We start from the raw sequence: 64,863 nt of genomic DNA on the forward strand, positions 1-64,863 counted from the left end.
GACAAAAAGATAGGCTGTGTGTCTTTGTCACATCTCTTGTTGACTTGGGAGGAACTTTTTAGACTGGTTAGACCTAGTCAAAATTACAGTTATGGATCCAGTGGTGGCTGTGATGACAACTGATCCAAGTGGTTTTGGGATCAGGGTTTTAACCTCTCTGTAGCGGAGTGGCTGCCTCAAAAGCATCACCCACCTCCAACGTTTCTAGTGCCCTGTTCTACCTCTGTGCAAAACTGCAGAAGAAACCATCAGCAAAAAGGTCTGGTTTGTACAAGATATGTCTTCCCCTGGAATTGTTTTGATGAGAAGGATGTTGCACAGCAGCTACGACTGCAGGAGCCTGCCATGTCAGAAGCAACAGAGCTTGTGGGATAAACTCTCTGCTATACAAACCTTGAATGATGATTCAAACTGACCAGTCCTACTGCCAGCAAAACTCTAGAAACTGAGAGTGTGGGCAAATAAGCATACAGAAATGTCCATTTCCCAAGGTGAATTTTAGGCAGAGTTTTGAAGGGAGAAGAGGTAGAATAGGAAAATAAATAAATAAATAAATAAATAGGAAATTAAATCCAAAGACATTCCTAGATGGGAACTATTTTCCATCCCCATAAACCACTCAGCAGTGGTCCCTGGTAGGCAGACACCCACACAGTCGTGCACACAGCATGAGACTCTGCTCTTCCTTTTTCATCACATGCATAAATTGCCTATTGTCAGTTCTAGTTATGGACTGATCCGAGACCTAAAGTTTTATATAGGTGGAAAGGATCAACAGCTATTAAAAACTTCTGAAAGAAAGCGACTGAGAGATTTGGGAGATAAAAGGGAAAAAAAACCCAACTGGTTTCAAACCTGTCCATAAACCCAAACAAACCAGGCAGGGATTATCCCACTCAATATTGCAGAAATTTAATAAATGACTAGTCTTTCGTAACAAACACTTTTTTAAAAGCAGCCACATAATTCTTTTCTCTGCTGACTCATTCTCAGCAGCTGCCCCTCTCTAAACACTTCTTTCCAATGTCTTGGTTGAGGACAGAGAGAAGATTAGAAGTGGTTCTCTCCTTTGATCCAATCCATGCAAAAGCGTGACATGGCACATCGTGTTAGACACTTCCTTATCTCGTAGTCATTAAGTAAAATTACATCCTGCAGTGCAGCATGGGAAGTTTTCAGTTCACTTTCCCTATCTTTAATCCACTCACAATAGATGAGAAATATTATTTGCTACAAAATGATGGTCACCTACAGATTTTAGTGATCTGAATATCTAGCATTTTTCCCTGACCATACAGATCAGAAAGCTTTTAACTTTTAACATCTTAAGTTCTGCCTTAAGTAACTGCCTGTACAGGGAGGAATCAGCTTCTCATGGGATCCTCTAGGTGAGGAATCCCTGAAGATCAACATGAACAGGAAACCTCCCCCCCCCCTTTTTTCTAATTAAATTCATTAAGACGAACATCATCCTAAGCAATGTCACAGCCATACAGAAAATCTGCAAAGGAAGTGCACACAGAGCTCCCAAATTCTAGGCTACCATCCACGCTCTCCTTCTTCTCTCTGGTATAACTTATTTTTCTCTTTACTTTTCACCTGTCACAAGTGTTTGCTTTATCTTTTGTCAAAACTTAGCTCTATTGTCAGATGAAAATTGTTTTCAACAAACTGGATAGACTTTATTCTGTACATACACGTAGTTGGAGCTCATGCATATACAGTGATCTATTCCTTCCTTCCCTGACCGTTCCCATACCTGCAGTTACATACTGTGTTTCTACAAATGTTTTATGACATATAGAGGGGAAAAAAACATTGGGACAGATTAATGGGGTCATGGACATCAAAGAGTGTTTGTGGGAGGAGGTAGAAACAAGCAGCACAGTAGGAGAAGATGAAGAAAGCAGCAGGTAACATTAAGTGACTGCAGAGCAGCAGAGAAGGAAGTCTTTTCACAAAGGCAGCCAAGATACCAGAAGGATAGAGGGGGGAAAAAAAGAGGGGAGCTAAGCCACAGAGAGAACCTGAATGGAAAACAGATCATCTCTTTAAATTATCTTTTAAATTAAAATAGTTTACTGGCCAGCAGAAAGCAGAGAGGAGAAGAAAAGAAAGTGGAAAGGAGGAAGTTTCTGCTCATTCAAGGGCAGCATCACAGTAGGAGATAATTTGCCTTCCTATCAAGAATCAGTCTGTGCAACAACTGTGAGCATTGTGAAGCCAAACAGCTTCTTGATGGAGATATTCAGACCACTCAAACCACTGTTGTGTCCCCAGGAGAGGCTATTTGCTACGGCTGGGCATTGGAATCCAAAACTACAGAATGAATTGTCAGGGTGGTGAAAATGGGCTACAAGGTAGCAGAATAAAACAGTGGAGACCAGAGCAAGCAAAGGAGTTGTCTGTAAATCACATTTCTCCTCTCTAACATCTTAGAATATGGATCTGAATAAAAGAAAGAAGAGTTGCCTGGAGTACTCACACTCTATTTACTCCTAACTACCAAACTAGCTATTTGTGGATGTTGGCTTCCAAGTGTAAGTACAGTAACCTCCAAGAACTGAGTATTAAGCCCCAGGAATTTTCTTACATATAGTGCAAATGGAGACAGCCTTCCCTTCTGCATTGCATCCCTTCCCTGCCAAAATAAATGCCACCAGTGGCATTCTGCCCATGAGGTCTAGGGATTCCCACAAAGACGTGGATAGGAGAGAAAGGAAAGAAAGGCATGAACAAAATTAGGAATGGAGTCTAAAATTCAAAAACCCAATGATGGCTGCTTCTTAGCATTTTATGACAACAAAAGGACATCTAAAAAGAACTAAAAAAAGCAAGACATCTTATAAAGTTCAGGTATAAAACCACTGCATCCTTTCTGCATGGAATTATCTTCCTTACATCTTGTACTAATATTATAACTAAATCTTAATCCTTATTAGATTCACAGTATGGTGGAGACTTTTTTTTGTAGCTAAGGCAATAAGAAAAGGTGTGCTGTGTTCTTGTCTAACATTGAAGGCAATCAGAATAATAACAAAGCCAATCTGGTAAATTCTTTCCTCTAACTCCCTCTTGGATTAACCTTTCAATTCAAAGGGTACACCCTGGCGCAGTAAATCCCCAGGAAAACACAGCAAAGCAAACCAGACATGGGCTCCAAAAATCAACTCCCTCATCGTCAAAGCAGCTGTCAATTACCTTAACTAACGAATGCAGATGCAAATGATATTTAGGAAAAAAAAAAAAAAAAGAAAAAGGCAAAGGTACTTAAAGGTAAGATCACAGGGTTTCACTCTGTACAGTCTGGATCCATTTTTAATATACTGTGTGGGGAATTAGGACTGTTACTCTCATTAAGACTATCTGGAATTGTGTATCTAAATCCCCATGCACCAAACTTGAAATATATCTGTCCCTCTGAGAATAGTTAGAATTGCAACTGGATGACTAGCAATATATGTTTTTTCTATTATCCCAGCTGAAGAAAGACTTTAAAACTAATGAACAAAGACACGCAAGTGTAAAGTTTTGGGAGATACAGGAGAACAAAACTCAAAGAAACAGAAAGCTGAATGACCCCGTTAATAAAATTCAGCGAATATAGATTCTAGTTGTAAAAGTTCAGCTGCTTATAGGAGAAAACTTTAAGGAACAAAATCAAAATTACATTCCGAGAAAAGTCATTATTGCCCTATGCAAGAAAGAAAAAGACAACAGTTCAATTTTTAAATAATGACTTAGTGAAAACCATATGATATTGGAGGAGTTAAAAATATTCTGTAAAAGCAGGGGTAGGTTTTCAAAAGCTCTTTTTTTAAGAAAAAAAAAAAAAAAAAGAATCCTTGATCTCTGAGTAAAATAAGTATATTGTTTTACTGTAAAGAATCTTTTTACATTTCCCTCCCTCTCCCTTCAGGGGGTTTTGCTAACAGGAAGTGACCCTGCATTACAGCAGGTTAAACTTGCCTTTCCTTGAAACATGGACAATTCAGGCAAGCTTAACCTTTTCCATTGTTGCTTCTTTTTTTTTTTTCTTTTCACTTTACAGCAGGATAATGCAGCTTTTCATACTTTCATATAACAGCCTTCCTAGCGTTTCGGATGGATTTTTGACAATTTATGACAAAGTGCTTCTTTGAAATTGGCCAAAGCTCGTTGTAACGGATGCACAACGCCACAAATCCTCCACGACCACCAAGCAAGCCTGACAAGAGGTGGTCAGGGAAGGAGACACACAGCGTTGATTCACTGTGTGTCATTAATGAGATCAGACATCACCACTGGGGGTAGGCTTCACATTATAGACCACCTGATGGTGGTTTAGCTGTTGGTTTTTGGTTTTGTTTTTTTTATTTAATTTAATAAAAGACCCATGTCCTGAGCTTCCCCAGACCTCCATGATGGGACCTGACACTGCCAATGCCCCAAGCAGAGAGGAGCATGAATTGATATTCCTTAAAAGTAAGAAACTTCTACCTTCTTCAAGATTTAAACCCAGGCATATGTGGGCATAGGTTGTACAGAGCCCATACATTCCTCAAGCTGGCAAGCAGTGATCCGTGATCCAAACCAAATCTCCAGCCTCCTGATGACAAAGACTGATGACTCAATTCCTATCATGAATCAAGAATTACCACTGCTAAGCCATACAATCTTAGATATAAGTAAACAGACCACATCATCTCAACAGCCTGGTAACACAGAAAAATGAAAACATCCAGAGCAATGACAACATTATTAGTTATTTCAGTGTTTGTCAAGGGATGGAAGATAGGATGGATAATTTATTGTTCAGATCACTGCCGAAGAAAAGACATCACTTTTAATCAGTCAACAAGCTGCAGCTGGCAAGGAGGGCTACAAAATGTAGGTGTTTTTACTAAAATTTCTGCTGACCAGCAGAGAGACCAATGTCCCTAACTACCTTTAGATGTCTGTCAAATGACTTGTTTGCAACAGGCAGTGCCAGCCACCGTGCAGCATTAGCGTCCACGGATACTATCCGAACTGCAAAAAATCCTGACAGTAATATAGCTCTGCCCATGCTCCCTAATCAAAATGTAATGCTTGATGAGGTCTTGGATTTACCTTTTCATAAAAACCTGGGGCTGGATCTTGAAAAATGGGGCTGTGCCATGTCCTCAGCTCCATTCCCAGAATTGTCAAGACCCAAAATCAAAGCAACTTTACAAGCTCGAACTGAAAGAATCAGCCAGACTATTACTCCCGATGAACATGTCATTGTATCCATACTAATGCTTCTTCAAACAGCCCTGCCTGGTGAGGATAAGGCTTAATTATCTGAGCTATATCAGTAACATCTCAAGCTAAAAGTCTAGATTAAAAAATTATCTCTGACAAAAAAGGTTGGTTTTTGTCTAGCTATCTCTTTTGATTATTTTTTTTGACAGCTGTGGACACATATCTCGGAAAGAAGGTGCCTTCTTTTTGCAAAAGCTAATATTTGACTGTAGAAAGTCGTAATCATTTAAAAGAGAAAGCTTATCAAGGGTACCTAAGAGCTATCAGGCTTCAAACCTATAATCAGTCCAAAGTAGGAAGAGCCTCTTGATGTCAAGAAATAGCTTGTTTACAGAAAGCTTTTGACAAAATTAGTGTAGTCCAACACTTGGCTTCAGAGCAAACAATCCTATAATGCAGCTAATCAACAGCACCTAACAATAAGTCTCTCTGTGGTGACTGCTAATTTATTTTCTCAAGACATTTTGCAAATAATTAATCAATCTTCTCTCTTGGTGTTAAATAAGGGAACGTCACTTATTTCAGAGAGCTAATGGGTAGCAACGTGCTGCTCAGGACAGGATGTGACACACGGAGAGGCTCGGTGGAACAAGAGTGTAATTTGCAATGACTGCAGCAGCAAAAAGGAACCGTTCCTGCCTGGCACCTGCAGGAGATCATCTTACACTCTGAATCATGAGAGTGTATTATTGCTGCAGATTATTTTAGTGGTCAGGAAATAATCCACCCACATGATTTGATTCGACTGCTCGCACCAGTGAGGTCCCAATACCCAGCTGGTTGAGAATAACGTTTGTATATTTTACTAACATTTTTCCCATTTGCTTCCTATATGCTGGGACATGATAAAAGGAAAAATATTCCTTTTTCATTAAACCTTTTATAATTTGGAGGTTGGTTAAGCACCTAGTAATTATTTCCTCATTGATGATAACCAGTCTTAGATTTTAGACCCGTGCCTCATATCATCATTGTTTTTCTTGTGCCTTTTTGGCCATGCTGTACCAAAACTGTCTCTTTACCAAATCCAACGCTACCAGGTAACTGGTCCTTAGACTGAGAGGATCTCTGTTCATATTGTTAAGAACCATGGAAATGGTTATTGAAAATACTTTGGAATTTGCTGCTGTACTTAGGAGATATTCTATGTAACATCCACGTAACAAAAATCTGAGTTAGACACCCATGTTTGCATTTCAAGGACGTCATGCTGGAAGCTATTAGGTACTATTGTAGTGACTCAAGGAGTAATCTGATGCAGTGTGATTTTAAAAAAAAAATAAAATCAGGCTGATTCAGAGCATTTAAATGGTGATTTGCAGGGTAAGAAATGTATCGACCACTTGTTATTCTCATCATGTCAAAGACACCTAGTTGTGTTCAGCTCTTTCTGATAATTTACCGCAGCCAGACTGAGCCAAGTACTCATTTCACAGGCTGCAGAGGAGTTGCTCCTAGTTTAAACCAAGTGTGAATAAGGGGAAAAAGAGGCCCTTTACTCCAGTGGCATAATGCACTCACTGAATCCACATATACCATCTCTTTCTCTTAATCATCATTTTAATGGCTCTACTATTCAGTCCTCCGCTGCTTGCCCTGAGAGCTAAGAAGTGACTTGCCCCCTCCAGAGTCTTTCACTTCAAATCATCTCACGTTTTTACCAACTCTGACCGCTCAAGATAGAAATGTCCACCCTGAACAAGATGGAAAACAGTGGAAACACCAACCCCTTAACTTTCACATGCTAAAACAAGGAAAGCCTAACTTAAATTTGGGTCTTCAGCAGACAATATGATCACCTTTGGGAAAATAAGTCTAATTTATGAGTTTCACTTACAGAAACGCTGTCCATAACATCAGTAACAGGGCAGACATCCTTCTGTTTTCTAGGGAAAAAATGGCATTTCCATCCAACAGGTTTGTTGCTATGCCCTATAGTACAAAACTGAGCCTTTAATCAGTGAAAAGCATGCTTCCTGAAGGTGGGGAGCTCCTTCAACTCCAGTCACGTTATTTTATGACCATGCCCTTTAACAAGTGAAAAAAACCCCCAAACAAATACCTTCACAAAACCAAAAAAACAACTATCCCCACCCCAAACCATCCATAAGTGCTTGTTGCCTAAAACCACAGAGAAATTGTTAAAGAAAAATTAACTCCATAGGAAAATATGAGTGCTCTCATCACAGCCAGGGTCAATGTGACATCCTAGTGCTACCAAATCACCGGGGCCATCATTGAAAACCAGCCTAGGGGCAGCTTTGACTTACACAACCTTGAGCATCATCTCTCCCTGTTGCCTGTGACCTCCAACGGTAGCTGTGCATCCATATGACAGGGCAGAAGGCCACATCACTCTTCTGAGTCCCGTAGTTTTTCTAAATAAGTGGAGAATATTGCTCCACACTAATTCCTTACTTCTCCTCTTACACCCGATGAGCATCATCACCCCTTCCTTCGTCACACCAGATGATGGGGTAACTGGCAGCAGGCATATGAAACAAGGGGCAAAACTCAAGACATTGTTACTCCATAAATGTCAAAGGGCCCACAAGAGAAGAGGATTCCTCTTCCTTTTAAAAGGAATTAAAACCTCCAAGATAATGAGAGGCAGCTCCTATTACCCATCACACAGGTTGAGGTCTATCTCAAAGGCTGGCAGCATCTTCCAGAGTCACTCATAACTGGGGACTAACAGTTCCTCACTGAGGTTTCAACATCTGTAAGGACCGAGTCCTCAATTTCTCAGCATGTGATACAGTACACGAAGGTCATGTGACACAGACCCAATGACACAAAACGTCTAGACTAAGGCAAATTGACCACCTCCTCCATTTTAAATTTATACCAGATGAAGTAAAACATCAAAGGATCTCCTTTTAATGGGATTTTTGACATGTGGTCCTTTGTTCTTAACAAGTCGGCACCAGCTGCTATGTCCCTAATGCCAAGTCAGTAACATCCCCGGCCAGATTCTCAGCTGATGTAAATCAGCATTGCACCTCTGAAGGCAGATATTTCTATTGGTTGACTATCAGCTGAAGATTTGGCTCCTCTTGCTTAGCAGGTGCAAGTTAAAGTAAAATCTTCTGTGCCATATTTCACATTTCTCCTGTCTTCACCATCACTACTGCTGTATGCATTCTCAGGCTGCAGAGTTAATTAGCATCAGCTGTAGCTCCTCAAGTTTCTATACAATAAATTCCATATTGTAAGGAACAGCTTTCGTCTAATTATATCTTGTTCATGTGTACATATATATATATATACACACACATATATATATTTTTCCCCCCCTACACACACTAATCTTGTAGTCCGGGTTGTTGCGTGGTGACTTTCCCATAAACAGAAGATGAAGTGAGAACACCAGATAGGCCACATTCATTCATTGCAATATTTCAAAGTAATTGAAAGTAAATACTATTAATAGTCTTCAGTTTTAAATTGCCTACATTAGCCCATCCTGATTACCACGAGCATATATTAGTTTAAAGGTGACCTACAAACATTTTCTTGATGTACAAATGTCTCAAACACCCAGGGCTTTCTGATGTGCATTTAAAATTAAAACATTCTTTTGCTTTGCAGGTAGCAGCATATTGAAATCCCACAGCACCAACTGTTCTGATTCTACTCCAATACAAGTGTGTATATATATATATATATAGAGAGAGAGAGAGAGAGAGAGAGAGAGAGAGAGATATGCACAAAAAAAATAAAAATAGTTCTTGAAACAATTAAAAGTCTAGTTATTTACCCCTTAGCAAACACGCTGCTGGCTTCAGCACTTGTTCATAAAACTCTTGCTTAAGAAGGAAGCAAGAGCCTGTAATCATTTGAGTCCATTGAACCTCCCAAAAGCCCAGATCCCATCTCAGTTTTCCCCATCCACACTCCTGGGTTGCTTTAATTAAGCAAATAATGCTTTCAAGTCACTTTTGATTCTCTCTGGGAAGGAATATAAGCAACTACAATACCAGTTCTCTGTTCTGTCTTGTTCAGTGGTTTCAATGTGTCTTTCCCCTTCTCGAGTGCTTCATTCCAGCATTCTGCAGGAGGTGGGACACCCTGGACACCCCCTGTGCTGGGGCTGGCTCCCAGTGCCTGCACTAACTGCTGCTCCCGTTGACACCTGCAGTCAGAACCATCACCATTGTGTCACATTCACCTTCCACTGCTGACTCATGCATACCTCATAATCCTGATTTCCCTACCTTTGGGTAGTTTACATATGTCTGTGGTTCACGAGATGTCCTTTTTGCTTCTCCTACAGCACTCCTTGTGCATCCTCCTCATCTTCTGCACCTCAATGCAGAGTTGCGGGAACCAGCACAGCACCTACCATCCAAACTGGATTTGCCTTTCTCTCCACCTCAGCTAGTCTTCCTTCTGCACTAATTTCAGTTTATAACGTAGCTGACGTCTTTGAAGATGCTCAGGCATCAAGACATTGATGATTATTTAAGTTTAAATGGATAAATTTAAATGTTGGCATTCATAATCTTTCATAGTAAAGTGATGATATTGTTTAATCAAGAGGTCAAAATGAATTTAAAGTTGTCCCATTTTCTTCTCTTTGTCTCTCTTTAATAATTCAGCATAGAGCTCAGTAGGTAATATATTGTAAAAGATGGATAGAAAACTAGATATTCATGTGGAATATATTCTTCATGAAAGGTAGGTGAGAAATTAAGATTAAAAATGCTCCTGTCTTCAGCAGAAACAAGACTAATCTTTTCATTTTTAACTTCCCTTGTACTTATGAGACATCAGCTACAGACAGTAAAGGAAATTGCTGCATTCACTTAAAAGGAGCGTTAGCAAGTTCTGACAGCTTGTTAAAAGCTGTGACCAAAGGCAGGGTGATGCACATCGATCATCTGTGACAAGGACCTCATGGAGCTTGGCCTGGGCTTAACCTTCGTCATATCTCTGAGATGGGTCATGTGGCCCTCAGTGGGCCATCTCACATTAACAGGTACATGTTGTTTAAGCTACCCAAAGAATTTAAATGCTGGCCACTTATTAAAAATAAACACAATTATATTTCATGATTCTATGTCCTCCCACAGTTCAAGTCTGACTTCACATGAAACATGGATTTTTCAGCAGATACGGTCCAATTTCTTGCTAGATAATGCAGGTAAAGTACCCAAAGCAATGGAGTCAGTAGAAGATACAGTCTACAGCAGTGAAATCACAAGATCATATTCCATCCTTGGGATGCTATAGCATGAAACATGGCTTTGAACACTGAGAGATTTGGATTTCTAAGTATAGTTACCATCTGTGACTATAGCCCAAGCTTTATATTCCTAAAATATCATTTTCAAATGTGGGATATTGTGAAATATAAACCTCTAGAGATTGGCTGGACCAACCTCGGGCTGAAAGCAGGGCCTTAGATTAGGTTATCCAGGTCCATGTAAAGCCAAGTCTTGAATATTTGGGTTTGAACATGAAATAGTATAAGTAATACTAGAAGTGGAGTCGTCATTACTTTAGTGAAGTTACATGAAAAATTAGAAAAAAGACACTCCAAAGAGGCCATGGCTCAATTGGCCCTATAGGAGACAGCAAACCTGGCCCCAGTACCTGTACAGCAGAGAAGTATTTGGGTGGTCACTCCACTTCAGATCCTAACAAGGCAGCTACACATCCTGGAAATTACATTTATAGACTTCATATAGAAAAGTCTAACCTTAAAAGTTTGGGGTTTTTTTGGTTTTGGGTTTGTTTTAGTTTTTGTTGGGGTTTTTTTTGCCATGGTGATGTTATTACCAGTTGTATTTCTGCTGGCAGGAAGGTTTTGCCTACAGATGTAAATTAATATAAACACAAACTTTCTGGGTCACCAGAAATGCGATGGACAAAGCACTCTCCTCAGTTCCTTCATCTATAAGATAACTATGTTAAAGTATTTACACGGTGTCAAAAGTTGTTCGCTGCCTATTCTTTGATACAGTTTTTCCTTCTTTTTAAGCATTTAATTTCACAAACATTTCATTGCATCAACATATAGCAGACCAAAGCTTTAATATGAATGGCTTGGAGCTAAACGCTGGAGGAAAAAATATCTATTGATGGCCCATCCCTGGAGGCACTCAAGGCCAGGCTGGATGGGGCCCTAAGCAGCCTGTTTTAGTGGTTGACAACCCTGTCCACAGCAGTGGGCTTGGAATTGGGTGATCTTTAAGGTCCTTTCCAACACAAACCATTCTATGATTCTATGATCTAAAAGAACAGGGAAAATGTAATGAAATACAGGACTTTGCTGATGGGGTTGTTATTTTGCTGTGCTTGTAAAGCAGCATCTTGCAATATAGGTCTTGTCACATTGAGCTGTGTACACAGAAGTGCCATAGCAAGAAGAATGAAGGCAACAGTGTCCCATTATGGCTTTCTCTAGATATTTAAAACTAGTCCAGGAAAAAAAAAAATAAAATATATATATAAGGATATATGTATAACATATGTAGGACTATACCAGATTTGCACCAGAACAGAGTACTGTACCTAAGAGATCACTTCTACTTCTCTCCCTCACTTCACCCATTTTCAGAACTAAAGGGAACTGACTTTTTACATTTTCTCCCCGGTTAAAATCACACCAATTGCCTTTCATTTTAATGAGCAGTGCGGATGTCTCATGGATTTAACTAGGTTCCTTATGATTTGTCACATTTAACGGCTGACGGCTATGCCAGAGCTCATTACTTTGGGGATCCTGGTGAGACCGATTGGTGTTTTGAAGTATTATTCTGGCTGTTTGTACGAATTTCACACAGGAAAGTTGTACTAAGCTGATAAACACCTTCTTATATATTACAAAGGGTGTGATCAAGAGAAACATATATCTTTACGTTCTACATTATTGCTTACACAAAAGGTGGAAGCAGTTAAAAAGGTAACATTTCCCCTGTTTATTTACACCTATATTCTTGTGTATACAAATGGTGGAAATAATTTTTCAAAAAACCTCCAGTATTTCTCAGCTGGTTACCTCATTTATTTCCTCTTTTTTGGAAAACTGTGGAACCATTATCAGAGTCCTAGCTTACTTTCTAATTACTTCTAATAAAAGTGATTCTTTCGTGACCACCACTGTAATACCAAGCCCAGGGAAGACTTAATATTATTCTAATAATCATTTCTGTGGTGTATTACAGAGAGACCTTAGACAGTGTTGAAAAAAGCCTTGAAGAAGTAACACTTTCTACAGAAACATCAGGAGGACATTGTTATTTAAAATTTGGATGGTATGCAGTGAAGTCCAAAGCTGAAACTCTTAATTTGCTGGTGTCAGCCAGTGGAAGGTCCTTCCCAACCCTCACACCATAACATTTCTTCCTCTCTTTAACACTGGTTGGCATCTTCCCCTTCCCACTCCCTACTGTACCATCTCTCCTTCAACAATAGACAACCTGGATTACACTTATAAACTTTATAAACATAAAGAAATATTCGATCTCCAGTTTTCTTCAGCAGCCAGCCTGAGGGGTGCTTCACCCTGCAGACCCATGCGGCTTTCATTTAAGGGTCAGACTCTGGAATTACTGATACTGCTGGTTTCTGCGGGGAAAATTCTGCCTCTGCTGATAATTTTCTTAAATATGGAAATAACACCAATAATAAACACTGAATAAAGCAGTGCCTTCTCACTCTTTGTGCCTTGATGACTGCAAAGCAATCCCACTGGTTTTGGGCATAAGAAGGTGAGCACAGCAGTAACTGCAAGGTGCAAAGGGACAGTGCAGCCCAAGTTCTGTACCTTGTCCAGACCATGACACAGCATGCAGCTTCTCATCTATCTCTTTTTTTTTCCATTTTCACCCTGAGAAGATGAAGGTACAAATGAATCTTAGGGAGTAGCTTATGTTTATTGACCGTTAGATCAAAAGAGCCACGTAGGAACAGGGTAATTGCAATTAAACATAGCCCAAGGTTGCAGGATACATGGGGGGTGAGTTTTAACCTTAGTGCTTTTGCTAAAAACCAGACTCACTCATTGACATTCTTCTCATCCACATTCCCTTCCTGGAGAGTCAATAAACTCAGCTGTGGTTATTCAAGTGCACTGTAAAATAGCTGCTACAGCCCAGTGCAGCAGAAGCTCCACCACTCTGGGCATGAAGCAATCCCCACAGTAACTTTCCCTTCCCCTAGAGCAATGTTGCCAAGAAAATTTCACGTTTGCAAAATGCTTGGAGATCTTTGAAACAAATGTGTTAAAAGATTTGTAAACCATTTGTCTGGAGCCATTAGTTAGAAAGGCCTGGACTTATTTCTACAGCCTTCTAAATAAAAGCTGAAAATGATCATTTTTAATCACAAGGAGCACAAAACCAAGCTCAGCGCAGTCATCTCCTTCTTAATCTCACACCTTGAAATTCAGCCCTTATACAAAGAAAGACCTAATTATTTTCAAGAGCTAAGTGTTTGCATGTTGCTGGGAGACAAAAAAAATCAGTTATAAATGGTTAAAAATAGAGGTTTAATGCAGAAAACACAGAGTTTTCTCTGCATCACTAGCATGGCAAATATATTCATGGTAGTCCTGGAACTGAAAGCATTTGGGTTGTGCTCTGACTCATCCTACCCTTGCAGAAGCAAGGATTACTATTATCTGCTTACAGAAAATCATTGTGGTAGGTCTGTTCCAGCCAGAACCTCTGCTCCGCCAGACTGAGGTTTATGGAAATTACTTACCTGTCTCATCACTTGAATTAGGAAGTTGGAAAGAAAATAGAGTGTGATAGCTACCAGACTGCTTATTGCCATCTTGCTTTGTTGTTACTACGTTATTCAGTCCTCTGGGTATATCCACAAATGCTGGAAGTTCAGAGACAAAGACACTTTGCCAAGGGTATTTACGACCCAAAAAGCCTTCATTTGTTTTCTCCTTAATTACATCATTTTCTGTTAAGTCTGCACTCAAGTTTGATCTGAGTGGAGTCTTGTTTTCTCCTAGGAGCTTTGTTCGAAATATCTCCGCTACGGGCTCTCCATTAGCTATGCCATCTACTCCATCTGCTGTTAATCTAGATGAACTGCAATTTATATTGAAGGACAACGTTGACCTATGGATTTTTTGGCATTTAACTTGAGGTTGGCCAATGCACACATTGAGCCACCTGTCTAAATAGTAAATGGTATTTGGACACTGTTGAGAAACCTGAAGGTGGACACACGAGAGGAATGAAGGTGGTACTTTCTCTCTCCCATCACTGCTTTGAAGACGCACGCCGTACTCCTTGTTTCCAGGGTTAAAAAACTGCTTTCGTGGCTCTTCACCTAATTGTGAGCAAGATTCAGAAATCTTTAATGGAGAGGCATTTTGGTTTGTGTGGCCTGGCAGAGGCCAGTGATGGAGAGCAGCAAGGACTTTGCCCGAGGTAGGGAACAAAGCGTTGGGTTCTTGAGGAGCCCCAGCTCCACAGGTTGGGTCGCTGGAGCCCACAGCAACACGCCTGGCTGTAATAGTTATGGAGGCAAACCCTTTCTGCTGTCTTTGATGCTGTTTTTCCTCTGTGATGGGAGAGTCCGATGGAGATGTGGTGTCATCTAAAGATGCTTGGATTTCTATTTTGCTGGGAAGGACCATAAATGCTCTGTTAATGTTGACCGAACCATGGTTAGCCAAAGATTGCTTGGTGTGATAAGCACTGGGCTGAGGGATCATGGACCACGTAGGCAAAGAGGGCCAATTTTCTTTTGATTTGTTCTCATCAATCATCTGTGAAGTGACCATTGATGAAACCAATTTTGTATTTGGTGATGACAGAGATTCCTGCAAATGAAAAGATTCAAATTATCAACATAATCTATCATAATATGTGTAACTGTTTCTCATCTACCATCTATCACGACATAGTTTTGTTTGAGATTTCTTAACTTTTATTCATAATTTTATGCCATTTTAAAACACACTATTTAAATCAGCTCTGAATTGTTTGGGAGACTTAAATGAAAACCTTATCACTCTGGTGCAAAAAAATATTAAAATTAAAAATGTGTATTCTATATTATTATTTTCAATATTATTATTGAATTCTATATTATTATTATATATTATTATTATTTTCAATAGCTCATTGTCACAGTTTGATTTGTAGCTGTTATGTTTGTTCAAAAATGGACATGTCAAAGGCTGTTGCTGGTTTCAGACTTTAAACAGCTCTTTCCTCATGGTCTGCTGGAATTTATAATATATTTAAATTTATTATGGATCATTTAGCCTGAAGGTTCATGCCATCACATGCTGCAGTGGACATGCGGGCACCAGGGTCATGGCTGCTCTACAACCTCACCAGTTAGAACTATGGAAAAACTTCTCCATGATCCCTCTGACAAATGTGAGATAAATTCCTATAAGGATTCTGGGTACTATTTTGACTCATTAATTCCCTCTTGCTTATCATTACCTGGTGGCACCTATCAATGATGTAAAACCACATATGTCCAAAACTGATTGACAGTGGCCTAGATTCATTTTTCCAACCATGGCAGTAAACATCTATCTTGATAGACTGTACATCACTCGATATGACAAAGCAGATGCTTTTATGTTAAAGCTATCCAACAAAGAGTAAACCTGAGTTTAAAATCTCCTGCTATTATTATGCACACAGTTGGTCACATAAGTCATATGCAATAAAGCATCTGGCCTAATCTCATTGCTGCTGTAAACTGGTTGTTTCGATTGCTCCTGCCCTGTGTTCTTAGATCTCCCAATTCTAATAGAAAAAACAAAACCCCATTGAATAGGCATGCAAAAATTGAGGATTAGCTCCAGAATCAAAGTTCATCCAAGTTCATTCAGGGTTTAGGTGCCATTTGCTAGCTGTACTGCTCCTGCTTGTTATGAATTCATCTCAGTCGTATCTGGGTGTCTATCATCTGATAATCCATGCCAGTACTTGACAAGTATTTCACAAAACAATATTCTTGTTCCTCAAGGAAGACTACATCAGTGACAGATCTGTGACCTCTTGGGTGCCATGGTCAACCTTCTCAGGGCTTGGGTGCCAGAGATGAGACCTTGCACTGAAGCCCATGGGGGAAACCATTCCTGTACTCCTGTCTTCCATGCATGAAAACAACACAAAAATGGGCTCCTTTGTGGCTCTTGGGAAAGCTGATTTGGGAACCCAGACAGGTAGAGGTAGATCAAGAGTTTATTAATGAGTTGAAATGCCAAGTAAATTTTATCAACTGTTTAAACCAGCTGCCTGTGGTTTTGACAATTCAATAATTTCACAGTCCCAGGGAAAAGCATTTTCTTCCTTCTTTGTCTCTTCCATGCTTTGTAACCACCTTTGCCTCATATTTTCTTCACTGCATTTACTTCCACTTACAGGTTTAAGACCTTTGGCATGCCTTTCAAAACTTGAGATTTCTACCAGACACCAAAGAAGAACTTTATTTTGGATGCAGCTTTCATGCTCCAATAGTTAATTTGACATTTATTTCTTTTGTTAAGGGCTGCACAGATGGAGACATCCTGCAAGAGTCCAAAGACATGTTCAAAATGCTCCTGATTAGCTTCAAACTCATGCACCAATATTTTAAATTATTTGCTTTTCCTTTTTCTGCTTGAGTATATGTATTATTCCCTCCTCCCAATCTTTGGTAAAGAAATGGATCTTTAAGGTTTGACCATCTGATCCCATGCTCATTGAGAGCTTTCAAGCTTCACTGCATCTTGGGAAAAAAAAATATGCACTTACACAAAGTAATTGTGGTGAACTGAAAACCTCAGGCTTTAGCATGAGAACATCTGAGACAAAGTGTACTGATATTTGGGATACTATTTGGTTTAGTCTCCTGAGGTGTTTTTAACAATTTTTTTCCCCTAGAGAACATGCAGTTTTTTTCCTCCCTCACCAACAGCACACAGAATCACAGCATTTAGCCATCATTTTATTTGGCTTTTCTGCTGCCTAAGCTAAGCCTAGCTAAACAAAACCAAATCCAAATACACTGCTCAGCAATCAGCGATTGTTTTTTAAACCTGAGTGCATCTGCTGACTGCTATCTAAAGATAATTTATTTATTTTACCTTGGTAGAGCTTGATTTTCTCTCCGCAGCACTCTCCCGCTGAAGGCCTGTGCATGTCCTCTGACCATTAGTGCCCCATTGCTTTTGTGCTACTCCTGAAGAAAAAAAAAGAAAAGCAGAGAAAATAAAATTATTTTCAATGTCCTGGAGGAGGTGAGTTAGAAAATGTGGTTTTAAATGGACAGTAAGCAAGAGGGGAAGAGCTGCTGTAAATGATCTGATTGCCCTGGGGTCTGGTTATCGGAAGGATCCTATTTCTCCCTCTTCCCAGGAGAGGCACTTGAAACACCTCTGGGATCCTGTTGCAAAGATGTGTTTGTGGACAGTCTCACTCTGTGTTCAGGGCTGATCCAAAGCTTGAATATCTCTGCTTTTGATTTTCGCTCCGGGGAGATCTTAAAGCAGCCTCCCAGTACCTGAAGGGGCTACAAGAAAGCTGGGGAAGGACTTTTCATAAGGGCAGTTAATGACAAAACAAGGGGAAATGGCTTTAAGCTGAAAGAGGGGAGGTTTAGATTAGATATTAGGAAGAAATTCTTCACTGTGAGGGTGGTGAGACACTGGAACAGGTTGCCCAAGGAAGTTGTGGCTGCTCCTCCCTGGAAGTGTTGAAGGCCAGGCTGGATGAGGCTTTGAGCAACCTGGTCTAGTGGAAGGTGTCCCTGCTGATGGCAGGGGGGTTGGATCTGGATGAGCTTTAAGGTCCCTTCCAACCCAAACCATTCTATGATTCTATGATTCATGGCTTCAGGCATGAGTGTGGAGGAATGGGGGAAGATGGGAAATGTGGATTTTAACAAATGTCACTTTTGGGTAGTCTACAGAACCTGGGAGCAGAAGAATTAATCCACATTAATCAGTGGGATGCTATGAGTTTTCATTTCATTTGAACTAAGTCACCTTCACAATTAAAGAAATACAGAGAATTAAGTAAATTAAATTTTTAATCATAATTAAAGAAATTAAAATTAAAGAAATAAATTTTAAATCATAATCACAAATTCTGTTACATCATGACTTTTCTAGTTTAGTGATAACTATTATATCAGTTCATCAGTCTCTGCTTTTGTGATCATCTTTTGTTTTCTGTGAGCACTAGCTCATCTGCAGCTTTTTACACAGTGCCAATTTCCATATAACATGGATTCGGGGCTATTGCAAAGATGCATTATGTTTGCTGTCAGTAGTTTTGCCAGAAATTACATTACTTTCTATTTTGTAATAAGCATCCAAACTTAATTTTCAAAAATTCTCTATTTGGACTGAAACCTCTTGACATTATTGGCTGTTGCTTTTATAGCAACAAGTCATACCACTGGGAAGACCTTTTCTATTATTTTTCCTTCACTTAGGTAGCCTGCCACAGAAGTTGATAATTTTTTACTAGGCAGAATTTCAGTTTACGTGTACCATTATAGTAACAAAGGAATATGAATCAGCTCCACTTTAAGAAGTGTTCATTAACTCATATCTACCACGGTAGGCTACACGGCTTCATCTCCTTGGGTGCAGCTAAGAAAAGCAGGAAGGTATCAGGTCTATCCCCTGACAAGACATCTTGAGTCCCACGACAGAGCAGCAACCACAAAACACTGACAGGGTGTTTGATGAACCTTCTACTTTAGACATAGAATCATAGAATATTTTGGGTTGGAAAGGACCTTAAAGACATCCAGTTCCTCCCAAGCCTCATCCAACCTGGCCTTCAACACTTCCACAGAGGAGCAGCCACAGCTTCTCTGGGCAACCTGGGACACTGTCTCACCACCCTCACAGCAAAGAATTTCTTCCTCACATCTCATCTCCATCTCCCCTCTGCCACTTTCAAGCCATCACCCCTTGTTCTGTCACTCCCTGCCCTTGGCCAAAGTCCCTCCCCAGCCTTCCTGGAGCCCCTTCAGGTACTGGGAGGCCACTAGAAGGTCTCCCTGGAGCCTTCTCTTCTCCAGGCTGAACAGCCCCAACTCTTTCAGCCTGTCCTCACAGCAGAGCTGCTCCAGCCCTCGCATCATCCTCGTGGCCCTTCTCTGGACTTGTTCTAACAGGTCCATGTCTTTCTTGTGTTGGGGGCTCCAGAACCGGACGCAGTACTCCAGGTGGGGCATTACAAGAGAAGAGTACAGGGGGAGAATTAAAGTATACTCAATTATGCTTAAATACTTTACTGGTGCAGCTCCAAAATGCCAATACCACTGTGTATCTTCACAGTTGGCATTAAAAAAAAAAAAAAAAGAAAAAAAAAAAAGAAAAAAGAGGTTTGCTTTTGTCATTGAGCAACAGAAAGTCCTGAGCAACAGAGAAAACAGCTGGACTCATTAGCCACAGTATGGAAAAAAAGGAGAATCCAAAAAACAGCCGGAGCAGAGGGTCCTCTACACATTTTTTTTGGCAAAGAAATAATGCACAATTGCAATCAGTGAAAATGCAATTAACCTGATATAGCACTGGGTCGTGGTAACTGCTGGCACAAAAGCTGGGTGAGATGCCCTCAGAGCCTGCTCCTCACCCTGTTGTGGGGCACAGCGAGAAAGAGGTGCCGCACTTTCAGGGAAGGACAAAATCCACCCATATCCACAGGCAGTGGGGTAGGGGTAATTGCTGAGAGAGCCTTATGGAAAGGGTATATTCATTGTATCAGTACTCTGCTGAGTTACATGAGAATACCTTCACGATGTGGAGCTGCTACGTATGCTGTATTACTTACTTTTTAAAACAACTAAATAGGGAATAACTTGTAGAGAAGGATAAAGAAGAATTTCTTGGATTGAATTAAAGCAAAGACCTCAAAAAATCCAAAGGTTTGATAAAAAAACCACAGAATTACCAATATTTTCCTCAGATGCTTTAAAGTAAGGAAACTACAGTTGTCTCAGTTCAAGCTGGAAAGCTACAACAGGAGAACATCAACTTATGAATGTCAACCAGTGCACAGGGAAATCCAGAAGGCTGGCCAGAGATAAATCAGATCCAGACACAAATGTTTTGCCAGATGGCCTTCCATGAATTTCATTCCAATGTATTTTCAGCACAAGAGAAAGACTGAGTACTACAGGGTCAAACAAGAACAAGTTGTCAAAGTCCACACAGTAGATTACACATAATACGTAAGTTATTCTTATCAAAGTAACCTCCTGTGCTTAGTAATTATCTGTAGGTAGGAACTTCCAATTTCACACAGATCCCTTGGAACATATTAGTTAATTCTTGCTTGTTTGACTTAAAAAAGTAGCTGTTTCTTGGGCAGGAAACATAGGGGCAAGAAGAAGAGGAGGAAATATTTATTTTATTTGCTAAATCACCCTGAGAAGAGTTTTGCATTGCATTTTTTTACCATAACCTGTGCAATGACATTCTTGTATTACTATGGGAATCCTATTGTTGGAGAACACTCAAACTTTTGGCAAGTCATTTAATCTAGTTGCTGAAATAGATTAAATGGCATTGGTGGCAAAAGCTCTGGTATTTTTCATGATATTATTAAATCTATTCTTGGAAGCTTCGTATTTCTTAATTCATGTCAACAGAAAAAAAAACAAACCCCAAACAAACAAAAAACCCCAAACCATTAAAAAGAGCTCAAATCTGTGTTTGAAATGAAGACACTTCAGGGAGCACAAGGGTTTAGGTGAAATGTGTCACATACAGAGTTTTCATATGACTTCTCATTGCTGACAAAACATAACTGCACTGAAACTCTCGTTACACAATGAAATGCAAAGTTCAGTTTTTCCCCTGGTGTGAAAGCATGAAAGAAATGGCATTTCAAGTACTTTCCATCTCTGTGGGGAGTATGAGAAACTTATTTCTAAGCTGAAATCCCGAGGGTTTGTTTAACCTCCCCAGACCTTCCCTTCCCACCGTGACCCACCTCTCCAGCTTACAAACGGGAGATGCTTTGAGGAAAAGAGGAGAAGTTGCTGGCATATGAACTTTGTCCTATTACATCTTCACTCTTTTTATTTTTTCCCCTCACAAACACTGTTTGTTGAACCAAATGATATGCTCCTTGGCAAGGCATCTGGACATCCGGCTACAGACCAGGGTTTTCCTAATTACAGAGTGCAGCTGGAACCGATTCTCCCAGTCTCGAGTGCCTGGTTGTCTGCCTCGGGCCAACTGGCAGACGGCTCAGATAATGATTCAGAAAAGATGTACTTGTAAATCAGCTTGCTAAAACACAGATAGATTGCAAAGGTGAGGGTGCTGGTGAAAAATACTGCAAATATTTGGCATGTCCAGGACAGCCTAGTTGGTAGCCAGCTGAGGTTTTGTACAAAACTTGAGAAACACATGAAAACAGTCCCTGGATAATGCTATTTTGCCAGTTTTTCAGGTTTTTGTTAGACACATACAGACTGCCATGCTGGGAGGGGATTGTTTGATGACACCCACAGTGACACTGGGCAGAGCTGGAATGACTTTATACCACTGGTCCCAGCCTCATCTCCATTTTTTGTCCTTAAAGTTGGTTCTGCTTGAATTTCAGAAGGAACTTCTTTACAGTGAGGGTGACGGAGCCCTGGGACAGGCTGCCCAGGGAGGTTGTGGAGTCTCCTTCTCTGGAGACATTCAAAACCCACCTGGACGCCTTCCTGTGTGATCTCATTTAGGTTCCTGCTCTGGCAGGGGGATTGGACTGGATGATCTTTTGAGGTCCCTTCCAATCCCCAACATTCTGTGATTCTGTGTGATTCATTTATTTACTATTCATATGCTGACAAATTTCAAATGCGTGTCAGCACTTCTGATCTCCTCTGCTCTGCTCCAAGCCCTGGTTTCTCCACAATGATCAAGTCTGCCATCCTCTCTGAGCCACCAGCATCACCTCAAAATGAACTCCTCTGCAAGCTCCAGGAACCTACAGCACTTCCCTCAAAACACCATAAAACAGCATCACAGAACAAAGACACCAGTGTAAAAAGGGGAAAAATTATCCACTTTACAAAAAAAATATATTTTTTGTTGATCTTTTTTGTTGATCCTTAGATCACCATCCAAGAAAGCTGCCAGGGTAGTTGAGCTCTCTCCCAGGTCCCTGGCAGTCAGTACCCTACAGCCCTCAGGTCATCACTCTTGATCACCCAAAAATGCTCAAATTCCCCACTTGGGAGCTAAAGGACACCAATGCCTTGCTGCAGGTTCAGGCACCAGGGCAACCACTCAGCTGATACAATGTCTTTGACGTCACTTAAAGCCTTTTTTTTTAAGCCTTTTTCTCCTTCCATACATTATTCCTCCTGTAAGTTATCCGCAGATAAACCATATCATTAAAATCAACTTGGAGAAATTTTCCATTTTATACTTTATTCTGATTAAAACATTAGATTTGTTTAAATTTTCCTGTGACTTATTTAATTCAAATACCTTAGGAAGCCTTGAGGAAAAGAGTGTCATCATTAAAGATTCACCATGCTCCCTCTCAGCAAGGGCTGGGAGAGATCATAATTCACTGCTTCAGATCTGAAGTGAGTCATCCAGAAAAACCATCCGGACATTACAGATACATCTAAGATGAAAGGCAAGTCAAAATGAACACCAGAACCAAATCCACATTTTCTGGTCTTCGTGTATCATAAAGAAAGAATATCATAAAATTGCAGAGAAGAGTATTGTCATCTAAAATAAAACCAAACAATGAAGCTAAAGTTCACGTGCCCGGTGCTAAAAGTAGAGACAGATGAATGCTGAAAATGCTGTCTTATAGCAAAGTCCCTGCTGGCATTAAATTGATTTATAGGGAATCTACTGGCAAACATTGTGTTTACTTGTTGGTGGAGAGAGTGATCCATCTCCAGAAAGACTTAGCATGGGCACAGTCTTGCCATCCTTCAAGGACATTATCCTGAGCCTTCAGAAATGATGTCAAATTCAAGGTGTTGCACTGACGATGATCCAAAGGCAGCATCCCGGTGAAGATGAGGCACAGGCAGGGCACGAAGGCAGCCCCGTACCCACATCTTACTCTCTTATGATCTCATAAAAATACACTCGATTTTTATCTCTGCAGGATTTGACATTCACCAACCTTCAAGTAAGATTAGCCAGCAGTTCTCACCATGATAATTAAGGAGCACATGATATCATCCTGATAGCTTGAACACAGCTAGAAACCACACTGTACTTACAGTATGAGAGGGGATGACAGAGGGAGAGTAGATCAGTCCTGTTAAAGCATCTTTGCTGAACTTAGAAGAACTAACACACACCTACTTACAACAGGGGGTCAAACAACAATATAGATTTAAAGAAGGGGGAAAGCAGCTGCCAACTCTTTACTCTTTACTTTCTTGTAATGAAAAAAAAAACCTCCAAACCAATACAAACAAGTACTTTGCCACAAAAGAAAGTACTTGAACACAGTTGCACAAAGTTAATGGTATTTTAAGGCAGCTTTGTTGGGGGGATTTTCAAATCAGACTAAGCAAAACAGCCTGAAATCCTTTCAGTCTGAACAGGTTTCATTATGTAAACAAAATAGAAAAAATATTTTTTTTTAAGATGTCAGGATGGATTTTCTTCTATTACAAGAAGCATCATGAGATTTGTTAACGGAATTATCTTTCCCCACTTGCACACCTTGAAGCTGTAGCTGGCTGCCTGCAGAGATGATTGCAGGATCTGCCACGGAACGGACAAATGAGTTCTGGTCTGCTATCAAAAAGCCAGAAGTCGTAAATCTCTCATTATCCGTGCCATTAGAAGCAAGGTGCTCATCAGGGGGCTAGAAGAAGCACAGGAATTATATCTTGAAAGCCATGTATAAGAGAAAAAATATTGTGTTTTCATTATGCATTGTTATTATTCTTTATCTTCACTTAATAAAATAAAGTGGGGAATCACCCCCAGCATATCCATCTCACACACACAGAGACAAAACTAAGCAGATTCTTCACTTTCTCCTTTTGCCCTCCTCCAAGTTTTCAATTTTTTTCCTTAAAAAAAAATTAAATAAATCTGTGGTACAGGGAGGAATACATTCCTAGGTTCCTTTAGGCATCTTTTTTTCCTTAAAAAAAAAAAATTAAATAAATCTGTGGTACGGGGAGGAATACATTCCTAGGTTCCTTTAGGCAGCATAAGCTTATACTAACAAATCTCAGTCCCTAGAAGCAGTGACTAACTCACCAAACCTGCCAAAGCCCAGCTGTGTGGACGTAACTCAAGCCAAGGGCTCAAATGGGAGTACACAGGAAGATTTAACTGACATAGATTTGATTTCTGGTCTGTCACTGGAGCTCTCTCCTGGAGATTTTCTGAGATTTTTATAAGATGTGGTAGGAGGGGAATGGAGACCTCAAAGACAGAGCATTAGAGAAAGGATATCTGTAAGGCATGGTGAATTGGGGTGGATCATGACAGGTAACAGTGATTAATAGCCAAATCATTCTCTTTTATAATTTTCATAGAATGGTTAGGGTTGGAAGGGACCTTAAAGATCATCTAGTTCCAACTTCCTTTGGTAGTTTCATTGTAGAAATAGAAAAGATGCCATAAATGTCACAGATTCCTATCCTTTTGGCAGTGAGAGGAAGAACTGGAGACAAGGAGGCAAGCCATCAGCCATCAAGCTTCCCAAGGCTGATAAGGCTAAGCAATTGAAGTCTTGAAGCTCCATGGTTTCCCCCTCTTTTATGACTGGTAGGACTGCCTTCTGCCCATCTCTTTGCAATGCTAAAAGCAATGCAATATTGTCCATACATTTCTTCAGGATTCTGGGAGACCGACACTTTTGTATCATTTGGACACATTTTCCTAAGAGGATTTTGCAAAGCAGTGAGAGATTGTGCATGAGCAGCTAAAAAACCCAAACTCTCCTTGGAGGAGGGAACTCCCGTCTAGGTAATCCTAGCAAACGTAATTCCTGTCTGAAGAGCTCTATCCTCACACCAAGGTAAGGTGCAAGCACAAGGGAGATGACACCGTTGTTTTCTTGTCAAAATTCTTGTTTGTGGCCACCTTATTCTTTTGGAAAGCTGCTGAGATCAAAAAGTTCTTTGGGATTTTTTTAAACAAGGCCCTCCTATGGGCTTTCCACAGCTCTGGAAGCAACATCCACAGAGGAATCACTTGGAAGGGCTTTGTCCTGGAGGTGATGTTTGAGACCATGCAGGAAAAGGCAGATTGATGGCAACCAAATGGAGATGAAATTCTGATGGGCTCTGAAATTCTGTCGGGCTCTGAAATTCTGTCACTTGGCATGGCACAGGAGGCAGGAGAGGAGAAAAAAGAAGAGCAAGGTGATCACTGGAGGCTTGCTCTTGCATGTAAGAACTATGAAACACTGACTCTTGGGTTAGACAAACTTGAATAAAACATTCAAATATGAACAATTACATGTGCCAGAAGTTTGTACAGAAAAGAAAATAAACAGGAGAAAGAAACAAAGAAAGGAGGTGAGTCCAAGCAACATCAACATCGAAATTTTTCACGTTCTACTTATCTCTAATTTTAAGACATTCCGAATACTGTTCCTGCTTCAGATCCTTGCACTAAGATTCATTAGTACCTATTGTAATGTTATTTGGCTTATTGACCACTGAGCATCTAAAATATTCTCAAAATAAAGATGCAACTAGCAGAATCATGTCATATGGAAAGAGCTGTGGGAAGAGATCTTCTACCACTCTGAGTCCCCCTCACAGCATATGATTAAGACATCCACATTTTAGTAACCATGTCTGTTTCTGAAAGTACAAGAATGTTTGATAGAGCCAGAAAATTCTGAGAAGTGACTGTAAACATGACAAATACTAAGCATAATCAAACAAAGGAAAAGCAGTTCTGCAGCCAAAAAGCATATTTATGAAGAGTTATTTTAGTGCTATTATGTGTATTCATGTAAGGGTCATAACACGCACAGAATTTGATGGTACAAATGGGTTTTGTAAATAAAAATTCCACCAGTGTTACTCAGAGCTGGTAGCAATTATAGGATGTGCACATTTGCCTAAAGCTGTTTATGCATAATAGGAGCTAGAAGTAGTTTGGGCTCAGCAATTCAATATTTCTTACATTACTCTGCTTTTGTAAGAGCATAACTTTAAGACAAGAAACTATAGAGGGGACAAGAGAAAACCTGTGCACTGTCTGTTCCACAGGCATTTTATGACTCGATATATATCCTGCTGCAGGGATTTTTCACCGTGCTTTTGCTTAACAATGGTATTTGCTTTATTGATTTTCTCTTTTCCTTTTAATACTCTTAATACAGTGGTGGCTTCAGAAAATGATGTGTGCTATGGGTACACATGCTTTTGTCAAGACATCAAAGTAGTGACTCCAACACACATCTATATTGGACCAATTTTGTTTCCAAAACACAGAAATAGGATGTTCACCAAGCCAAATTTGACAGTGAACGATTTGTACAGTGGAACTAAACTCAGTGGAGCACCAGTCATGCCAAATTTAATATAGACTTTTCACATTACATCTGTATAATAGAATAATTCATTTTTTGTGTAATACTTGGGATATTATTTCTTCGTGGAAAGTCTTTCACGCTAACTGCTGTGATTACAGGCATCAGAAACTGCTTGATAATAGGGGGTGCAGTAGGCTAGAATCAAGATGAAAAAAACCAGTGTTTTCAGGAAAAAACCACAATGGCTAAGATTTAAATAAGTATGAAGCCTAAAAAGTTAAATTTCTAAATCATTAGTTTGATCACAAAGTAAAAAACTTTATTTTCTGTAATTTAAGAATACTACACAGCTCCCCAATAATTCCAGTTTCCGCTGACTTGCATGGACTCCAAATCTAACAACTCTTCACGCAGCTGAATGTAGTAATTATTCTGCCACGTAAAACTTTTCAGTTGGTGAAATAATACCAACATTTGTCTTTTGAAGGGAGCTGAAAAACAAATCTCTATTCAGAGCATGCTTTTGCTACGCGCCCGTGGTTTGTTTGATCTTAGAATGAGCCCTTTTGAATTCCATTGCAGCAGGTCTAGAAACACAGATCATGCTAGAGATTAAAATAAAAACATCATCATATGAACATAAAACAGGGCATGGTGGATTTTGATTTTAGCACCAAATTCAACAAAAGATAACTAGTAATTGATTTTTTGTTTGTTTGATTTTTAAACTCTCAGGCTTTCAACTCAGAAATGGAGGGTGCAAAAAAGCTTGGGATCAATGATTAACAGTTAAAGCCCTCAGAACCTTAACTTTTGGCATCTGTTAAGTACTGGTTGGCAAGGAAGGAAATTTAGAGTTTTCAAGTTCTCTTTTGTCTGTTGATGTCACCTGCATGAGAGCTTTCAGCACCCACCCAACCCCACCAGCCTAGAAGCCCGGCCACTTTTCCAAGAAGCAATAACCCACTGCCAAGCAACAACCCAAACCTCATGATTGTATATTCCATTTCTTGTGCAAAACTAAAAGCTCTGATCCCAAAACATTGCATTCAGCAACATCAGAGCTGCAACAGTTGGGTAAGAAAATGCATTTTCTTTTACTTGCTGCAAGACTTCCTTGCTCTACAGCGTTGCATTCATAAAATATACACACGATCCTCAACACATTTTAGTGCCAGACCAGTCTGTAAAATATTTCAATATGTGAACAGTTATAATTGTCCCCTAGGAGCTACTTCTACAAATGAAGAAATTCACATACCTATATGTTTTAATTACGAGGTCACTAAGACTGATTTAGGGCCAAACACAAAGGGTCACGTTCACGCTAGCATAAGTAAAATGGATAACATGAGAAAACTATGCTTAGAGTGAAGTTGTCCCTGTGTTTTAGAAGTCTTGATTTTTCCTAATTATTATTTACTACAGTAAAACAATTAAAGAAAAAAAAAATCAACAACAACAAAAAAAAACCCCCTCCCACAACCCTTTTGCACTGTGCTCTCCACTTAGGTCAAATTTTTAGCCTGATTTCCAGAAGCAGTTTGATTTATGCTCTATCCTTCTGCCTGTCCAAGCTGGTGCTTTTGAGCTTGTGGGCTCTCTCAACCAACATGACAGAAGGATTGATAGCTGATCTCTGACAATCTTACTGCAAAAATCAATGGCTTTGTAGAAATGAGAGGCTGCCACAGAGAGAAGTTCACCAGGCCTCCCCTCTTTGATCTGTTTGCCAGCCAAGCAGGACATCCATAGTGCTGCACTGCTCAGTACGGGTGTTACTCCTTGTCCTCGGAGCAGCCAGGAGGCACCAGGGACAGATGGGAAAGAGGATGGGATAGGAGATGCAAGGAGGAGTGAGGAGCACCAGGTTGAGACTTGGGTCTCAAGGTACCAACTCATGGGCTTTGCCAGCTCTGCTGCTCATGAAATGACCTCTTTCTTCTTAGCCTGTATTCTTAATTTCCTCCTTTTGTTTTCGTTCTCTAAAGAATATGTAAATCTCACGCTAAGATCATGGAAATTGAGAGGCTTAAAGAAAAGTTAAGTGTTGGAGGTCGACCTAATGACGCCATAACTGCTTGACCCCAGTACTGCTGTACCTTAAACATAATAATGTACAACATCTGTTCTGTTTAAAGCCACAGGAGAAAACACTATTGAAACAGTCACCTTCCTAAATGTGCCTACTCAGAGACACAGCACTGGATACCCAAATTTTACTACAGAGAATACCTGGAATCATGCAATGTGGAGTAATAACTGAACAATTCAGGGTGGTATAACGAAATGCTGAAGTAACTACCTATGGAAGGCAAAATTAAGTTGTTACAGATGATTGCCACCACCACCACTTTGTTTGTCCTCCAGTTGCTCTGTTCAGCAGCAATCTCTGATCCAGAGCCAACACATAAACCATTAAATAATTTAGCTGTGCTCTTCATCCAACACAGCTTCCCCAGCCAAATTCTGGCCACTTTCAACTTTGGTCTTTCCACTGGGTGCTCTGGGATGAGAATTGGTCCCAAAAGTCTCTTCAGGTCCACCAGTTACAGCAGACAGACTTTGCTGAATGTACATTCAAAAACCTCTTTGGTCATTATCGTTATTATCTCTAACATTAACTACCATTAAATCCTCCAGCTAGAAGGTGCAGAATGACCTATAGAACATTATAGAGCATTTTCAAGCTTAAGAAGGAGTATGCTAAAAGCTCACAACCCCATACTAGAGTCACCAATGCTCAGGTGGAACGTGACCAGGTGATGATACATCTGATGCCAAAAGCAATGAACTTTGCTTTGGGAGTGGGGAAGATTTGTCCTTGTGCAAAGAGCCAGTGCAAGCCTGGATGCCTTGACAAAGGAGAATTTCAGGGGAATTTTCTTTTAGGAAAGCTTCAGCTGGAAATTTAGTTTAGGCATGAAAATCTGCAGCCTATCTACATCACTATGGCCCTCATGCAAACCATCTTTTGGGTTCTCTGCTTTCCATTTTGGGCAGGCTCCCAGGTGGAACTCTCTCATGATGCAAGATGACTCTTCCCCCCCTCGCCCTCTCTAACACAAGCAAAAGCACCAAAGAAAAATTCCTTGGAAAGAGTCAGCATTATATGGAATGGGTTGTAATCAATTATTAACCCCACCTCCTTGCAATGGATTGCATAGACACTGTGCCAGTGGATTAACTGACTTAGTTGATATGTGCACTGGCAAAACACAACCACTAGTTCTACCTGGTTTCTGAATCCTTCTGGAAATGCAGCTCACTCCCTTTTTCACCCCACATCCAAACTTCTGGGATCACCCCAGGTAACTAACGCATTACTGTGGGTACACTCCTGTCTGTCACTCTACTGCTGGGCCCTCATTTTGTTTTAGGATGGTGTCCTGGCTCAATTCCCAACCACAAAACCACTGCAGATAGCTGAGAGAGGCCACTGAAGTACTTAGTTTCCACCAACTATTCTTCTACAAACAACAATTTTGCTCCTCTGAGTAGCATGTACCCTCCCTCCTCCGTTCTCACAGCACAACTACATCTTCTTATCCTAATTTTCTTGGGCCAATAGGCTCACATAGGTGTCTTTATTTTACTACCTGAAGTTACTTCACTTAAATTCCAGTGCTTTTTAGGATGGGATGGGGCTTTGACTATTTTTCTGCTGTTTGCTTTTTTGGTTCATAATGGACATATTTATGTCCACTCAAAAAAGTTATCTTGGTGACTTTTATGTCCAAAGGCAAAATGGAGAAGAGCTTGGCCTTTGCTGGGGCATGTATAAATGTGTGCTGAGAGCACTCCAACAGCTGCCCCACAATGAGTAGGCAAACAGGGTCACAAACCAGTAATGTTTTATTTTAAACCGTGAACATTTATTCTCCTCTTGGAGCTTAAAGATCCTGTATTCTATTTCCTGTGATACATACATGATAAACAGACATGTATACACAGGTATTGATCCTATAGCATCCTGCATTATTCAAGAGAGTTGAGACTAAAAGGCCAATTTTTAGAGCAGAAGTATTTACTGTAAATTAAAATCCTACCAACTGAAGCCAATTTTAGAGGATTATCACAAGATCCATGTGCTGCTTTAATCACTCCAAAGACTAAGCTCAAATAACAGTAAGAAAGAAAAAGCAAATTCAGGGTTACTCTTTTGTACATTGCTTAGTATATCCCGTTAACTGCTATCCTATAGCGCACACTGATGTCACACATGGGAACACACTGCAGGGATACACTTATTTGAGTTAAAGGGTTTGGCCCCCTTAAACAGATCAGAACACAGGCTTTGAGGATACTGCCCTTTAAAAAAGAAGGAAACTTAAAATACACTCAATCAAGTATATTATTTGGATGCTTGGTGGGAAAGAAGTCATCTATCATATAAACAAATCCAAATTTCAGCAAGTCATTCATGGTATTTTAAATAAAAGGGGAAAAAAAGCTTCTCATACACAAGACTGAAAGTATTATTTTGAAATAGTCTATGCCATGTTGACTTAGGACCATCTTATTACTCTAAATGTGTCACTGCATTAGTTAGAGTAATATTGGCATTAACACCTTGGCCAGAATGTTAATGCTGATAGGTATATAAATGAAGATTTATATACTTCATTCAACATTTAAGGAAAGTTTATTAATCCACAATAAGGCGGTGGGTGGTGGGTTGCTGTCTTTTTATTTTAATTTAAATACAGTATTGAAACTGAGCACAAAATGTTCTGTACCTTGGGTATAAGTTAGTGTTTCTGGTTGTCGTAGCCATAGCGATAGCACTGGGATTTTCCCAGGATTTCCAAGGCTGGAGGGTTGGGGATTTGATTGTTGTTTTGGTTTTTGATGTGAGGTTTGGGTTTTTTTCCCCCCCTCAGACAGCACTGTTATCTTAGTTCCCTGTTGTTTTTAAAAAGTAATAGTTAAATTAGTAAGGTGCTATTGACTTCCTTGAAACTAGACAAGGGGAAGTTCCACCATCTCCAAAATTTATTCTTCCAAAACCCCTGCTTTTCTGCCAAAACTTCCAGTTAGCAGTTACTTATTGGCAGAGCTGGATTAAGATCTGAATATACCAAACCCAAATTATTATAACTTCATGCTAAATCCTGGAATAAGCTCCTCCTTTGGGGAGCCAACCCCGAGGTTACCTCCATCTGGCTGGGTCAAAACTAATAGAGAAAGAAGCAGGGAAGAAAGGCTTCGTTGTATAAAGCCATGATGTAATAAAATACAATATTTCCTTGAATTAAGAGCTTCCAATACCTTTTCCTACAGGAAGTGTTGATAACAACCACTGCTTTGTATGAAGAAATAAACAGCTTTGTGTTACTGACCTCCATCACATGTAGTCATGAAATCAGAGTGCAATTGTAGTTATTTGCTGCTTTTTAGATATTCATTCCTCTTCCTTGGTGCTTAAGAGGTCTGATTGAAGGCATCTTATACTGGATTAGCCTTCCAACACCTTCATGTATTAAAGACTTCCAAAGACAATTTTTCCCCTCTCAGAAGGTGAGAGTGTTGAGTCATTTCTTTGAATGATCTGATGGAGGTTATTGCTCATAAAATGAAAAAGCTGATGGTTCAAGGCAAGGCTAAGTGAAACATGGGCAGTAAGCTGCAACCCTGGTGACCAGCGCCCGAGTCTCCCCAGGGTTTGGGCTCCTGGGTCCCTTGCTTTGCTCTACTTGCCCTTTCCCAGCTTAAATCAGCCAGGCACTAGCAGCTTATCCCAGATCATGACGTGGATTAACATGAGCTCATCAGGTGGAACCGTGTGCCAGAAATGCAAGAGCCTGGCAGGAGGGATTGTCATTTGTGAAGCCAGTCCATTTAATGGAGAAATAACCCGCGTATTACAGTAGAGGATAATTTGGCAGTTACAGTTTCAGTGGCTCAGAGACATAAAATACGGTCTCATCAATGTGTAAGATTAGAAGTAATTAGCCCCTATATGGTAAAGTCATCAGTTAGAAACTAGACTCCATCTGGGGACTTTTTGTAATGATGCCTTGGGGACAAGTAAGATGGGACCTTTGACTTACATGATTTGGAAGGGACTGAGACCTAATTAAATCTGCAAAGATGCAGTAACTGCAGTAAAAGGGATTTTAAAATTTAAAATATGAAACATATTCCCTTTCTCTAAACAAACTAGGTATATTACACTCCGGAACAGTAAGAGAATTAATCAAAAGACAGTGAGCAAACAGCTGCTGTGCGGCTGCCAAATAGAAGATGATACAGGATTATATGGAATTGAAGAATATTTAATAGTTCTTTTTTTTAAGGATAAGGTTTTGTTTAACTGTGGTGAAAACCACACACACAACCCTAATCATAAATCCAGGATAGTATGTTTTGGGTTTTTTTAAAATCTGTTTCTCCAAATGCATAAGTTATAACAAACACTGATTGCCTTGAATAAATAAAAGCTAATTCTCTTGCAGAAATAATATACAATTTACTTCTTCACTCTTTACAAAAAAAAACCAGACTTACAGCTTTTCAAAGATGGATACACAAAGCTATTAAACTTTTGCTACTGAGTTCCATAAAGCACTTGCCATCTCCCATTTTCTTAAAAAGGTTTGGTGCTTTGTACTGGAGAAACAAAAAATTTTAAGTTAACTTCTCAGCAATGATTCCCTCATTTACATGATCGATCTTCTCCCAAAGAAAATAAAAAGAAATCACTGTATGATATCAACATTTTTCTCCATAACTCAATATTTTGCATTTTGTCAATGCAAAGCTAGATCATTAAAGCCTGGGAGCTAAATGGAAAAGTATTTTAAGACCATGAACTATGAGTGAAGCAAGAGGTGCTGATCTCAAAGAGAGGTGACTGAGGTGACACACGTAAGTTTACGCACTTCATGATGCTGCTTAGAAAGGACTAATTAAAATGGTATCAAACTCATACGTAGGCAGGTCAGTGCTGAAAGAAGTTAACATCTAGCCAAAAACTTCAGTATTTTTTTTCCTATATTTGTAAAAAAGTCTTAGAAACAACTTGATCCTTGCACATATGATGGTGGTAGGGCTATATTTTTAATATATTTTATTAAAAAAACCCCAAACAAACCCAAAAACCAAAAACCCACTTTCAGACATTCCTCAGTCAGAGAATCATTTAGGTTGGAAAAGACCTTTCAGATTATAAAGTCCAACTGAAAACCCAACACTGCCAAGACCACCACTAAACCATGTCCCTAAGCTCCACATCTACAGCTCTTTTAAATTCCTCCAAGGATGGGGACTCCACCACTGCCCTGGGCAGCCCCTTCCAATGCTTGACTACCCTTTTGGTGAAGAAGTTTTCCCTGATATCCAATCTAAACCTCCCTTGGCACAACTAGAGGCTGTTTCCTCTTGTCCTGTCACTTGCTCCTTGGTTGAACAGACCCACCCCCACCTCTCTCCACCCTCCTCCAAGGGGCTTGGACAGAGCCAGAAGGTCTCCCCTCAGCCTCCTTTTCTCCAGGCTCAACAACCCCAGTTGCCTCAGCTGCTTCTTATAGGAAATGTCAATTCAGTGTTTTAATCAACTTAAAACATCTGTGACATTACACACTATTTGGGATTGCCCAGAGAACAGTGAACTCAATAATTCTTATTTCAACCAGACCTGGTGAAAAGACAGCAAAGCAAGCCTCTAGCTGTAAATACATTATCCCATACAACACATCCACAGTCAACTGTACAACTAAAACCACGTTATTATCATGATGACCAAGACCATTCACGTAACAGAAAGAGCTCCATACAAACCAGCTTCTGACAATAAAGAAGCCATCACGGCATCTCACTGGGGGTGTATAGAACAATTGCAACTCAAACACTGCCATGCTGATCTGTGAAAATAATCCAGCCATCATAAACATTTTGAAAAGTGTTTTCCTTTAACTACAGCACAGATATATGAAATGTTTTCTCCTCTGCACAGTAGGGTCTATATTATTGGATCAGATCCACGTGTCATTTCTGTGGATATCCACCTGTGCACAATGCAGTTCCACCAGCAGCTATACAAAAAAAATGTTCAGTGGGCTCTTTCTTTACAAGAAAACATAGCTGCTTATTCTCTTTTCAGCAGAAGAACATGATGAGCTTGATGGCTAGTCAATCAAGATGAGAAAAATCAACAACAATCTCAATACTCAAGTATTTCAAGTCTCCAAGTGACCTTTCAAGAGGATTTCAGTTAGAAAACACAATATGAGGAAAAGCTATGGATTTTGGAATTCATCTTATATCCAAAGGCTTTGCTAAATGTCTCAGAGATTGCTAGAAATGTAAAATAAACAGTAGTGGGGATCAAAACTGGGGAAAAAAAAATGAAATAAGGAAAAGGTGGGCTGGTGTCCAGCTGGTGATCAGGGTCAAATAACATATAGAATTATTTGTCTTTGATTATGTGTGTTGGAAATACCACTCTGGGCAGGAAAATGCAACTGAGAGATGGGAAGAGAAGAGCTTTACTGGGAAAACCCTGGGGACCAAGAAGGAGGCCTGCAAAGAAAGCTTGGCTCCATCTACACCAGAATAGAACAGCACAGTTAATGCTTTTAAAGCTGAGAGTTTTCTTTGTTCATTTTTTTCTTTTTTTCCTTTTTTTTTATTTTTATTTTTTTTTCCCCCAACTAAAAGCTGAACAAAAGTTGGTTATAAAAGCATCTGTATCTTTGGACAGAGTGGAAAGGAAGAGTCTTAGGTTAAAAAATAATAATAATAATTGCAAAAAAAAGCCAAGACAAGTAAGAATTTATACATGGAGCATAAAAATAGCAACCGAAGCAACACTGTGTGAGTTTGAATAAACATACATAGTGTAGAAATGCTGAGTAATCCAGAATGCCTGCTTATTTAAAAAAAACCAGAGATATCAATATCACAGGCATCTCAGAAATATGATGAGATTAAGATAAATCAGTGGATGCTATTAAAATATAAACAGTTTAAATTATACAGAAATGACAGAAGACCAGGCTGACTACGGAGTAGAGCCAAGAACCAAACAAAATACACACAACAGTACCTTAAAACCTCCTTAAACTCAATTTCCATCCTAAAACAGAAGTATACTAAGGACCAGTATTTTCCCAGAATGGCCCAGAAAAGGGACCATTACTGCAAAATACTGACACTAAATAAGTTGGGACTTGTGAGCAAAAGTCAAAAAAGAAGCCATATGGTAGAGATCTACAAAAATGGCAATCAACCATCTTTCCTAAGATGCATAGGAAGAGGTTTGGTGAGATGTAACTATTGAGTAGATACATGCACATTGGAAGATATTTTTTTCTGCACAACGTGTAATTAAATTATGAACATAAATGACCAGAACCAGGATAATGATGTACCTGGATTCATGCTCTGACTCAGTGTTGTTATGTTCCCATCACAGAGCCTCTATAAAAGACACTGTGGGCATCCTTTAAAAATATTTAGGAAAATAAGACCTTAAGAAATAATGCAAAGGGGGGTTTGAGGTGTTTTGTTGTTGTTGCTTTGGAGGTTTGGGGTGGGATTTTGTTTGTTATGGGTTTTTTGGTTGGGTTTGGTTTTTGTTGGTTTGGGTTTTTTGGTGGGGTTTTTTTGGTTGGTTGGGGTTTTTGTTTGGTGCTATTTGCTTGGGGTTTTTTGTTTGTTTTGTTTTTGGTTTGGTTTTTTTTACAGACCAGATTTTTTTTGCTGATATTCAAAGCCACGATGACAATAAACTCCCATACCCAACTAAAATGGTATAGTGCAAGCATTCATGAATGTGAGTAACTGCAGTTTTACTGTGAGATGACACATCTAGGAGATTAACCCACCTTTCACATAAAGACAATCTGCAAGGAAATTCTACCCTTTCCAAGGAGTAAATTGTTCAAATAACTCCATTATGCAATTATTTTAGTATGTATAAATTGAAAAAACCCACAACAAAAGGAGTTCGTATCTGTTGTTCACTTTGATGTATATTTACAGAGAAATTCAATAAATTAATAAAAAAACCAGAAACAAGTTTAGAGGTTCCACTTCAAACTTTCCCAGTGCAAAACAACATGCACTGGGCTGAAGAAGAAATCTCTGTTTTCAAATAAAAACTGAGCTGTTTATTGAAAAACAAAGGAGCACAGTCAAGGTTTTTGCCCATCCCATATTATGGGAGGATACTCTAGAGAACAAGGTCATAAGTTTCATAGGCTGTTAGGAAGCAACGAGAGATTTATTGTAAAGATTTGTCAGCAACAGCAGCGAGGTCACCATGCCCCTTTGCACAGAAAATGTTCATCTACCTGTAACCCTATTAGAGTTGCAGGCTAAATATTTCCTTACCCAACTCTTTGGCTTGAGAAAACATGTATTTACCTTATAAAGCTGTAATTCTGCATCAACATTCAGCTAATTGGAGGTTTACTGTCATTAATTTAGATAATATACATTCATCTTATAAAACCAGCTTCTAGCAGCTTCTTTAATTTAACCTTTCTTGTAGCCTTCTTTTTTTTAAACTGTCACACAACTAGCAATTCTGTGCTCACAAATGACCCCCCGTGCCACAATCATGCCAAACAATCAATAGTAGAAAATTCATAAAACAGATTAAATTCTACAGCACTTGCTTTGATGATCTAATAGAATTTGTTCCCTTTAGCTGCTTAGAGTTAATCTTTGATTTTTAGCTGAGTGCACTGCATTGGAAAGAGTAAACTAGGGACACATCGTGGGTTTGTTACTCACAAGGTTGTGATGGAAATAGAGCCACAGCATCCACTGCAGTAAAGCTGACTTTTAAAGATTTTTGCTGTTTATGTCTGTTATCTCACTACTTAGTGCAATACATGAGGAGGAACTTCCCAAGACAAAGTCTTTTTGTATAAAATTTGAGATTATTACATTATAGTGCAATGATTATACTTTCCTACCTGGTGTTACACCATGACAGATCGAGGCAGAGCTGATGATCCTTATCCAGCAAAGCTTTAAAGGTGGAAATTGTGCAGAATCCCCAGAATCATTAAGGTTGGAAAAGACCTCTAAGATCATCCAGTCCAACCATCAACTCATCACCACCACATCAACTAAACCATATCCCTGAGTGCTACATCTACATGTTTCTTGAACACCTCCAGGGATGGTGACTCCACCACTTCCCTGGGCAGCCTGTACAAAATCCCAGATTGATCCCAAAGTGAAAAGTTAACTCCGTCACTGCAAATCATATAACATGTTTTGTTCAATGTAAAATTATTATTCACCATTTAAATTAAGGATTGCAAGGGAAATTCATTCTGAGCTTTTTCCATTTCCCTCATACTCACAATTTGGCTAATGAACCAAGAAACCAATTAGTGAAACATCTCAATTTATAGCAGGTTGAAGTAATCTTTAGCCAGGGCACAGTTAAAACTCCTGCACTGTGAAAAAATGACTTTTCATCCTCAGAAACAGCACTGTGGAGTTAATGAGCCCTCTTAATATAAAGCATCAGCGATGGCACTGTTTGCCCAAAGACAGAGACTTCACCTCTCCCCAGAAACACCTACCAGGAAGCAGCAGAATCTGGGTGAAACAGATTCTACACAAGCTCAGTATTTTCTTTCTGTTGATATTTTGTGGATCTTGGAGTACTTTGACACATAGATGTGCAGTCCATGGTGGTGCATGGCAGAGGTTGGACGTCTGTGCAGAGCTATGGGTTTTGGAGGAGCTTCATTTATATGTAGCAGTTGTCTCCTTGCAGGTGCAGTTCCCTCTTACCAGTATCCCTCAGTTTTTCCATCCAAGGCATTGTGCTGGAGACTTTCTCCCAGTTTGCAGCCCTACTCACTGGGTTCCACTGCTCTGGTTGATCTGAGCCTGTGCTTCATGCATGGCCAAGGAGAGGGACTACAATAGAGGCCACTGTCCAGCTTTAGCATGGAGCCAGGGGTGTCCTCTGAGGTGCCCTGGTCCCATGAACCAATGGAAAAAGTCTCACACTTTACAGACAAGAAAACCAAGAGTTTTGAGGATTCCTAGTGGCAGGTGGAGAGGACAGCACAGAAACCAGCTGATGGGTTCATAGGGAGGGTGTATCTCAACTGCCACCTTCTTCCCCGATGTTGGGATCCACAGCTCAAAGCCACTGCTTCATGTCAGGTGTCTCAGCTAGTTTCTCTAGTTAAAAGCAAATGTCTCATTAAAGGGCTAAAGAAACAGATGGACTCTAGACCTGAGATTCAGCAGTGTGTTTTCCCAGTTCCCAGAAAAAATCTCATTAGCCAGGCTGGAGGGTGGGCCAGGTGAAACAATAGAGGGTTCATGGGATAAAAAAAAGTACATAAAGGAATAGGGGAGGAAATCCACTTCTAAAAGGAATTCTTTGCTCCAGGGACTGTCCATGCATTTTGCACTGCAAAAGGTACTTAATAATAAAATATTTTTTTAAAAAACAAGAAACAAAAACTGCAGCCCAGACATTCCTTCTGCTCCTGTAAAACCAACATAGGTGGCACTAAGCTCTGCAACACAGAGTGTACCCTTGTTTGATAACCTACATTTCTTCCATGGGGTTTCCATCTTACTACTTCCATCCTACTGTTGCTTACCATTGTGTTATCAACCCTTGGTTAAACTCATTAATGATATATGTTCTGTACCAGAGGCACGTGTGCACAAGTGCAAGACATGCATCAAGTGCTTCCTTCTCTATTGCACCATATCAAATCTTTACACACCTATCTAAGACTCCATCTCACAACCTTCTTACCACTTCTCACATACTTGAATCCTCGATACCACCCTTGACATCCAGAAGTCAAATCGAATCCCAGCTCTTCATGCATCAGCCTGAATGCCTTGCAGCTAACTGGGGTAAGTGTCTCAGAGCAGGAGCTCACCTGAGCTGGAGGAGGGGTAGGATCATATGGCTACAACAAGGACCTCAACAGGATATGGATATTTCTTTTGAGGTACTGCCTGTATGGAGGCATTTATCTCATGAAGCTCAGTTAAGTACTTTCTACAAAGGCATTTAGGAGGAACCCATCCAATATTCTAGTAGTACTATAGTGTGCTCTTCACAGTTTGGGAATCCTTGGTTTAGAAGAATTTCAATTCAACAAGAGAGCACTTCCAGGGATGATCCTCTGCTGATACTCTTTGTTGCAATCAGCCTGTGTGACCCCAGTTGGAAAAGGAGAGAAGCAGGAGAGAAGGAAAGCACTTGTACTGGAAGTGGAGCCTGCCTGACACATGAACATTTAATGAGTCCCAGAATTGGAGACAGTTTGGAAGTTGTATATAGACAGACTCAGATCACTACAAACATGAAGTGCAAGAAATTATTTAAACTACTCAAACATTATTGAGCTGCAATCAGCTAATCACTTAGGAAGACGACCAAGAGTCACGAGCAGCTCAGTGTAAACATCTTTTCAGCATGCAAGAATAGGTAAAAAAGGAAAACAAGTATTAGGCTGCATAAAAAAACTAAAATACATTATGGAAAATACAGTAGCACTAAACAATCTAGTGGTATGCTGAAGTGCTGTGTCTACTACTGATTCTCATCTGTAAAATTTTAAGGGCACTGAAGTTTTTTAGGTAGATCTGTTATTTTTAGCCTTCATGTACTAGGTGCTCTGATAAAGAGAATTTAGGAATGGGCAATAGTATGGGAGGGGTTTTTTGTTGTTTATTTTTTTTTAATTCAGTGCATCAACAACCACAACTTTGCTGAAAAAAATATTTAATTCAAATTCAATTTGTTCCTCTGAGGCTTGGGCTCAATTCGATGCCAGGTGGTAGAAGTCAGCAACTTCCTTTTCCCTTAGAATAGTAAAGAAAAAGGAGAATGAACCTGACTTTATTTACAGCAACGGTAATATTATGAGAAGCATGAGACTCGGTAATTGAGTCAGGAGTAGAAGTGGAAGTCTCCTGTGACAGCCTGTAATTGTCAGAGCTCCAGTTAAATTCAGCAGACATGGATTCAAGTGATATTTTGAATGCCTGGATAGTAGTACCTGTATCAAACCTGGCCTCTGGACCTCCAGAGACTTGCTTCTCACTGCATTTTGGTCCTTCCATTTTCATACAGCAAATATTAACCAGAAACCTGTATGGGTAATTCTCCACTTCATGCTAAAAATATTTCATATATAAGTGCATTAAAAATTCCATACCCTAGCAACTGTGAGATTCCTGCTTGAAACTGTGATGGGAAAGATGGGCTCCAGGAACGTTAGAGTCAAGCAAGGATTCTGTGGGTGTGAAATTGTTGGCAATTATGTCTGCTCACTGGCTGCACACGTTTTTGCTGAATGTGTTCAGATTTACTGTAGAAATTGACCTAAAGTATTAGCGAATTCTGGGAGTCTTGATTAAAATAAACTGTGCTCAAGATACAGATGCTGCAGAGAGACTCTCGAGTTCAGGGAGAGCTCTGTATGAGCAGGAAGTGTCAGACACCAGAACAACAACAAATTAAAAAGTGAATTGTCTCAGGAAATATTATTGCTGGTTTCTGAAAACAAGTTAAACTACTGTTGCTACCTGAGGAGCACAAAGGGGAAGAGAAACAACATTAAAAGTAATAAAAAGGAATTTGGATGTGAGCAAAAAGCAGAGCAGCTCACTGAAGATCCAGACAGTAAATGAGCAGAGATGATTAAGACTAAGTCATTATGGAATAACCTGCAGTGATTATCTATCAGCTGGGAGGGTTGGAACAGCAGTCCCAGCCATGAGGAAACACCCTTGCTCACTCTTTCATTGGCTGCTTCTCACAGAACCAGAACAGGACTTCATTTACCAGCCTGGAAAATGCAGACCTAGCATCATTTCCCTTGCAGTTTGCTGAACTATTCCTCAGGTTTCTCCCCCCTGACTCTTTCTGACCATTTTACTCCCCGAGCCAGACAAGCTCCTGGAAGGAGCCATCAAAACAGCTCCTTAACTCTGCAGAAGCCTGTCGACCCCACATTCACCTCTCTTTCCTTGGATGCTTCCCACAAGCATTCCCTCTGCAGTCCTGTTTGTCCAGGGAGAGGTTTGCAGGTAAAAACCCAATTTCAGAGGCACAGACTCACTCCCATGTGGTGGTTTCACTCGAACAGCACTGGGCTGCAGCCAAACACAACCGCTCACTTACACCTCCCCATACAGGGGGACAGGGGAGAGAATTGGGGGGCAAGGGTAAGGAGACTTGTAGGGTGAGAGAACAATGTAATAATTGAAATAAAACCTAAATTAATAATGATAATTATAATAATAGTAATAAAATCTGCAAATGAGTGACACCCAGTGCCATTGCTCACCACCCACCCACCAAGCCCGGCCTGTTCCCAGATCACGATCCCGGAGGAGCCACAATCCCAACCCGAAACCGCAATCCCGGGAGAGCCAAAGCCCGAGCGAAAGCCAGAGAGAGCAAGAGAGGAAGAGCCCCTCATGGATCTCCTGCCCATGGGGGACAGGAGATGGAACAGCCCCTTGGCAGAGCCCAATGCCCATGGAGCTGATCCATGGCAATATTCCTCACCCCTGAGATCTGGCGCTTGCAGACGGACAAACACAAAGTCCTTCAGTGCCAGGGACACAAATGCAACATGGGGATGTTCTCAGCGTTTCTCTCCTGACAAATCCCAGGCTGAAATCAAAACACAGCACTATTCTAGCTACTAAAAAGAAACCCAGCTCTTTCCCAGCTAAAACCCAGGACACCCCACCAGATGCTGCAGGAGCTGTGGTCCTGCCCCACTGAAGCACTTGCACCCTACGCCAGCCTTGCGGGGTGAAAGCCGCAGAGCCTTTGCAAGAGAAGACGTTTCTATAGCCCCTGATGAGCCCTGAGCAATAACGACCCCCCTGGTTTTATGGAAAAGGGCTCAGAGACCCATTTACAAACCCTTTTATCTTTCCACCTGCAAGAGAAAAAGGAACCTGCGGTGGTGTTTGGCTCACACTCTCACATCCTCCTCCCACATACAATAACCAAGTCAGCCCACATCTCCCAGAGGAACAGAGAAGTACATGAAAGCGATCGCTAACAGCTCGGCTGCCGATGGAAGGCTCCGCATGATGCCGAGGGAGGTTTTGGCTTCGGGCAGCACGGCAACGTAGAAATTGCCATCAACCACGCAAAGATGAGTCAAGAGACCAACACAGATTGCTGGCCAACAAACCGGGTCTCCTGCCTCCTCAAAGGATGCAAAGAGAAGATCAAACCTTATTTAACGATCTCGCGTTGCCACGGTGAATGTGGATATCAAGGAGGTGATATGAGTGTGGTTGTATTAAGGATGACTCCCCGGACCAGGGCTGAATTTGGCACTTAAGGCAGGGCTTCAGCACTTGGGTGAGGAACAGAAGGTCTTTTTCCCCAAACATAAAATACTCATCCTTTGAACACAGAAGTGTTTTTCTGCTATCTTACTCATAACCTTTAGATAAATTTGCTGTTGTAAAATGTTTGTAGGTGATATCATGACAGTTTCCTTTTAAAGAGATTTATTTTACAGCTACATTTTATTCTGAAATCTCAGCTACGAGGCTCCACAGCTTTTGAGTAGTCTGGGGGATTGATGTACTAAATTTCTGTTTCTCAGACTGTACTATCTGCATTTTTTTTAGTCATCATGTTATGAGGCATTTTTCCAAGATGGTAATTTTCCCTCCCTCTCACCTTATCCTCGGCAATAAATGCATTTTAGTTGGCTAATTAAATATATTTATATTGTACATCAAATATCAGTAGTAATATAAAGCAGTAATGTTATATCTACTGTGAGAACAAGAGGCATTATACATCTTATCTGTAATATATCACTATGACAACTTTGAAGCCTCTAAGCTTTTAAATCTTTGCTTTGCAGAGTGACTAGCAAGTATCACAGAATTGTTTGGTTGGAAAAGACCTTCGAGATCAAGTCCAACCGTACCTGTCCACTACTAGACCATATCTCTGAGCACCTTGTCCACACATCTTTTACACAACTCCATGGGTGGGGACTCAACCACTTCCCTAGGCAGCCTATTCCAGCGTCTGATGACCCTTTCAGTAAAGAAATTTTTCTTGAGTGAAGCAGCAGGGTCTGGCAAGTAGTTTTTGGCAAAGAGGATACTGTTGCCATGAAGGCAAGGATCCTCCTCCATGCATAGAAGCATAGAATGGTTTGGGTTGGAAGGGACCTTCAAGCTCATCCAGTTCCACCCCCCCGGCCATCAGCAGGGACACCTTCCACTAGACCAGGTTGCTCAAAGCCTCATCCAGCCTGGCCTTCAACACTTCCAGGGAGGAGCAGCCACAGCTTCCTTGGGCAACCTGGGACAGTGTCTCACCACCCTCACAGTGAAGAACTTCTTCCTAATATCTAATCTAAACCTCCCCTCTTTCAGCATAAAGCCACTTCCCCTTGTTTTGTCATTAACTGCCCCTATGAAAAGTCCTTCCCCAGCTTTCTTGTAGGCCCCCTTCAGGTACTGGAAGGCTGCTATCATCCCAGAGATGATGCAAAGCCTTGACTGCCTATGGAGGAGCCCATGGAGTCACAGACCAGGCAGCTGCTCTGCTCCTGGGTACAGCTTTTACCAGCTTTTTGACCAGAACTCAACTCATGTGCTCTCCTTCCCTGGGTTTCTCCTCCCAGTCACATTTCCAGTGCTTGTGCAAGGCTGTGTCCTCAGCTTTCTGCTCCACTCTGGCTCTCCAAAGCATTATCACCTCTCCTTCTCTGCATTCTGCATCAACTGGTATAACATAAAGAAAAAGTCCTCGACTCAGACGTGCCTTGTACATGTATGTGTTGGGTAGAGCATGCCTATGCGTACGTCAGAATCTGCTATTTTTTCCTCCATTTTGCAGTTTCCTTAACATGAACAATTAAACTTATATGCTAATTGAATACCAATGTATCCCAGCATTTCAAGATATACTCTAACCTAAAAGAGCTTATGTTTTTATATAAGATGGGTTTTTTTTTTTGTTTGGTTGGGTTTTTTCCCCTCCTAAAGTATTCCAGTGTTTTCCACAAACTGCAATCATAGAATGATTAAAATTAAGCCCTTTCTGGAGCAGTCAGTAAAAGGCATTTTGATAACTTACCTTCACTACCCTTTCAGTGCAGGAAAAGAGGGAAACCTTAGCTAAGCACAATATCTGAATGTCAACTGGGAGAGGAAATCTGTGGGATGCTCTCAGAATGTGGTAGATGTATCCAGTGTTTCTTCTAAAGAGCAGAGAAGTAAATAAAGATATTTTTTGTGAACAAAGTTTATATTGTTCCAAAAAGTGTACACTTTTTCAGCGTGCTAAATCTTACATCTTGTTAATCAAGTTATGATCTCCACCAGATGCATAGTACCTACAGTTCTTGATGACCCACTCATCTTCTACCACCAATGCCCACAAGTCAACAACAAGGGTCATAAAAAGAAGCAAAAAATATTAAGTATCTATAAGCAGAGATGGGCTCCTAGAAATTGTCAGTACACATGGCCAGGTTCACTCAGGCACTGGAGGATGCAAGCACAAGGCTCACATTCATCTCCATTAACATTTTTAGTTGAAGATCAAAGAACAGTAAAACAAACTAAGCTGTAAAAGAAGATACATATTAGCATTTGAAGTAACAGTTCTTATCTCCATTTCCCATCACCAAACAGTGAAGTATAAGATGAGGGTTTAAGATATTTTTTCAAAAAGGTTAAGGGCTCCCTGAATTCAAAGAGCTGGGAAACACTGGCCTGTAAGATAACTGGCACTGGCCCTGACATGTGCTGCATATCCTTAATACATCTGGACTCTGGTTGGAATTAAAATTCATTTTGCAGTAGCAATTAAAAGACAGAACTAGGTCATGCTGTTTAAGGCACTGTGCAGGCAAAGAAAGAAAGAAAGAAAAAAAAACCTGCAGAAAGCAGCATTTGCCCTAAAAATTTCAGCACCGAGAAATTCAGAACTATGAGATAACACAAAGAGGAGGAGGGGTTTTAACAACGCCATGCTCTGCACTTACCTGTCCTGGTTTTGCTAGGATAGAGTTAATTTTCTTCTTAGTAGCTGTGGTTTAGTTTCAGTATGGGATTTGTTATGAGAATAATATTTATAAAGTACTAATGTTATTAGCTGCTGCTGGAACCCAAGGTCATCGTGTTTGGGTAGTTTGCAGGTGGAAAGAACTGGGAGGGGGAAGCGTAGTAATTAGTAAAACTCAAAATTGACATTTGGATGTGCCAAGGAGACATTCCTTATCATATCACATCATCAACAGTGTCTTAACCACGGTTGACTGGAAAATGGGGGGATTCTCTTGGGTATTGCTTGGGCTCTCTCTCCTGGGATTGCGGTTTCAGGACTGTCTCTGCTCCAGGATCACTGGCTGGGACAGGCTGGGCATCGGTCAGCGGGTGGTGAGCAATTTCACTGCGCAGCACTCATTTGCATATTCCATTATTACTGTTATTATCATTATTATTATTTTATTTCAATTATTAAATTGTTTTTATCTCAACCTGTGAGTTCTCTTACTTTCACATTTCCAATTTTCTCCCCTGTTCCCTGAGGAAAGGCGGGGAGAGTGAGAGAACAACTCTGTTTGGCTGCAAACCAAAGGAGTGAAACCACCACATCACCTTTTCACCAAGCAAAGGTTGTTACCACTGGGCAGTGCTCAGTTTGCATTCTAACAGCTTAATTCTAAGGACAGGACAGGGAATGGTTGAACTGGTGATGCTCAGCACCCACCAAGCACCAGACTCTTGCTGGTGTGCTTGGCCCAGGCTCAGCACTGCACATGTGGGCTGGTGCCGCATGGGCGATACGTTTATTACACCTACATACAGAACTGTTTGCAAGAGTCATTTCTGTGACTGGAAGATTTTTATAAAAGAAACCATAGCAACCCTCCTAAATCTACTGGAGCAGCAGTTAACAATTTGTTATGTCCATTCTAGCACGCAGCTTCTCCCCCCCCCCATTAAGTTCTGTATCTCCATCCAACTATTTTATTCTATATGGAAAGGATTGTATGAGATACATATCCACAACGCACTCTATGGTATATTACACTCTGTGACAATGCCCATTGGATTATCCACATCCAGTTCTAGATGTAGGGAGTAAGAATGAAGTCGGATTGCTTCAATTCCTGTTTAAAAATTGCACTGACAAATTTTGTGCCATTATCTGCGGGTTAGAATGGAACCTCGCTGCAAACTGCTTTTCTGGGTTTGTAATACTGCACAACATTATTAAGGAAGGTGAGCACCACCCTTCAATCTAATGGGTGGTTCATTTTTATTCACTCAGTCACATGAGCAAAAAGACAGTTGAATTAAATTTTAGCACAGTGAGAGCCAGCCACATAGTTGTTGATTAAACCTTACTTTCAGAATAATTTAGCCTAAAAAGTGATCTATTAACAAAAACTGCCTACACAGGAAAAAATATCCTCCTTCTGTAAGACTTTGCAGGGAAATTTTGTCTGTTAAAGCCTGATATTACTGGAAATTAAAATTTAAAGAGTTAAATATATTTCCAAAATAGCCCTTGCTATGCACAAGAGCTGTGGGCAGGACTGATTTACATGTACAATCATCTGGCAGCTGGGAATGTGTGGCCAAAATGTTGGATGTGAGGAGAGCAGGCTCCTTCTCAGCATCCAAAAAGGAGCAGTTGGCAGTTTCAGAAGAGACAGTAGGGAAAAGAGTTGCAGAGAGGACCCGTCCATGTGTGGCCATGGGTCTGCATTGCCCTCACGTCCCCTTGGGGATTTCCAAGCCAAGTCATGCAAGCTATCTCCCAATCTGCCCAGCTGTTCTGTACTTGACCTCCCAACTTTATTTTACACATATGCAGCTCTAACAGACACCAGAAGTCGAGATCAAAAGAAGTATAAAAATAAATGCAATCTATGAAATTCAAACAGCTAGATTTGAAGCACAGTCTCAGAGGCACTCCACACCACCCATGAGGACTGCAGCCAGCATTACCTTCTGCTCAGTCTTCTGCTGTTAAAAATATTTCTTTTTTTCCCCCATATGTTTATCCTAGGCTCTACTACAGATACAAGAGAAATTATATCTATATCCTCTCAATTCTTCATCTTCCAAAAGATGGCCAAAATAATTGTCAATAGCTAATTTTGTCACTGTTTATTGTATGTTTGTTCTACACCATCACGTCCTCTATCCCTTGTAAACTCTGCACTGATGGTCTTTAATCACTGGGAAAGGTTTATATAAAGGCAGCAAAGACATAATTTTAGTTGTTTGTGATACATTCCTATGCAGGACCCTAATTATTAATGGTGACACAGCATCAACAAGTCAGGATACAACACTCAGCAAGAAGCTGTGTTCACTTTGCAGGGAGTGGAAGAAAGATTGTGAACATTCAAGGTAGATAGTCATCATCGCCATACGACTACGACAGTAGCTTATGCTGAATTTTCCCATTTGCTCCTGGTGGACTGTCAGGCGTCAGACAGTGCCACAGGAGGGGGTCACAAGTGTAATTCAATGGTGAGATCAAAGCTCTTGGGAAACGTGTTGCCAGGAAATGCAAAAACGAGAAAGTGGTTGCTACAGAAAAACACCGCCGTATTCTTCAGAGTAACTCACGCAGATTGCTTGATTTTGACAGCAACTGAAAAGGTTTTTTAAGATTCACCCACAAGTGAAGGGAATATCTTGCCAGTAACAGATTAACTCTTTTACCAACTCAGGAAAGAATTAAAAGACTTGGTTGAAAGATAACATATTTCCTGTGGGGGCCACTGATGCCTCAAACCATGGAGATATCAAACAGCTTCCAACAGTTGTTCATTACCGTAATGGTTAGAGGGAGACTCTAGTGTCTAATAATCTTCCTAGTGTAGCTTCTCTGAATGTAAGCAAATTATAGTAAAAACATTAAATGGTTTAACCTTTGAAAACATACCAGCATTTACTACTCACAATGCTAGAGATCATTTTGAAAGACACCACCGTCAACTAACGAATGAAAATGAACATGCTCTTCCAGCTAATTGCACTCACAGTACAACACAGCAACACGTACTATAGACAAGTCAGTTCTTGAAGGCTGTGAAATAAAGAGTTTTCAATTGATGTTTTTTACTCATCTACTGTAGCTAATTCAGGCCTGGAGGAGATGCTTCGTTTGTCAGTCATGGCTAAATGACAAGGCTGTGGCACAGACCTTCAATATACTTTACAGCTTAGATTTCTTCAAATGCAGATTATAAAAACAGTTGCTTTCTGCCTGTTAGGAATCACTGCCAACCATTAGGTGACAGTTCAGTTTTTGTCATTTAAATATATTAAAGCTGACACTCAGGTTCAGAACTTCCCTTCCTGTAGTTCTGAATGATTTAATCATCTGCAGTTCAACCAGAAAAGAGTCTAGGGCTCTCTTGTTCCCTACCCACTCTTCTGCTCAAGAAATCACATCTTCCTTGGACATCACTAGGTGTCACTGCTGGGTTCACACAAAAACCACACCTGCTCAGGAGCTCAGCTGAATCCTGAAGTGATTACCCCATTGGGAGGAAGAGATGCACCTTCCCAAAGAACTATGCAATTCAAAACTTGAGGATGAACCTTTCGTGCATGCATTTGTTAAGCCATAGCAGCGTGACTGACATGTTACACCATCACAAAACCATGGTTAGTGCATGTTGCACATCACTGATGGAAATCTGAGACAGGTTTGGGCCTGGAATCACACACATAGGTTTGAGTGACTGTCCTCTGCTCACCTCTACCTCTCTGGAGAGGTACAAAGACAGAAATGCTACATGAAACAAGAACAACATTGTATGAAAGAAGAATACTCTTGAAATACACCCTGGGGAGATATCATCTTGCGGTTGAGTTGGACAGCAAAGAGGTTAAAGACTGCTTCTCCTCCAGGCCTGGCTGCTCTCAAACACAGAATGGGATATATAGCAAAGGAACACATGGAGAACAAGCAAAACCTTTGTTTTAAGAAGTTCATACGCATTGCAGTTTTATCTGTGCTGTTGTCATACTCAATACATGGTCATATCAGCTCAGCTTTTCCACTTACAAGCCACTAGGTAGTTACTAATAAGCATATAACTAAGGACTAAGGTAGTTATGTTGGTTTAGTCTTTTGTTAAGGTTAAAGACCAAACTGAATCATCCACAATGTCTTGTGGTTCCATTCTACTGGAGACTATTCTCTGGTCACGCACGTGGCACTGCTCTCCCCAGCATCCTACACACAACAAATATGGCAAGTCCCATCACAAGGCCATGCTGGACCATGGGACACATCAGCTCCAGGCTGTGCTCCATGGCCAGTGACCACATCATGCTCTGTTAGCTGAAGTTTGCTGCATGGCTCTGATCTGGGGGACCCGTAAAGTGGTTGACATTTAATGAGCACTGGGCTTTCCTAGGGTCGTGCTCCCAGACCTTGCTCAATCTGTACTGCTTCTCTGCCACAGGTCCCCAGACAGCTGCAAAACAACAGCTAGAAAACTTCCTCTGCCTGTCCTTTAAAACTTGCCTTTTATTTTGTGTACTACTTGGGCCTGGAACTGGAGGTTGGTACTGTTTCAAACATCTTAGCCCAGTACAGCTATCATTTATAGAAGCTTTTCAATGCAAGGAAACCTCAGCACGCTTCCATGTTGATGCAGCAAAGTCCATCAACTGTAGTAATGCCCACAGGCAGGCAGAGCAGCCACAGTGCACTGCCTTTGGGTCACCAGCCCCAAAGAGCAGCAAAACACCTCTTAAACAAAGGAGGGAATGCTGCCAAACCACAAAGAACCTGCTCTTGGCATGGCTTACAGCATGCACACCCGTAGGTTTGCTCTCACAGAGCTTCTAACCTGGGGATATATTGGAAACTACACATCCCCCTGCTCTCTAGCTTGGCTGGGAAGCAAGAAGACATGGGAATCCTCTAATGAAGAGAGACATGAGAATGACACATCAAAGATTACAGGAAACACCTCATACTGTACATAGTTTGTATGCACAAAGGAAAAAAAAACAGGCTGCTCCAAATCACTGCACACATTATATTTGATACAAAGTGAGCTGAACCATTCTAGAGCACTTTTTTTTGGCCCAGTTTTAAAGACTTTTTAATAAATTTGCATAAGCAACCACCTATAAATTTCACAAAAGGTAATAAAAATTAAAATGGCCACCTGACCTCCACCCATTGCCAGAAGGAGATCCTTAAAGAAAAATAGCTGCATGTGGTGTATTTTTTTATAATCCAACAAAGGAGAATGGATGTAGAATAAAGTACCCTCGAAACTGGTTATAAAGTTCAAGTTTAGGGACATGGTTTAGAGGTGGAATTGGTAGTGTTAGGTTCATGGTTGGGCTTGATGATCTTAAAGGTCTTTTCCAACCACTATGATTTTAAGTTAATGTGCAACCAGTGTTTGTGGGGTTCTCCAAGGATTAGGAATTGACCCTGTGGGCAGAGGTCAGTGGACAGAAAGGGACTTACCTGGAGAGACTTAAAGCTCCTGCTGGGACCCTCCATGGAGTAAGCACAAAGAAATGCTGATGCCAAGGGCCACTCCAGTCTCTCTCCCCAGGCAGCAGATGCCTGTCTGCCCTTCCAGCCTCTTGGCACTTGTCATTTGATTGCCTCCAGCACTCTACTGTCCCCAAGAGCCATGTAGCCTCAGCATTAAATTGCTTCTATATGATCCCTTTGTGCAAACAGATACTGATAGCATAGCATGCCTCATTTGCAAATACAAAACACCAAAATCTTTGCCATGTAAGGAAATTCATTAAAGAACCAGCAGTTCATTCTCAATATCTCAATGCAACCAACAAAAAGCCAACAGGTACTTAACAACTTCACTTTAGTATAAGTAAGTTTTGTATACCACGTGAAACCATGACCTACTGCATTTTTACTTCATTTCTATTTTAACTCCTTCAGGGAACACACAAGAGAACATTTCCACAGCAAATCCAAAACACCAAAATCTTTGCCATGTAACAAAGTTGATTAAAGAACCAGCAGTTCATTCTCAATATCTCAATGCAACCAACAAAAAGCCAACAGGTACTTAACATCAACTTCACTTCAGTGTAAATTTTGTATACCACTTGGAACCATTATCCGTTGAATTTTACTTCATTTCTCTTTTAGCTCCTTCAAGGTGAACACAAGAGAACATTTCCACAGCACAATCATCTTAGCACAGCAATGACTATGATGGTTATAGGGTAACATTCATATCCACACCACCACTGCTGGCACCCAGCACAAACACAAGCTGATGGTTTGCAGAGCACCAGGAACAGTTCATGACTATTTATACTTCTCAACCCCATTGCACCAAAAGCTTTTAAGTAATTAGTTTTCCCTCATTAACAGATGCACTGCCTGGGGAAGGGCACACAGGTGCTCCCAAGCCCCAGCCTGGATTACAGGGCAGCACTATCTGGTCTTGGAGTGAAAAGATCAGAAGTACCAAATTGGGTTGATGAGGAGGGTAACAACCACAACATTTATACAAATACACTATTTCCAAGGCAGACCTGCAGGTTGTATTTTGGCAAGATCAGAGACCTTAACAGCAATAAAAATATTCACAGGACATTACCACAAACCCCATGTAATTAAATCAGAAAGATGAACAATGTTTATCAACATCATTTCTCTGGAGACCCAAATATACTTTAGGAGACATTGGGTGTCAGAGCGATTTTTTGCTCAAGTTGCATCCTATTCTAAAAGGAGCAAAGTTTGTACACCTCATGTACCAAAAAGTAATCTACAAACACAGGCAACAGGGTGAGTAGTGCTACTCCAAGGCAAGCACATCTCTAATAGAATACGCGCTGTTTGTACTGTCACTTACTGACACATCCAATACATTATTCCATTCCTCTCTTTTATACTTTTCGAAGCAAAATAGACATTTGCTAAAGTCTAATTTAATATTAACACTAATGCATTCTAACACATCACTAGAAAAACTGTGTTGCTAAAATTACATTGCAGGAAAAAAAAAACCACCAAACAGGTAAAACAGACACCGTTATCTCCTTGAAAAATATGGGCCTTATGCTACAGCACCTCCTGATGCGAGTCTATTGAAACCAACAGGATTACTTACGTGAATAAGGATTAGTCCCATGATTAAGGAGTGCAGGATTACATCCACTGTTTGCATATCTCCTGTTATTTGCATATCCCTATTTTCTCCTCTTGTTTTTGTTTGTTTGTTTGTTTTATTTTTCTTAAAACACAGGGCGTTTAATTACTGTTAGCACTAGATATCATTATGCGGTACTTTTATCCCTTCAAAATTTGCCTGTCTTTTGGATGTCAAATAAAAAGCTTTTATGATCAAAACAAAGAAAAGAAAGTAGGAACAGCAGAAGCTGGACTATGTAATTAAAAAGAAACAAATAAAAAGAAGGAGAGCTTGTTATCCACAATCAAAACTTATTCATGATTCGTTTCATATTCACGCTCCTACCCATGGCCTCTGCTCTTGGGAGCTGATTATTTATATCAGTGTTTGAACTGTGCCAAGTAGTGAGTTACCTGAGAGTTCTCAGGCAATGCTGATAGTATCATTACTGGAAAATAACAAAAATCAGACAAACAAGTGAAACAAATAGTTTAGGTAGGTATGCTGACAATAAATAATAAAGCAAAACATTTTGATGTTTTCACCTGATAAAGAAGAGGTAAGTCTAGCCTAAGTTCATCACTGCCATATGCTTCACATATAAAATATATCTCCTTCCTATCCTTTGAAAAATTGGGAAAGTTCTCAATGCTTTTCAACTGTTTTATGACACAACAGAATAGCTAATGCATGGTAAGAATGTTATGCAGATCTCAGCTCCTGTTCCCAACCTAATTAGAAATATATTTATCTGTACAAAGCCATAGCACAAGTTACACTTACAACAGGTAACCAATATTTTTTATTAAAAACAACACATGTTCTTTCAGATTCTCCAGTTTGACACTGAATTATATGAGTTTCAGTTGCAAGAAAACAGACTTGGATCAGAAATATATTTTGTTTTAGTAGCGTGCTACAGGAATTTGAAAATTTAAATAACACAAGCTAATTTCAGAAGGCTTGATTGTAACTTTAATGTCAGGTCTGTAGATGCTGTTTACATATTTTCTAGAGTTAAAAATAAAGATATTGCATGCCTTCTTAGGCTTATTTAAGTCATTTTAAAAGCAAAAGGAAAGCAGACTGTTTTTAGAAAGACTGATAAAACACCACACGTTACAGTTATTGCAAACTGAAAAGAGCTCACAGTAGATTCAGAAAACATCAAAAGTTACACAAACTTACCGAAGCAACCTGTTTTCTTCCAGGAAGAGCAGTTTATGGTCAAGTACATTTGAGTTACAAAAGACTGTGTTTCCCGGGTCCATTTTGCATAAGGTTTAACCTGAAAATCCACCCGACTGTGTCGGGCGCAGCGGAGACACGGAGTTTTTCCCTCTCCAGAAGGCATTTCGGTGCTCGGTGGGGATGTGCGATGGCCCGAACACGGCTGGGCCAGCTGCCACTTGTTGCAATGGTAACAGGAAAAGCCAGGATCTGCCCGCTCGGGCTGTGAGGACATGAATAATTCATTCCTTCCACCGCCCCGCATTAGCATGCTGCTCAGGCAACTCCAATGAAGCAATTCATTCTGTCCTTTGTCTTCAGGAAAAGCTTGCCGGATTAATGAGGGTTATCTGTGATGATAAAACCCGGGCCTGCTGATTTATTTAGTCTGATTGGTGAGAATTTGTGTCTTTAAATGCAGGTTTTACGGCCAGAATATAAATTCAGTTGTGCATCCTCAACCTTAGGCAAGTGTGGGTTGTTCGGCTACAGCACCAATGTCTAGCTACAGCACATGAATGTTTCATTTTCTTGACTTAAATATTGAAGCTGGGCTCTTTGTTTCTGAGTGCTTCTTGAGGGAAGTTAAGAGGAAATCTCCAAGTACGCCGCTCGCACGTGGTTTTGCGCATATTTTTGTAATGACCTCTTGGACTGCTAAATAGCTAACACCTGGTTTCCAAAGTGTTTGTGTTCTGAGTACAAGATATGCAAAAAAAACCCAACTGCAATGGAAAACAGTGAATTTATAATCTATTTTTAAAAATATAGTCATACATGGCAGAGTTATTTTTAAAAGGTGGTTTTGAAGGTGGTATTTTTCAATGCGATATTTTAGTTTCTATTTAAAGTTTTTAAAATAATATTTTCCTCAATGTTTACCATCTAGGAATCTAACTGAAAATAATAATAATTAAATAATAATAATAATAAAATAATCACAGTTCTGATTAATTGATCACAAAACTAATAATTGAACACAATGAAGGATTTTTTTCAATCAATTACCCATGTAGTTACATAATGCATTATTGGGATGTATAAATACAGATTTTAACATTTTATCTGATAATTCTAAGACGACCACTGGAATGTTGCATTTGTTTTGGCATCCATATTCTAAGCAGGACACTGGCAAATAAGAGAATGTAAAAAACAGCTGCAGAAATTATTTCACCTCACTGAGGAAAAAGGTCTTGAAAATATGTGATTCAAGCTGGTTCGCGGTCAAAAAGGATATTGAGAGTTAACTTGACTACAGTGTACAAAGGGCTTTACAAGGAGAAAATACCTCGGATAGAAGTACTTCTGAAGTACATATTTCTAACGGAGAAGGTGATTACCTACTACAAAAATCTACCGAGTACACTAGTGACCTCGACATTTCCTAGACACTTTTCTAGAAGATATGCTTTTGCCAAACAAACAACAAAAAGTTACTGGACTCAGAAAAGGTTTAAAGACTTAAAATGTAGAGAACGCACGAAAAAATTCCTTAAAATCCTTTTAGCATTGTATTGTGCTCACGTAGTTCATTGAAGCCTAGAGTATTCGTCTTCCTAACAGTTGCATATAGTAATTTTGGTAATCTTAAATAAAAAAATGTTGCAATTTCAAGATTTCATCCAGAGAACCCTTACATTGTAATGCAAACTAGGCTGATGAACATTTCATGGCAGACTTCAGAATGTTTGCTGCTGAGCCTTTCTAGAACAACCCAGGTGGATGCACTTTTCCTCCCACCATTTTCTCATCATTCCAGTTAAGACAAGGAAGAAAAACAACTTGGAGCACAAGGATATGAAATAATTTTATTTGCCTGAGAAAGCTTATTTCTACCTCTAATATTCTTATTCTAGACTGTTTTAGACTGAGAAAAACACAACTTTATTCAGTGTTTGATGTAGATGGGATTAAATTACTTTCAAGACTTTGATCACCAGCTTGAAACTGCAACAGAGACAGAAGAGTTTGTGATCATCTGCTAGATCTTGGCAGAAAACAGAATTTGCTATTTCTTCCAGATTGCAGGTGCAGTAGGGTTTCAAGGTGGTGATTAGAGAAATCACTGCTGAGGTCAACCCCTGCTGTGGTGGACTTCTAACAATGGCCAAAAAATATGTTTTCACCTGCAATAACACTATTTCTTCACCTGCACTGAATGTTGAAAATGTCCTTTAGGATATATGCAACATTAAAGTAAAGGTCAGGCAGAAAGAGAGAAGATAGCCAGGCAGATACTGGCCAACTCAGTCCTGGGAAACATTTCCCTGCAGGAGGTACCGAGACTGAATTTGCTCTTCATTCTGTATATATATAATGATATCTCTGGCTGCAGCTGTGGAAGTGGATTATGCAGGTCAATATCAGCAGAATAGCTTCATCAATGATGAATCTGGCATGTGCTGCAACTTCTCTAGAGGTCTCCAGATAGATGGTGAACAGGAATGAATGCAAGAGGTAGAGAGAAGGAAAAGGGAATAGCTGTCTATTGACGCTACATGAGTTTTGCCTGAAAAATTGATTGACACAGTTGTAGCTCAGACTACCTATTCAGCCAATGTCACATATGCAAGTCAGTGACAAATTAGGGTTGACTGTGCTTGAAAGCTACAGAAATGTTGAGTAGCATGAGCAGGAAGATGGGGTTCCTATCCATTGCCATCAAAATATCATCTTTTAGTGCTGTTGACAGTTTAATAGCTACTTCTGTACGTTTGAGAGCATTGTGAAGTACTGCCACTATATTATTAACCTAGGTTGGAACTTTCCTACAAATGCAGAGCAAAAAAACCACACAAATGGAGCTTCTGAAATAGTTTAAGATTAAAGCTCCGCTGTTCACAAATGAATAGTATCTCTCTAATTGCATGTCAGGAAGACTCAATAACACTTTAACCCCCAGTTATCTTATCATATATTTTTTCAGATCAAATTGATTCTGTTCCATTTTAAACATCCAGATGATGGCATTCAGTTCAAATCAAGCATTTTTAATTCCATTTGTTTCCTCTAGGCAGCTGAAATGGACTGTGGATATGGGGGAGCTACACAACCTCCCACTGACCTGTGAGATAGAGTGGGTAGTGCTCGGGTGGTGATTATCAGAGCTGCATCCTTTAGCAAATCTCAACTGCTCACAAAAAAAAACCCAAAAAACAAACAAACAAACCTCAACTGCTCAAAAAAAAAACCCAAAAAAACAAACAAACAAAAAAACCACCCCTTGTGCAAAGTTGCACCCATGTATGTAATGACTTCAAATGATTCCTAGAATATACTAAGTTGTGTCATACCTTTGAAATGGCTTGCATGGCCCCAATCTGTCACAGTTCAAAGAAGGTGTGTACAATAGCACATAGATTGAGCATATTGTGTAGCTGGGGAGGGAAACAAGATTTGGGATTCAGGAGATTGGAGTGTGACTGTCTATTGATACCTTTAAATTAGCTATCACTGTAGTATCTGGTTTCTGTCAAGGTAGTGCAGAAAATCAGTGAGATGCATCTAGGAGGTTAGTGAATCAATTCTCTGCTCTGCCCATGGGCTGACCCTTCCCTGGTGGCTGTCTTTCAGCATGTCACCTCAGTTATTTGGCTGCTTTTTTTTTTGGTTTGTTTTGTTCCTTGGCACCATTGGCAGGCCACGTGTTCCCTGCTGAAAGGCTTGTCTATGACTGCCACCCACCCAAGGTGGCACCTATCCAAGGCGGTCAAGCTGGCTTTGGGATGAGATGCCGAATGGTGGCTCTTCTGGCACGTGGCACCAGGCCGGGCAATGCACCAGGACAACTGAGGACAACACCATTAACCAGCCCTGAAAAGCTGTGGTAATGGGGTGGCAGACTTGCCAAAGCTAGGGTTATACATTCTGCTGTGACATTATTCCCCATCTGGTTTTTTGGAAGTACCAGAAAAACAAAGCCTTACAAAAAAATGTCAAGCTGTGAACAGAAAAGTCAAAAGCCAGAAAATTCAAAGTTAATGCTGATTCTTTAACTCAAGTCATTAACTCAGAGCCATGCCTGAAGTCTGGGTGGAAGCCTTAGCTGAACTCGTGCTGGTTTGTGTAAGGATGTGAACATCCAAGGGGGCACAGCTTCATATGTGAATACAGGAGGGGAACAGAGACTGGCCGAGTTAAGAGCCACTGGATGAGGAAAAAGAGGAGCAATCAAGAGATAGATTTCCTGAGAAATTAGGTAGGGGAAGGGAGGTGAGAGAAAAGATAAGCTCATCCCAGAGACTGGCAGAAAAAAGAAAGATTAAGGACACTGACAAATGAGAAAACCAAGAGAGAAGACATGAGTTAAAAGATGGCCAGGGAAAGAAAGAATTTCAGACAGGAAAGATAGGGAATAATTGTGAAAAAAAACCCAGAGAGTGAGAGGAGAGTGACTTGGATAGGGATCTGGTATCGACCTGGGACAAAGATGGGCACTGGTGTGAAAATGGAAGGAGGACAATGATCTCTCAGTGGGGAAGAAATGTAATTAGGACTATGAGAGACTGAAGAAGAAAAATCAAGAGGAAAAATAAGTTCACATCTGGTGGCAGTGGACAGAAGAGTCAGGGCATATTAGATTTGTTCCTCTTTGGTAGCTGAGGTGGAACAAGATTCATGTCTCCATTCCTCTCTCTGCCCAGGACACTTAGCATATTGCTCCTGTTAGCTGAGTCTGATCCTTAATTTCTGCTTATTATTTCAAAAATTCAAATGATACACAAGAAATAGAGACTAAAACAATCATTAAGGCTGCAAACGAAACACCTCAAAGTAAGGAAATCCTAAGAAAACTGAGGAAGGAAGGTTTTTGCAAACCCTATGATATATACATATGTGTATATATATATATTTGCTCTTCTGTTCAAGATCTTAGAACATTTTGGCTCTTTGAAAATACGCACAGTTGGATACTTACATTTAATTAAATAGTTTTTAAGATAATGACTACAGCAGCTTCAGCATAATTCACAATTAAAAGCAATCAAACCCAAAATTCAGAATTGCTCTTATTCAAATATCCAGCATCAGTAATGGCCTACATAGTTTTCAGTGAAATGGGAGTCATAAAACTACATTCCAGGGTTTACAGTTGTAATAAGTACAGATTTACAGGCAATAAGGAAGTATCTATTTGTACCTTCTTGTGCCTCTCATTTATTAGGCTAAAGCTGAGACATCCCCCAAAAAATGTCTTTAATTAGTTTAAGCACTTAATTTAACAAAACAAGCAGTTTAAACAAATACAAACTTCTAATCTCCAGCCACCATGTATGTGAAACCACTATTATTTTTGCAAGATTAATAAAGTCATAGGTGATTTTATAAAAACCTAAAAAACCTATAGTTTAAACCTAAGAGGAAGGATGTTTTTGCATCAGCACTGAGTCAAGGGAAAGAAAATACTATCTGTTAATAAATAGCACAGTACAGTTTTTGTATAATTCCTCTATGCTCATAGTGTGTATGAAGACACTTTACAAAGCACGTTGCTTTGCTTATGAAGACATGCAATAAAAGTACTTCTGTAATTTTTCCCTTGAATGAACAAGAACAAATTTCCTGTTCCATCATGTAATCCATGCATTCAGGAAGAACAGTGCAATGAGGAGAGAATAATTGAAGTTAGAAAGTCATGAAAAAAATACTGATAAGTGGACTGAGAGGAGAGTTTGCTGGCTCGCATTTCAGATGCATTACACAAAGTGGCTAAATATTTGCATGGAGTGTAATTAACTTATTTTTATTTTTTTTTCCCCTGTAGTAGAACATGGTGTTACAACAGACTGAGCACATTCAACTACACTAAAATCAGTGGGAAACAAAGAGACCCGGCATTTTTTTTTCTCAACGCAGGTCAGAGCCCTTTTGGCTGCAATCCAGGACTGGATCTCTTGCAAGGTCCCTTCGTCACAGGCAGTGCTTTTCAAGAGATGAACATGGGCTCAGAATTCCCATTAGTGGTCCCAGCTGGGAGGCCCAAAATTCCCACAGCCTTTTTTAGCCATCTCAAGAGATGAAGCTTCTTTAATTTATCAACAGACAGTTCAATAATTGAATTGATGATAAAAGAAGAAAGAAGCTGCAGTGCAATTTTGCAAAATCACCAAGAAAATGTGAATAGCAAATATCTCCCTGATAAACATTCCTACAGCAGCAGCGAGCTGAACTGTGCATTATTTGTCCTCCACAATTCTGTAGCAATTGTTCCCAAAATGGTTTCTTCCCCATCAATATTCATCAAGCTACTTCTCTGAGCTTCATTTAGATATCATTCTGGGAATACTCTTATTTTAAGAATATAAACAGTATTTGGTAACTTCAAATACCCTTTGCATGGACTTTAAAATTCTAAGCCTTGGCAGGTTATTTTACTGCAGTTAAGAGTTACTTTCCCAAAGGTCTGCTACAAAACAGGTAAAATCTTGGCTTTTTCAGAGGCAATAGCAGATCTTCCCACACCTTTATATGTGACCAGACTATACCAGAAGGCTTACTGCCCCATCCTTTCAATGCCACCCACTCATTAAGTAGATATGAGGGATATCTCTCTGTTACAGACCTCCACAATGGCCACCCCTATGGGCTCTCATTCTTTATTTAATACTTATTGAATAAATCATTAGTCGCCATCATCTCAGCTAAAGAACAAGACTTCAGAGTTGGCTGCAGATAAGAGATGAGAAGTTGCAGTTGCCTTCAGCTGCAGAAGTAGAACCTCAAGATCAGCAGCATGGGAGAGACACATGCCCAATGCCTTGTCTGATGTCCACCACCAGAGACCCTGATATCCAAGGAAGACTCAACAGAACTGCTGAAGTGGGACAAGGAATAAGGGAGGATGTCTCATATTTAATTGAATATGTGCTAAAGGACAACGTGGTATTCACAGATATAAGAGAGAAACAAGAAGCTTTGTTTACAATTATCCTTAAAACTTGGAGTGAAGCAACCCTTCCCTTTTGTTATTAAATAATAATACCACTTAAATTCTTCACTATACTTCTTCATTATTGCAGCAGAGACCATTATGAAGAACTGTCCATATTGCACAGCCTGGACCATAGCAATCAGCTGCACAGAGCAACTCTTCTGTACGACAGATACAGCCTGCCTCTGAATGATTCGCTTCATGGGCAATTTGTATAAAGAGGAAGCATTTGCTTTTTTGACTCATTTCAGTTTCTCTCAATAAACATAAAAATAAATTGACGTGCCAAGTATCTAAACTGAGAAAGCGCCTGTAATCGCCTTTATTTCCTCAAATATTTATCCCCCAAACACGTTTTTTTTAAATTTCAACATAAGCTATTTAATTGCTAATAAACCATTTGATATTAATTGGGTTCAAATAGTAAAATAGAAATACTTTGGTAACTTGTTGTGCTGTTCATGGGTCCTGATTAGCAGTATTGCTGGTCTTGGATTATATCTTCATTGGTGTATCATCAACTATTATAATTTTAAAGAACCCTTAAATGAGAATAAAGAGAGGGAATGAAGTTATGATCACTTACATAGATGCAGCCATTTCATATCGCCCTTGCTTCCCAGAAGCAGTATTATCCAAGTTTATGAAGATACAAGTCCTACCATTAGTTCATATAATTTGATGTAAGTTCCACTGGAGTTAGAGTCAAATTCTGTACTTTTTCCTCCACAACATTTCTAAAGTCTTTCTTAGAGAACAAATGTAAGAGTTTTGCTTTTTAATGGCACATTGCAAAGTGCTCATATTGGTCTTGATTAACCTCTGTCTTAGACCATTAGAAATATCTCTCTGACCCTGACAAATCCCAAACCACCTCACTTAAAGCCATCCTTCTTCACAGATAATTTTTCCAGCTCATTGCTTCAGCCAAATGATTCCTTTTTTCGCAGCCTTCCTCTGGCTGCTCTTCCCTCCAAACACAAACTATTAGGGAGATGTTGATCCCTGCCTCTCCTCCAATACCAACACAGGCTTGGCTGTCACTGGGTCATACCTCCCAGCTCTGAATTGCATATCATGCCACTCTTCATGGACTGAAAGAATTCCTCTCTCAAAATCTAAAAGGAGATTTGATTTTCCTCTTCCAAACCCTCCCTAAAGGTCACCTTTGCTGTGACTCCTGCAGTGAAAAAACACCAAACAACTTGATAACGGTCAAGATATTAAAGTCTCAGCACGATGCTTGTGATCTTCATGGTAACCTTGTATTTCTCTCAGTTTTGTGAGAGTCACCCATATTTTCCCAGCTTTTACTATGTCAGTAAATTCTCTGGCACCATTCCCACATTTCAGTTTCTGTTAAGTGCCCATCCCAATGAGCTGAGACGCCTGGCTGGTGCTGCAGTACAGATGGGACCGTGACTCTCAGATTGGCAGCCACACCAAAATATTTCTGACTGGATCAATTTAATGCCTTCCCTGTCATATTTTCATGGGTTCATTCAGGCCCATGAGAGAAGTCAGCAGAAAAAAAAAAAAAGTGGTAGATGTGAATCAGGAGAAAGCCTTTAAAATATCACAGAATCCCAGAATTGCCTGGGTTGGAAAAGCCCTTTAAGCTCATCGAGTCCAATCATGAACACAACACTGACAAGTCCCCGACTAACCCACATCCCTCAGCACTATGTCTACACGACTCTTCAATCCCTCCAGGGATGGGGACTCCACCACTGCCCTGGGCAACCCCTTCCAATGCCTCAGAACCCTTTCAGCAAAGAAATTCTTCCTCACATCCCATCTCAACTGCCCTGGCCACAACTGGACCCCATTTCCTCTTGTCCTGTCCCTTGCTCCTTGGTTGAACAGACCCACCCCCACCTCTCTCCACCCTCCTTTCAGGGACTTGGACAGAGCCAGAAGGTCTCCCCTCAGCCTCCTTTTCTCCAGGCTCAACACCCCCAGTTCCCTCAGCCACAAGGGAACTCAGCACACTTGTGCTCCAGACCCTTCCCCAGCTCCGTTGCCCTTCTCTGGACACGCTCCAGCACCTCCATGTCCTTCTTGTAATAAGTGTAAAATTTCTCAGTTGATGTTTAGCAAATTCTCTTCTCCACTGGATAATCCTGGTAGGAAGGGACTCAGGAGGGTTGCACTGATTTCTAACAGAAATCTACATGATAAAAAAAAGAAGACAGAAGAGGAAAAAAATCCCGTTTGCCCATTACAACTTTGGAATTGCTTAGATAATGGAATAACATTGGATCACAATTTTAGTGTTACCTGTGCTGTTAAGTTCTCTCATTATAGTTTAACAACATAAATGATTTTTTTTTTTAAATAAGATTATGAAAACATACATGCTACCACAAAGCATCAGATGAAGGACCATACTTTGCACTCGCATCTACTCATCACCATTTCCTACTGCTGTAGCTTTTCTTTGGGTCTGTTTTAGTGAGAAGTTCTCCAAAGTCATCCTGGATGAAATCTTGTCCTCGCTGGAGCAGGTGGAATATCTCCCATCGGCTGCAGCGAGGTACAAATCCCATCATCTTTGCTTTGCCATGTAAATTGCTAAGGCTCCCCAAGCTGGACAGGTTTTGATTACTTTGTCGTCTGCAGCAACTGGGTCACATATCAAAGAAATTTACAGGCACAGCAACCTGCGTGACCTGCAACAATGAGCTACAAGAAGTAATTTCATTGTGTGGTGTATGGGGTTTCACATTTTCCCTTTGGCCATAGTGCCGCCTCCCAATTCAAGTAATTATATTAAATTTCCCAGATACAAACTTACAAAGAGTTTTCTTCACTTCTTGTTGTCTTGTTACCTGATTTTCTAAGAAAAAAAAAATAATAATTTAAAAGAGAAAAAATGAATCAAGAGATGACAAAAGTTTATCTGACTTCAACTGTTTCTAGGAAAGGTGTCATTTTTGAAGAGGTCACGTTAATGGTAAGCCTCAAGTAATTAAAACTTAAACAGGTCAATGAGGTTGATGGCTACAATTATGCACTGGAACTCGGGAAAACACAACAGTGATGAAGGATAAAGCAAATGTTATTCCCATTTCTAAATTGTAGGTGACTGCATTTTATTTTTTTATTTTTTTTCATGATAAAAATAAAGCATGTGAAAATATCTTCTGCAGAAATTAAAGGCAGAGGGATCTGTTAGATTAAGAAACTCTGCTGTCTGCTGGCTCATCCTCATAGGTATGTATATTTTTAATGTACATTTTTGGGGGGACAGAGTTCATGCCAGATTGGCACATGGAAGGCTGATGCACCTTTCAAGAGGTAAAAATATAGTAGAGGGCTAAATTGTAAGATAAATATACATCTGTTTACCATACTATTTCTGAAAACTTCATGATAGTTACATAATTTAATTACATGCCAGCAAAATACCTTCTGGTCTTGGAAAAAGAGAGCTGCAAACTTCTATCTGCAGGATGTGAGACTGCTGTGTATACACAGAGAGCTGGAAAGCTAAAGGGTGACCAGGTCCATGACACAGACCAGCCCTCAGGAGAAGGACTTGGGGTGCTGAGGGATGAGAAGCTCAACATGAGGCGGCAACGTGCACTGGCAGCACAGAGGCCAATAACCGTGTCCTGGGCTGCACCCAGAGCAGCGTGGGCAGCAGGTGGAGGGAGGGGATTCTGCCCCTCTGCTCCACTCTCCTGACACCCCACCTGCAGTGCTGCCTCCAGTGCTGGAGCCACCAACAGCAGAAGGACATGGAGCTACTGGAGCCAGTCCAGAGGAGGCCACGAGGATGATGCGAGGGCTGGAGCAGCTCTGCTGTGAGGACAGGCTGAGAGAGTTGGGGCTGTTCAGCCTGGAGAAGAGGAGGGGCCAG

At 40.3% G+C, this 64,863-nt stretch overlaps 1 protein-coding gene across 1 annotated transcript; it reads right to left on the reverse strand.

Moving 5' to 3' along the window:
* Positions 1–13,977: 13,977 nt before the first annotated feature.
* On the reverse strand, positions 13,978–54,188 carry LOC104528539 ((E2-independent) E3 ubiquitin-conjugating enzyme FATS; the record flags this gene model as incomplete). Its single annotated transcript, XM_010172577.1, has 3 exons — positions 54,023–54,188; positions 17,330–17,424; positions 13,978–15,058 (listed from the first exon to the last, which is right to left on the reverse strand). Coding segments are annotated over exons 1-3 (1,342 nt in total), but the record flags the coding sequence as incomplete, so codon positions are not given.
* Between the last annotated feature and the right edge of the window lie 10,675 nt (positions 54,189–64,863).

Source organism: Antrostomus carolinensis, unplaced genomic scaffold, assembly GCF_000700745.2.
Source record: "Antrostomus carolinensis isolate BGI_N321 unplaced genomic scaffold, ASM70074v2 scaffold8357, whole genome shotgun sequence".
Classification (NCBI taxonomy): domain Eukaryota; kingdom Metazoa; phylum Chordata; class Aves; order Caprimulgiformes; family Caprimulgidae; genus Antrostomus; species Antrostomus carolinensis.